The sequence below is a fragment of the Dermacentor silvarum genome, chromosome 3 (assembly GCF_013339745.2).
Source record: "Dermacentor silvarum isolate Dsil-2018 chromosome 3, BIME_Dsil_1.4, whole genome shotgun sequence".
NCBI classification, from domain to species: domain Eukaryota; kingdom Metazoa; phylum Arthropoda; class Arachnida; order Ixodida; family Ixodidae; genus Dermacentor; species Dermacentor silvarum.
The window spans coordinates 165,131,273-165,192,793 of record NC_051156.1 but is presented as its reverse complement, the minus strand read 5'-3'; the positions used below and the strand labels follow the sequence as shown (position 1 = coordinate 165,192,793).

General features: G+C 45.4%; 2 protein-coding genes across 2 annotated transcripts; both read right to left on the bottom strand.

Moving 5' to 3' along the window:
* Positions 1-918: 918 nt before the first annotated feature.
* On the bottom strand, positions 919-12,964 carry LOC125944057 (elongator complex protein 5-like). Its single transcript, XM_049663792.1, has 7 exons — positions 12,840-12,964; positions 12,685-12,745; positions 9,298-9,378; positions 8,069-8,250; positions 5,429-5,598; positions 4,369-4,449; positions 919-1,045 (listed from the first exon to the last, which is right to left on the bottom strand). The coding sequence occupies exons 1-7, from the start codon at positions 12,892-12,894 to the stop codon at positions 944-946; spliced, it is 732 nt and encodes a 243-aa protein (XP_049519749.1). The 5' UTR covers positions 12,895-12,964; the 3' UTR covers positions 919-943.
* Positions 12,965-17,436: 4,472 nt separating this feature from the next.
* Positions 17,437-35,531, bottom strand: LOC119444102 (uncharacterized). Its single transcript, XM_049664831.1, has 8 exons — positions 35,351-35,531; positions 31,951-32,076; positions 29,241-29,321; positions 27,063-27,146; positions 24,286-24,383; positions 21,738-21,994; positions 20,585-20,719; positions 17,437-17,790 (listed from the first exon to the last, which is right to left on the bottom strand). The coding sequence occupies exons 1-8, from the start codon at positions 35,521-35,523 to the stop codon at positions 17,632-17,634; spliced, it is 1,113 nt and encodes a 370-aa protein (XP_049520788.1). The 5' UTR covers positions 35,524-35,531; the 3' UTR covers positions 17,437-17,631.
* Between the last annotated feature and the right edge of the window lie 25,990 nt (positions 35,532-61,521).

The window sequence follows — 61,521 nt, the reverse complement described above, 5'->3', positions numbered from 1 at the left end:
AGCTGCCACATGCAAGTTCAGTCACAAGAAACATGCGCAGCACTAGTAATCTCTTTATGAGCAACACCATCATACCTAGCCTTAGTGCTACATGACGTCAGCATATTTTGCTGTGTCATGATGTCAGGATACTGTTGATGACTTCAACTACGGCATTTTGAGACAACTTTCGTATCAAATAAAGTATCTTTTAAGTGTTTCCCAACATTCACACTTGCTAAGTCAAGTTTGATCGAGTTAGATTCAAGAAAAACGTGGTAGAGTTTCTACAACTTTGAAAATACCGTATGTGCCAGCACTTTTTATAGGCAACTGCAGCTCCTGGAACATTTATACTTGAAGTATGCGAGTTCTTTGTACTGAGCATGGAATGCCAGAAATAGTCGGAAACTTGAATAATTTGAAGTTACTGTCTCTCATGTGATGCAAAAGAATGCTGCATTGCAATTCACACATTTTTTAGACCAAGAAGAAAAAGGCAGAGGTAGAAACGATAATATGCACAGTTGCATTGCCCCACTTCGAATCTAGTACTAGTCATTCTGGGACAGTGCACTAAATGCTGTGTCGTACGTAAAACACACAACGCTTCAATGTGCTTGAATAAGTAGTTTACTGCAAAGGTACTACTTAACCTACACACTTTGAAGTTCGCCTACCCATCACTCGGGCCTTCCCATGCGATTTGTACTCAGTTGTCCTCAGCAGCTCCACGAAATCGTCCTTTTAGAATATCCCATGCAATTCCCTGTTTCAATTGTGTGCAGTGATTTCAAAACCAAGAAAAACTTCACATTAAGCGATTTCATCCTAAAAGTGCTTTAAGTTTTCCATACTGTCATCTACCTATCAATCGCTTATCATCAGCACATAACATCACCATATGACAACATCATCACATGACAACATCACTTGAACAGAAGATCACAAGACGTTGCAATGCTCACTTGAGGTATGGCAGCACCAGGTTATCCTTGGCTGCTTTCTCCTCTTCGCTGAGCCGAAGGTTGAAGGTAAGGTTGGCCGTGGGATCAGGCTGCTGTGCCTTAAGGCAAGAACAAGAAGTGTAAAGCATTGACAAGAAAGTGCGGCAGCAGTTAGAGGCACAAAAGTGACACTTAAGTCTTGCAGATTAGAGAATACTGGGACCAACAGATATCACAAAACATTTTAAGACAAAAGAAAACATTGAAGCAACAGCACATGGATATGACACAACACAGCAACATGCATTGCGTTTCAAATTAACAAGTGTGGCAGAGTTTTGAGGAAAACAGGAAGTGTTTGCTTCTGCTTGCACACTGCAAGCTCTGGTAGCTGGTAAAATCACAGTGATTCTGGATGACTGTAACTCCAGGCTATAGACAACCAGATTTGAGGCATGATGCAAAGACAAACATTGGGCATCAAAGTAGTTCATACTAACCAAACAATGTTGGAATCTGGCATTTCCAGGAACTAGACGACATCACGATATAACCTTATCAATGTGTGAAACATGCAGAAACAGTTATAGTTATGCTTTTTTTTATAAAACTGGTCATGGACAAGGAATTAACTCACTAATCACCAAGCGTTGTGGCCATCCTTAGTGTTATTTGCTTCAATTTTACTGTAGTGATCCTACTGCGTTATGCATGTTGATTTTCTGTTAGGAGTGTTTTACTATGGTCAAACCCTTTTGTAACAAACTTGATAGTTCAGCGAAAAGTGGTCGTCATATCGCTAGTTCATTATATACGGACTCACCTTTCAAAATGTGCAAAAATTAGCAACACAGTCATTCTTCTGCTGCAGTCTTATTACACAATGCTAACAACCCCTTTTCACTTTGTGATGCAACACTTGATGCATGCTTACGAGTGAACTGAACTGCCTTTGCAATTAATCAATTCTGCCGTTACCGGGCAAACTTGCGCAGAATGCCCATCAAGAAATTCTTCCACGGTGTCTTCAAGTTCAGTATGAACTGCATAGAGGCCGTGGAACAAAGTCTTCAGTGAAAGTCGACAGTTGCACCGTTTCACTTTTTGTTAACGGAAACCAATAGAATGCCGCAATACTCTCGTTCACTTCTGCATATTCTACCACATCGTTTTTGAATGCAGCTCTGAAGTCAAGCCAAGATTCGCTAATTTTGCACCCATAGACATTGGGAAAGCATGTTTTCACAGAGTTTGTGAAGTTTATGCATCCGCAACAGCAGCAACAAAAATGATGATGCCTTCTATCATTATTTTCCCCTGTCCAATAAAGTCAAACCTCGATATAATTAGCATGGATACGAGTTATCAGATATAATAAAGTAAACATAAAACATTGCTCGCTGGTATAAGTGTGTAGAGAATATATGCTTACAACTATTGAACATAACGAAGGTAGTTTCATATCAGGTTCGTCTTCGCTATAACGATGGTCAATTGTAGTGGCCAGACAACACTTGAAATTTTGCCAAAGATCGCTAACACTTCTCAACTAAAGCTTTCGGAAAAATACTCAACCTATATTTCAATTTTTATGCTAACTGCAAAGTTTTATTTAAAAATGCACCTAAATTGTGTGTAACGTCAATCTAAAGAACGAAGTACAGTGTTGTAGCTATGTCAAAACGTCATTTCGAAACTGAGCACACAGCCACTATTTTTATTTAAGAGGTTCTGAATATCTTAAAATCGGTGGGACCTGAGTTGATGTTGGGTACGAGAATGAAGTGTCCTACTGTGGCATACATGACGCCATTTTGCAAAGGTTCCGCTGTTATGGCCTTTGTGGTTGTGTATCGGTCATGCGAGGCTGAGCATGCGAAGAGCTGTGAAATTAACTTCCCTGTTTTGCTTCAGCTGGAAAAGTACGAAGTTCTAAAGGTGGAATGCCATCATGATTCATTATCAGCAAGGAAAGTGTTGATGAATTGTGATCTTTAAATAACGACATAGTAACCGCTCAGCTTTTGCACCTTAGCGTGCTGGTAAGGCGAAAAGGTGTTTGTTGTAACTGTAATGCACTTGGAAAAATGTTTGTTATATCTAGGTGCAATTTCAGCAGGTGGAGCAGGAAAAATCATAAGTGCACTTGAAATGTGATCAGTTATAACTGATAGATCAATATATATGGGATCAGTTATAAGTGGTTTCGACTGCACAGGAGTTCTGTACATTTTTATGTGGTTGTTCATGTGATTTATATGCCTTTGTCTCTCAACAGTCCTAAAATTTGTAGTCAAGTTGTGTTAATTCGACCCTGAAGGGACCGATAGAATTGAAAAGGATTATCAGGTGGGTTTAACTAATAGAACAAGTGGAAGATGATGTCTGAACAAACTGCTGCTTTGTTTTGCAGTAGTATTTACCTGATTATAACATGACCCTGAATCTAATGCATTCCCTGTTTTTATGGGTTCATAGTAGAAAACCATGGGCACCCAGCTGTGATGGGCACCTGATTTTATAACAAAAGATATGTAGCATGCCTCCGATTTTGGCATTTAGATATACGATAAAACTTGCAGAGTCTGCATTTAGGGAATGGAAATTTATGTAGTATCAACGTCCATTGTCGTCAATCTCTGATAACTGCTGTCTATGGACAACCACATATATATATATGCATTTTTCAAACCACTCTGCCAGAATAGGAAATGAGATGGTGGCTCACACCTTTGCCAGTTCTTCCTGCGATGCGTGCATGTCTCTGAAATACCTGAAAACATGGGATGCAACTCTCTTGCCGCTAGCTTAACATGTGAAATTACTTATCACTTGAAGGAGCTTTCTCAATTAAAGCCTGAGAGCTGGATGCTGTCATCACCATCCTACGCATCGCCACCCTCTCTGTTCAACAGGAATCTTGTGATGACAATGGCAATGAGACTGGCTTTGACTGTAGGCTGTAGAAAAGTCCACAAACGTGACTTCGTATCTGACTGCATCATGCAAGCAATTTAAGGATCACTTGGAATACACACGCTTGAGAATCGGGTAAATATGGTAACAGCAATTCATTTTGAGCTGCCGTTTTGCCTCGAAATCAGAAAAAGCAGATGGAAAATTGGCATTTTTGGAGGGAGATTTGCATTCACTGTAACTTAGCATAGTCAAGACATGCGCTGCAGCGAGGGCCAATTTCATAATCGAAATAAAAAAAAGTTTAGGCCCATAGAAATGTGCGGGCACCAGACGGGAACTTTCGTTGCGATTGAATTATGAATGAAAAATCTCGTTAACTAAGGTTGAGTTAATGGAAGTCTACCGTATAAATGAACACAGTCTGACAGCCAATTTTCACCATCACAATCGTTCGATAATGACTTACAATTACAATGTCAGCACCATGCATCAAAAATAAATGTTGCTGAACACACACACTTACCAAGGGTTTCACATCCTGTTTTTGAGCTACCTTCTTGATGTCAGTGATGGACAGGTCTGGCTTGAGAACAAACTCTTCATCCTGAAAAAAAGTAAGTAACGGCAAGAATACAATAATTAACAGCACAACTAGGCAGAATAGTATTTCGTGTACAAGAACTACAAAAAATTTTTTATAGCATCCCCAATTAAACAGGCAATACTCCAGAAAATTGTGTCAAGAGGAGAAGTACTAAACTGAATGCGGCTTTCTGTTTGCAATGCAATAAGTGGTAAATTAAAAGACTACAACAAACCACTGGTGTTCACCTGGTCACGTTCATGACCCACTGGTTACGACCCACAGTCCTGATGCCCTGAGGTAGCATACAAGGGTTTATTGGCCAGTTGCCTGCTCCTAAATTAGCATACTATGTGATGCCTGTGGTTCTGCACCTGCCGCCATGGCTGTGAGTGACACTGGCTAATGCTCCCAGGGCTAGATTCAGTACACACACAAATAAATACCCAAGAAAGTGGACGGGAGGATAGCTGCTGCTGTAGCTCAATTGGTAGAGATCGCACGCTGTCAGAAGTGACAAGTGAGATGGGAAGAGAGTTTGCGCCAGAAGAACAGAAGAGCCAAAGAGAGAAATACAGGCAAGAAAGGAGGAAGAAGAGTCAGGTAGCGCATGGAAGAGAGATGCTGGGAAACAAGCCATCTTTACTGGGCGGCAGACAGGTGCACTCATCGAAGAACGAGTGGCAGGGGCGCAGCATTCATAAAAGAGAAGACAGCCATGGACATTAATGCTGTGGTCAAGCAAACTTTCAGTCTTTTCTTTCAGGGTATTTTTTTTTTCAGGGCTTTCTTATGAAATAAAACTTTCCCTATTATATTTTTCACTCTTCCTTTGCGTATATGTTTGTTTGAATGAATAAAAATAATCGGTATATTTGGGCCATTTTTGCATAGAGTGCTCGGTAGTGAAAAGGCTGAAAAGTAAGCCTCATGTAAGTAATATTTTCTTTTGCGTCACGTTTGCGTTGGTAGAGCAGTGACACCACAAGAGCACACTTACATCCCTCACAACACGTCCACTGGGCTTTTTGTGAAGAATCTTGCATCCAAGTGTGCTTGCACTGTCGTGCGCATACGGCGTCAAGGTGGTGGTGGCGAGGTGACACAACTTGCCGACCTCGTGTTCCTCGTGCACGTCAGTGTGCAACAGAGCCACAATCATCTGCAAAGCTGGCGAGGCAGTGAAAGCATGAGAAGCAATCAAAGTAGTGATGACATAAATTTTCAAGATGATATTTTTCTGCAGAAGCGTGACACATTAGGCTTGCCGGTCCATGACTTGAGCAGAAAGTAGCACAAAAGAAAAGGACATAAGGAACGGACAGACGATGGTGTTGACCAGGAGTTGAATGCTCATTTGTTCAAGCAGTACTTTCATGCATGCTTCTGTTTCATTCTTCTTGTCTTGTTGAGCGGCACACTGTCTAAGCTGCTTGAAAGAATAAAAATTTGCTTGTTAGACAGCACCATTGTCTGTCTTTTCCTTACATTCTGTTCTTTTGCTCTTTCTTCTCAAGATATTTCTTCTTTTAGAAGCAAGATGCACAACACTGCGCATCACATTACTGGGCATCATACACACAATGATGGCACGAATGATTTAAAAACACCCTCCAACACTTAAAAAAATGAAAGCAATGGAAACTTCTCGGTATTATAAGGCATCTCTTTAACAGGAAAGTCTTGAATGCACTGCATTCGAGTGAAGTTGTTGGCGATCGAATGCTGCCCCTGCTTTTTCTTCGCAAACTTTTCGCGTCTTTCCTGCTGTGCAGACGAGTAGCGATGCTCAAACTGCTTCGCTTGTTGCTCTGAACTCTGGTATCGGATTGGCCTCCTAGAGCGAGTGGAGTAGCTCTCTGTCACACCACCCAGTGCTGGAGGTCATGGCAGTGGTGTGGTAGCATCATTCTTACACGCCCTGTGGTACCATCGCCATTAGCAGTGATGGAATGTCTTTGTTCTGGTCAGTGAAGCCCTGCTACAGCTGACAACAGACCTGTTTTGAATAAAGCAAATGGTAACTGCTACTAAAAGGATGTACAGTAAAACTTCGTTAATTCGACCCCCGTTAATTCGGACTCATCCTCTGGTTCCGGCAGGCATATGCATTATTTAATGCAATCAAACTATCGTTATTTTGGATGTATTTGGTTACATACCGGTTAATTCGGACAACTCTCAGAGCTCAGCGAGCGTGAAACGCCACTGTTTTGTGGGCTTGCTGGCCATCAATCTTATTAAACAAATGAAAAGATAGCAAATTGACCTATAGTCAGTTTGCCATATTTGTGTAATAAATAAGAAAATTAGACAATTATATACCTGCCAAGATTGGAGAAACTAAATCCAGGAGAACTCCCGACCGGGGGTGGGGGGGAGGTCAGTCGGTTACACAACAACCTCCCCCCCCCCCAATTTCGATAATTTCAAGTAGTCCCAGCCGAACTTCATTACAAGTTTATTTACACCTATACACAAGACCATATGAACATCAAGGTCTCACTTTTGCAATCATTGTGTTGTTGCTAATTTTGCCTTCAAAAATTATTTAAAATTTACATACACTCTTGGGTCTTACGTCCCCCAACCACCATCAGATTATGAGGCACGCCGTAGTGGGGAACACCAGCTTAATTTCGACCACCTGTAACGTGCACCCAATGGACGGCACACGGGCGTTTTTGCATTGCGCCTCCAATTAAATGCAGCCGCCACGACCGAGATTTGATCCCGCGAACTCATGCTTAGCAGCGCAATGCCAAAGCCACTAAGCAACCACGGCGGGTGTTGAGAAATTCTTCAGATGATGATTGATTGTAAGAAATTCCATTTCTTTCACATTTTCCGAGGTTGACGTTTCCCAGCGTCTTGGACGAGCGGCACTGCGTCCTCGTATTTTTAACAATGTTAAATTGTCACTCGCACTGTGCATTGCTCTGCGGTATCAACAAATTAGCCAGTGTCACTTCGGCTGAGCACTACATTCAAAATACTTGAAGATACTTTTTGCGCTAGCGCTCCTTGCTTTTAAACCCATGACTGACCATAGGCCTACGCAATGCCAGAGCGGCTGACGCCGAGGAGAACGATGGAGAGTCTGGTGTTGATAGTTGCGGAAGGCGGCTTTTGCTGACTAGCCTAATGAGACTAGGACCACTAGGGCACCCAACAACCCTGTCAGCGTAAGGAGCAGCTCTGCGGCTAACGAAAAAGCGCATGTATAGGGTTTCCCTACTACTTAACAATGTTTTGCGTGATGAACTTCCAAATGCATTATTTACTTTATTTCTATTTATTTACATCATACTGCAGGCCCTGTGGCCTGCAGTATGATGCAAATGATGGATGTGATGATGGATTAGATTGGGTTGGATTTTTTTGGCCAATGTGGCCTGACAAAGTGCTGGATGCGGGAACGGGACACAACAGCAATTTCTGGGAGATTTTCCTGCCAACCGTACAACCGGAAGAAGTGGTCCAAATCCGGGAGTCTTCCCGGGTAATCCCGGAGACTTGGCAGGTATGCAATTACCAACCCTGCAGCTGTGCCAAGATTGCTTCAGTAGCATACACCACTCATTTATGACCAATTTAGCAAAAGTGCAATTTCATTGCAGAAGAAAGCGAGCAAACTCACATGCTATCTTTCGCAGCAGGCACAGGAGGCCCATGTAGACGTCGTCGAGTGGGTGATAAATGAGGGCCGTTGAAAGTGAGTCAATGATTAATGTAAATGGCTCGTTCTCCTTGCTGAACTTTTCGACCCACGTTGAAGGAGTGCATTTGTCCGGTGCGGAAAAGGCATCGTGAATGGCTATCCTGAAAATGTTGCTTCTTAGTGCACATGTTTTTCCATTGCGTAAGCAATAAAGCTAGCATGTAAAGAGTGCTTGGTTTGTTGCAATAAAACAACAGCATCAATTGTCTCTGCTTGCAAAGCGGCTCGTTAATAAAAAAAAAAAAAGTGGCATCAGGAGACAGGGTTACTGTGCAAATGCTTACAATATTTTGTTTATTATGAAGATGCATTCTCAGTTATGACTTAATCTGCTTCACTACTGCCCCTACCCACTTTCATAGCATGTTTGCATCCCAATCTTTTAAGAGATGCTTGTGTAATAGGATAAATAGAATTTGGTTAGTACATGTGAAGTGAAGCTCTGTTCAACTGCACATTTCTAATGAAAGCAAGGAAGCTTTTCTTCTTCTTTTTCCACCGAAAAGCACAAGTTATGGTAATAAATCATTCATGGCTATGTCTCCCGTTAGTGTGAACTGAACTGCTAGTTGCAACCTATCAAGAAGGATGAACTTATTTCAGCTGACAGGGGCTTGAAAGCTTAATAAAAGACCCATACAGCCCAATTATGTATAAAAAGAGACAAAGTATAAGCAGCTGTTTAACTGTTTTAGTTGGACGTGGTAACCCCTGCATCCAAACGTAACATTTTTGTAAAAACTATTGTAACAAACACACATACTCTATGAAAGAGGCATTCCTAGTGACTTGTGTTCTTTTTACCTTCTTTTCCTGTATGATTTTAGCCCAGTTAACTTATTCTGGCTATACTAAACAAGCTTTTGAAGCCAAACTTCGGTATTTTCACACCAAGATCGGTCAATTTCAGTGAAATCAGGGCGATCAGTATTGGTCAGTTATAAGTTTTGGATGTACAATTTTCAAAGTCCATTACAGCACTGCTGAACACTATAGTGTTTTTATGAACAAGATAGTTTGATGCAACACCAAGAGAAAGTTATTTTTAGTCATATGCTCTACAGATTAAAGGCTGCACACAGAGGTCAGGTACAAACCCACGGCTTTAAAATATTGAAACTCGGAATTGAAGTAGTGCATCAACATACCTGTCAACTGTGGTAGGTGGAAAGCACTTTCTGATTGTGCCTTCTTCTCTGTCATAGCCCAAGATGTGCACATTGTGACCTCTGATGAAAGAAAGACAGCTAAATATATGAGCAATTCTGGACACGTTTCTTGTGAAACACATTAGGGAATCGAACAGAAGGGGCAAAGGAGGGCCTCAAAGATTGAGACAATGTATGCACAAAGTCAGGATCTGTAAGCTGGAGTAGATTTCCCATGAACTAACACTTCCATTTGGCTAAAAAGTGAACAGAGTGATATTAACAAGCATGCCAAGGCCTTTCTTTCGATTTTTTGGTAATCCTGGACATGTTGCCGGGTGCCTCGAATGTCACACAACTGAGCACAGTGCACAGCACTCATAAATGCCTCAGGCCTGTGCCATGCAGTAACAAAGTGAGCTCAAGTAGGCTGTGACCTGGCAGAACAGCAGACACTGCGACACTGCCATTCTATGATGGCACTCATATCATCCACTCCGTCCCTAGCCCTAAGTTTGATATTCTTCAATTGCGTTTTATTCTCTCCTTTAGAGAAGCAAACGCAGGCATGTCGAAAGCACGTGATGAGATGCCTTGAAATGGCATACTCATCGATGCAGTGGCACAGAATGTTCTGTAGTAGTGCAGTCTAGACTCATTAAAAGCAAACTGCAACAAAATTTTGGGCTGCATAAAAATCCAACTTTCAGATATCGTAGATATACAGCAAAATTTCACTTTTGAAATACAAGTGGATGCATCAAGGAAAGCTTGTTAAAAGATGTTTTTGATACCAAAAATGAAAAAAAAAAAACAAGCGCCACCATTACCACTTGGTAGACGTGACACAAGACTCGCAACACACAGCTCCTCGGCATTATTTTTGAGATTAGGTGCCACCTGTAGCTGCCTGCAGCACACCAAAATATCTCAGAGCCTACTTGCTGGGTCTTTCGTCATGAGCTCTAACCACCAGGTGCATGTGTCGTCTACTTAGGTGCTATTCAACGGATGCTAATAATAAAATTGGACAATTACCAGCCCTGCAGTTTTGCCAAGATTGCTTCAGTAGTATATACTACACATTTGTAATCAATTTAGCTAAAGAGAAATTTCCTTGCAGTTGGCGTCGAGTAGCTGCTGTATTTCAGCCATGCTCCATGGGGATTCCTGCTTGAGGTGTTTAAATATACTAGAGAATATGAGTAGATGCTGAGTGCCTGATTACGAAATAATAGCACAAGAGACAAGAAGGAGCACCGTGCCAAAGTGCAACTGAGACTGCATTGACACAAGAATTGAAAACAGGGCCTGTTGGTGCTGGTTCATTATTAACTGCAGCACAACACGAAGACAACAGACCGAAACAAAGTGAACACACAGAGTGCTCTGAACACATAGAGCACTCTGAGCACACACAGTGCTCTGTGTGATCACTTTATTGTTGTCCGCCTGTCGATCTGCAGTTAACAATGAGAATGTATTGTTTACACACACTACCGATGTACCTATGTATGAGCGATACAGCCGAACAACGTGTTAGCTGTGTGGCTCAATTGACTGCTATTTATTGTATGTTTAATAATTATACTCAGTTTTGTTTGCTTGCTTACCAGGTGACCTGCATGACCTAAATTTAGAACTAGATGAAGCAATTCTAAAGTTTTGAACAGTGCTGTGTGCCATAATGTGCTGCATGGCATGCCAAATCTGCAGCGAGTGGAACATCTAGTAGAAGCTAGGATTGGCTAAGGATGGTCACTGCGCCTGTTATCAAAACTCGTTCTATTTTTACTCATGTAAACGGTACTGTAGCAAGGGTTAATGGGTAGAATGACCCTCGGTAACCACATTTGGGTAAATGAAACAACGTTGAAAAATAACCCATACACCATTTTTTGCAAGTGGTATCCATGCCTTTTGTGTGCCTAGGCACTAGTAAAGTTTCTTAATGAGGGTACACATAACGAATGGCTGTTATGAACATGCACGGTTCGAAGTTTTGGTGATAGGCTGCGTATGGTAGTCCCTTTCGAGCCATCACTGAGTCCATAATGTCAAAGAATGAGGGACGTAGAGAAGGCATTTGAAATTGGGAAAGTGGCACAATACAGTGCAAGCCTGTAACTGTGGCAGGAGGGAAAGCAGCAACAGAGCATATGCGGAGAGAATGCTGCTGAAGAGAGGCACAAAGCAGTTCCAAGTAACGACAAAGCTGACAAAAAGAAGATGGTGCTAACGAGTAGTAGTAGTAGCAGTAGTAGTAATGAGTAGTAGTATTACCACTAGCAATGAAAGCAGAATAAAGGAGAGCAACTATAGTGTGACCATGAGTAGTACAGAGTGGAAGAGAGACAAATGAAGGCTACGAAAGTCTGTCCTTTCGTGTCATGCAGCAGCAATGAAAACAGTACCTTAAAGGTTCGTCACATATAATGCACAATGAATTGATAGCCATGTTTAGAGCAAAATATTTTCTTAATTTTGCCTCGAATGATTTCAGTAGTAATGGCTCTCTATATTGTGCTAGAAGGCAAGTCTGACACTGAATGGTCATTTCTTCAAAACCCCCTATCACCTGCCATTCCATTATGGTTCTCCAAGAAGTCTAGCGTTTTTTTTTTTTTTTTTCTTTTTTGTGTGTGACCAGGTATTTCGGAAATGTTTCTTACTCAAACATTAGCATCTACTGCTGAACGGTAAATGCTTTAAGTCTTTAATTTAATTTTAACTGCCTTGAAAGGCGACTTAAATAATGAGGTCTGGACCTCATTTATGAAGTCACCGTTCAAGACAATTAAAATTCTTTGAAAGGCATGGATGCAAACATAACAATTAAGGCTTGATATGTTCCCTATAAACAATACGAACCTGTACACGATTTGTCATATGTGCATTATGCTACGATTAAGTAACTCCCATCAAATACTTGGCTGTTGAACACGGCGTTCTCATCATTCAGAAGTATTTCTATGAAGAGAGTTCAGTGAATATAATGAGGTACTCCGCTGAGCATTTAGTGCTAATCTCCAGTAATTGGCGAATTTGTTTCATGCCACAGGGTAACTGTAACATCTAGTCACTTGTTCAATCTGCTACGCCGTAACTTAATTAGCATCAAAAGTGTGGACGGCTGCGTGAGTTCGTGTAGTCTTTCCGGTTTTCAAGAATAGTTTAATAGCACTGGCCTGTTACTCTGCACAAGCATGATAAATCAAAACAACACAGGGAGAAGAACGACGAGATTGCAGCGGATAAGCAGCTGTGCATTAGCTTCATGACAACACGCGACATGTGCGTTTAAAGCGTTCAGTGAAATGGATGAGCATTTCAAGAGACAAAGGAAATTTAATATACAGACGAGAAACCGTATTTTTTCAGACAAACCTGTTGGCATATGTATTTGTGAAAGAATCCAAGAGCAAACGGGCTCGCTGGTCCAGAGTGTCTGTTTGGAAACAAAACAAGAGACAATTAGGTTTTCCGATTCTGTCCAAATAAATGGCATAATTGCCACATCTTGGAGTGAATTGACGTAGTACCGTTTATCAGCACCAGCCCAGAATTGCCTCGTTGGGAAAGCAAGCTTTGCAACATTATTGGAAGCGAGTGATCGTAACTGCGAAACAGAAAGCGGCACCCGCGACAAAACTCATGGGGAGCGCCATGTTTTTGCAAGGTAATGAGAAGGTTTTGTCAAAATCCACCAAAACTAACTGATCTGGCAAAAAAAAAAAAGATAACATATTTTTATTAAAATAAGGTTGAATAATACTAACACTAGTACTCCTTACAATATTTTTACAATAAATTAGGTTATGTGTGAGAAAAATAAAATAAGAAATTTATGCCTGCAAGAACCGAAACTGTCTTGTGCAGCACAAACGCTCCTCGTATGGCACGCCTAAATACGAGCGTGGTCTTTCGTCCATACATAAGTGGTCGATTGATTCGTGCGATTTACCCTATTTAATGTAACAAAACAACACTGGGGCTTCGAGAGACGATATATATATATATATATATATATATATATATATATATATTATATATATATATATATATCGGGCGAACTCCAAATTACTTTTGACCACTTGAGTGCTAATCGCATAAATTCGCGTTCACGTTGATAATCATTCCCAAAGGATGCATTCTGTCTGATTTCGGCCCGGATCCGATTATCACGAGCGGTGGCGACAGCCATTGGGGCCCTGGACTAAGGTCGCCAACCACATCAATCCTTTTACTTTACAATGAAGCTTATCTCTTCTTCTTGCCTGATTTTATTCTTAGCTCGTGGACCATATGCCTTTGAACAAGCAGAAACAAGATGGTGCAAAAACTGCATCAAGTCCTCCGGCAATGTCCTTCGAACCATTCTTCCTGAGGAGCAATGATGACACAATACAAAACCGCGCGAATCCTAAACTGCGATTTATCTCTTGGAACCTCGACTCCCCAGCTAGTACCGCCTCAGAGATGCTCGTGCTGCCATACAAAACCCCTATATATAAAAAGTAGCGACACTCTCCTCCTCCGCCTTCCCTCCTCCTCGTTTCTCCTCTCTTTCGCGCTCCTTGTTCGACCGTTGCGCCGCCTACACCGCTTGAAACACGTGCACTTGTTTATCTTTCGCCGCTGATCAGATTCGACGATCGCCGACTGTGTTCGCCGCTATCGTTGTGCTCCTCGCCAGACGGTAGACGCTTCTCGGGCGAAAATGGCGATGGAGCGTGATCGTAAACAAACGCAGCCAGCGCCCCGCGGCGCGGAGGAGGCGGCGGCATTCTTCAAAGCGTGACGCTACTTTTTATATATAGGGGTTTTACATACAAGAGCTCATTATTGAGTTCTGTCGATTGCTTTCTTAATTCTTAAACACCTGCCACTAAAATGTAATTGTTAGCTTTCCAATCGTTAACCTTTCAGCGATGCTAGAGCATTGCAAATGAAGTAGGATTTCTGTCATTCGTCTTCCTTTATCATTCGATTCTTGGCCAATCTTCTATTGTGGGCATAAGCCGTGGGTTGAAAGGACAACTGTTGATTAAAACGATTTATTATTTTCTTCGTTTAGTTTACTTTGTCTTAGAATTAATCAGAGATTTCTTTTGGTTTTATGGTGTAATATTAGAATTCAGACAATTAATCAGAGCTTTCTTTTGGTTTTATGGTGTAATATTCAGAATTTAATTTCGCTGTATCACACGCAAACACACACACACACAAGCGCGCGCGCAATGACGCCTACATTTTGGCCCAGAAGCCATAGATAAGAGCTATTGTTTGGAAACAAAAAATTCATGAGCCATTCCACTCTGTGAAGGTGGATGACCAGCGAAGCTGTTTAGCACACGACACAGACATGCATGACACAGAATTTTGAACAAAGGTTCGAACACATTTATTGTCTTGATCGGTGGTCGTCGTGAGGAAAGGTACGCACAGACATTTATTGACTTGATCGGTGCTCGTTATTTGTCTTGATCGGTGGACAATTGGTGCTTGCTGTCCGCCGGCGCCCATTGCACTCCTGCATCTGTTCTCGCCGTCGCTCATCATATAGGCGCGTTGCTCCTCGGGAGTCCGGACTATACGCGGCCTCCCCATTACCGAGGACGGAATAGAAGTGAAATGCAAAATGGAGAACGGCAACTTGTCTTTCTGGTTTGTTTATATACCGCCACCACGGGAGAGTGGAATGAAAGAAAATTATAGATACGCAAGCGTTTGGAACGCCGACAAAGAGAGGGTGGTGCGAACGTAGACATGGGCGACGCGGGTCGCACAGCGGCAAATCTTTGAAAAACCTTTATTTCCACCTGGGAGCCTATACTGATTTTGAAAATGGTATGGTAGGGTATGCTAAAACTTTAATATTAAAGTCCTTCGGAAGGCGAGCACGTAGCGGGCCGCTCCCACGTAGGTACAGAAAGGCCGAGCCTCTCTGCTGCGTCGCGGGCCCGATGGACAGCCCATAACTGTGCTTCAAGATAGGGGCTGGTGCCTATTGATAACTAATCTACTCAAAATGCATATCCGAGGGACACCGACGAGCCAGCTGTTGAAGAAGACGACGAGCGCGTGAGCAATGGCACGAGCGCGTTCGCGCGGGACCTGAGTTTTGCTTACGCACACGAAAAATCGACGGAACCCTAGCCATAACAGCTTCGCTGTAAGTTAACTGCCATAAGTTTATCTGCAGCAGACCTCTATACGGTGTCCGTCGCATCCGTACATGACATTCGCCGGCATGGTTTTGAGGTACAAAATTTAGAACCATCAAGGAAAATTTCCCGGACGTTTGGTCTGCCGCACGCGAACCTCTTTCAAGATGAAAACAAGCGACTCCACAATGACAAATAACTAACATTGCTTCCGTGGGTCCATTTTAAGCGAAGCTTTGTAGGCTCACAAGTGTCGGCGGTGGTGGTGGTGGTGGTGTCACGCTGAAAAGTGGTCCGATCCTGGTGATAGTGTAGAAAGGGTCCAAGCTGAACTGGCACATACAAGGGACAAAAAAGAAAGAGAGAGAGAGAGCGAAAGAAAGAGAGAAATAGATAGAAAGAGAGAGAAAGAAAATCACCACGAAGGTCAGGTACACACACAAGCTTTACTTACCCCCATTCTCTCGACAGGGGAAGGGCTGGTGATTTGTTGATACAAAATTTACCTTTGTCGGCGCTGTGCCTTTACTCTGCGGTGTTCGTTTGCTAGACAAGACTCCGTCAGACACCCAAGATCACTTCGCAAGGCTAGTATTTTAAATATTCTTACTACGGAACAAAATGTTTCGCCTAAATGATCAAAACTGCAATAATAAAGTCTGGCGCATAAGTAAATTTCAAGCATAATTAACTAAGAGATAACACTACTCTCATAATGAGAGATAGAGAGAGGGATTAAGTGCTGGCTTTATAGGCCTACTGGGGAAGTGGGCAATGGGCAAGTAGCTAAGTGTGGCTCAATATGGGAGCTTCGCACGCGAAGCCTCATACTGAGTTAAGTGTCTTTATGGCGCCAACCTATTGTCGGACGCACGTGGTCGGACCTATACTCCTCAAACGATGCCACCTCCTTAGGGTGGTACATACACGTAATGTATCGAGTCCTTCACATTTCCACAAAGGGGATGGGCATGTTTTCTTTTCTTCGGGGGGATTTGCTGCAATGCATATAGAGAATAAAAGAAAAAGTCAAATAAAAGCTTCCAACTCTGCGTCATGCAGTAACTACAGCAGTGTGTCTGCGAAATTATTGATGTTACCTCATGGAGCATGCACAGCATATCTCTTGCTGCAGCCGCCACTGGCATAAGGTGATGATCGCCCCTTGCGACACCTTCGTTTGGTTGATACAAATTTATATTTGCACACAATGATTTGATAAAAAAAGTAATTTATTATTATAAATGTATCTGATCCGCTTAGTCTTTGAACACCACCACCAAAGCTCGAGCACTCGCACTTTATATAGGCTTACTTTAGGTTCACAGTAACTTCCGCGCCCATTTCCTGGTCGCTTGTGAGCAACCTTCTTACCTGGATCGAAAATTTTCTAAACAGCGCTGCTCCAGCTTTTTTCTCTTTCCTATTCATTTAAACGACTAAACGCAGCCAAACAATAATGCAGAGTGCGATTCTTTGTGTAATGATTATGATGTGAACGATTTTTTGTTTATGTTGGCTCAAAGGCCTATTGGGTGAACCTAAAATACCTTTTGGTGAACCTAATAGAGCTGGTTAAACCAAAACATCGCCGGTGAAAGGGGACGGTATATGGATGTCATCAGAATGACGCACGTTGTCAGGAAATGCTAGTGGAGAGTATGGAAATGGACGTGAATTGACTTGATTGCTAATAAGCGGCGTTGCAGGAAACATACCATTGTAGAAAAATATATGTAGAGAAAGCAGCGGTACGCATGTGTGCCGCTAGAATGCAAATTATACATTTAATTAAGAAACTCTTAAAAAAAGAGCAGCAAAGAACGATGGCATTCCTTAGAATTCGCAGAGCACGTCCATTTTCGCGAATCATATAAAGCAGAGCATTGTTTCGCGTTCACAATGACCAGCGCATCTGCCGGAAAAAAAAATATCACATAGCGCATATGTAGGCATACATAATGGTCCGGCATATTCGCGCTGCAAAAGGGAGCCTCGGTGACAATCGACGTCATCCAAGCGCCACCACGACGAAAGTGAAGACGAACTTGCGCAGATGTCCTTGTAAACATCTACAGTTCTTTTTGCACAAGGAAGCCAACTTCAAAGTACTGGTAGCACGTCGATTCGCCTGGGGCTTCTTAGCCAGGGGAAATAGAATGGCGGTCTATGCACACGGCCCGGGATTTAAGACTGCCACGGACAGGTTAATGGGGTGCGACGGGATGGACGGGTCGTTCCACCTGAAGAAGTAGCTGCCCGTCGTGTTGACCGACAGCAGCACCATCGCCAACAAGATGGACTTGCCGGCCAAGCCTACAAATGCCTGCAAGACAAGACGGACAGGATTTTTTTTTTTACAATTATTGTCGAAGGGACGATAAAATAAAAAGGAGATTCACATTGGTATAGAATAATTGTAGGGCTTAGCGTCCCAAAGCAGCACGCCGGTTATTAGAGACCTAAGCATCTTCGCACGGAAAGACAGGGATGTTAGCCAGTTCTCAGACCGGCTAACCATGTAAAAGCACATCCTGTTATGTTTTAGTCCTCGGTGCACAAAATACCCGGTTGTCACTTTCATTTTCAGACCATTGGGGGCTCGTGCGAAAATATCCTTTCACGTCATAAAGTACGAAACGAAGGTGTTGCTACTAAATAATAATAATAATAATAATAATAATAATAATAATAATAATAATAATAATAATAATAATAATAATAAAAAAAGTCATGGGATGCAGATCGAGGAACAGAGAGTTTTAGCATGAACGTGAGACGGCAGCTGCATCGCTGCACGTGAACGGACTCTATCCTCTGATGTGTGTCTGTTTCTTTTTTTTTTTTTTACAGCAGCGAGCTACAAAATTTTTTTTTGTGTAACAAAAGAGCTACCGTACGCCAACGCGTTTGCACCAGCAACTTCTGTGCAGAACTTGATTGTTGCACGAATGATTGTGTGTGTTGTAGTTACTCAGCATCAAAAGATGGCACCACCAGCATTGCGGCTCACGTCTGCGTCTTCGGTATTCGGATATTACAAAAAAAAAAAAAAAAAATCGAGACACTACGGGCACGCTAACACGCATCAAAGTTCTAACCACATTAATTGGGTTTCAGAATCAGCCTTGATGTCATATAATAATTGTCTGCTTTGCTCAGGCTTTCTTTTGCCTACCAGAATGACTTACTGCGCGGTAATTCGGCATAGCTAACTCTAAGCCTGTAAGAAGCAGCGCGAGCGTGAAAGAAGTGAGCTCTCGTGTTTGTCCTTTCGCTAACCCTTTCCGCACTTCGGTGCTCCGAGCTGTAAATCACGCCATGAACGTAGGCCAACTCTCCCAAATTGCCATTCGTATATGTATTAAAGCGAAGAGCGCACCTTGGCTTTCCCGCCACTTTCCGTGGTGCTCGGATTTCACTGCCGATACAAAGGCGCCCATGTGAAAGGGGCACGCTATCGTGCAACCTAGCTGCGGGGCACGTTCGATGTCCGACGTCAACCACACTTTGAGACGCACGTGCTGTCGCGGTAGCATACGTTACTGCGATAATTACTAGACTGCTCTATAGCTATGTGGAACTCTATAGCTGGCGCTGCGGTCGTTCGGCTGCCATGGGAACGATGGTTGGTACATGGATTTGATTGATATTCGTGCTTGTGCCTTCAGAAATTCTTGTGACTTTAATTACTAGGCATTATCTGCCATCATTTGATCTAAACTTCACAGAAATCATATTTTTTTTCTGAACACACAAGCTCACGGCAACTCCATAATCACCTGCAAGATGTCGCTATTATAGCGCGATATTTTGCTGAATGTGATCAGTTTGCAAAGCCACGAAGCCGTATGAAGCAAGAAGAATGAAGTTTAGCCAAATCCATGTACTAACCACGGGGTGCCTATTCTGTACATTGTCAAATTCCACCATGTTGTCGAAACTGGTAATAGCGGCATTTTGAGCCAATCAGAGAGGACCTCGGCAATCCTTGATTGGCTCAAAATGCCACCACAACTAAACTCGACATCATGGCGGAACTTGACAAGTGTTCAGAATAAGCACCCCATGAATTCCATGCAGGCTAAGTCGCCGTGCTTGCAATTCCCGTAGACACTATAGCGACAGAGTTCCCCCTGGTGAATGTTGTGTGAAACTCTATGCGCACGAGAGCTTTGGGACGTCTGAAGGTTTAGGTGCTGTGGTGGAGCGCTCGGGAAGGACAGCTCTCCGCTTCTCCCGCCACCCACTTTCCCTGTGGCGGCTGTGGGAGAGGAGGAGGGCAGTCGCCTTCCACGCCGGCGCTCGCACCGCTCGAGACAAAAGACATATGACGAATCGGTTTTTATGTATATATAGCCGACTATATACTACCGCTACAGATGTGCTGTTTAACGGTTATGTTCTCTACAGAATTACGCGGCGAAACAAAATAATGTCATCTAAATACCCTCACTGCAACGAATACACGCCTTCCTAGGCACCGTTACTTATTAAAGCGGATAGCTTTTTAAAGGGTTCGGGTATTCGCTCACGTTTACAATCATTCGTCAATCGGCTCTGGACATTTTTTTAATTAGGACTACTTATTGGGCAAGTTGGTAACGATCCACCTTCAACAGCACCCCTTACGACAAGGACAAGCAAAGGGAACACAGGAAATGTGCTTGACCTGTCGCAAGCTGGTGGCGTTAAAGATGGATCGTATAAATATTGAAGTTTATGCATCACTGGAACGCTGGAGACGTAGCAACCTCCTGGAGAGCTTTGTTCAAAGACAAAGCAGTGGCGAATATTTTCGGATTCTGTTCTCTCCTCGGGGAATGGAAAACAAAGGAACTGCTATGCATTACGATACTGTTAATATTGAGGACTTCGTTCCAGTAACATATAATCTATCGTTGCAATAATAGTTATCTACGCTGTGGTTGAACTCTTTGCTACAAGGTGGCACCACCAGCTGTGCTGTTCAAGTCTGGGTCTCCGGCATTCAATTATTTCGTAAATGGAAATAAGAATACGAACAGGCTCTCTTATAACGATCTTTTAACGTTGAAAGCAGAGGTAAAATGGCAACGGTATAGACACGATACAGCGTCCACAGGTTAGTGCGCACTTACCAGCTGCTGCATGGAAATGTTGCACGCACCATGCAGCAAGGCGAGCGGCAGTGACACCGGACTCAGCATGTTGCTGGACAGCGCCACGGACACCGGAACTAAGTAGTACAGCAGGCGCGTGCTTGACTCCGAGGCCTGCGATTATGGAGATCGTTAAGCTTCTGCAGCGAAATCTGTATGCCACATTCAGGTAAGAAAGGATGTAGCGTAAAACAAAGTCAGGATACATACACATATTGCTAAGCTAAAAGCAGGTTGCCGGGAATATAAAAACGAAATTAAAGGGACACTAATGAGGAAAAATAAATCAATTTAGACATAAAATTTTTTAAATACTATACATTTCTTTGTTAATTTTGTGGTCAGAGGCAAAATATTATAAGAGAACATTAAATTTAAAGCCTAATTTTTCTGATTGCGCACCGAAACCACAGCTCAAGTAGGTCAGTGTGATGTCACTGATTGCAAAATTCACTACTTATTTTTTCTTTTTTTCGTATTTGGGCTATTGTTCAAACTTGCTGAATGTGGTTTTTGGCTCTTATAGAATAGAATGTAGCCAATCTTTGTGATTAAGAATTAACTATGCCTGCGCAGACGTTGTCAAAATCTATGACGTCAAGGCAAGCTGGTGCGAAAAGTTGAAGGCATTCGCCACCAGTTCTTTCTTTCTTTTTGCGTAACTTCTGGCTTAGCAGACCTCTTTTCACGGTAAGAGTGTATTTCTGTGCGGTATTGTAGATGGGTCATTTAAACTAACACAGTTCAAGTTATTTTTTATCTTTAGTTTCATTTTAACGCAAATAGGAGTGAAGTGTGCTTTTGCCACCGCTTGCCTTCTTTTGCTCAGGTCAGTTTACGTGGTCGTTGCGCACGTGCGCGGTCACGTTGGCCAATAACTGTAGGAAAGGCACACAAGTGTGGGCAGTGGCGTAAGAATCAATCGCTAGACTTTTGCGCAAGTCGGGTGAATTGCCCCAAGCCATGCCAATATACACCCAAGGTAGGACCAATATATGGCCTCTTTATACGACGGGGCGTATACAGTGGCCTTGCAGTATGTGCTTGTGGATTGCTTTGCCAGTGACATTATTTGTTTCCTCTGCGCAGACGAAAGCGTTCGATAGCTAAGAAGACCGGTTAATTAACGCACGATGGTGACGATTATGGGCATCAGGAGTCGACACAGCGGCGCCACGCCCACGGCCTCGGCAAGCACGCTAGAGAGGCCGGTGAGCAGCAACTGGTTGGTGACGCGCGAGTTGTTGCGCCAGAAGCTTCGGCTCACCAGCTCGAACAGGCGCTCCACCAGCCGGCCTTCCTGCACACACAGAGAGGGAGGACGCAAAGAGAACAGCGAACAAACATGGTCACTTCGATGTTCGTTTAGTCGGTTGCAAGGTGATGCGTCTTGACGTGACATGTGAACAAGGCGTTACACGGGACAGTTGCTCAATGTTTAGGGGGCGGGGCGCTGGCGCAATGAGTGTGTATATAGACCATGGAGGACGGAAAAAAAAAACTTGGAGGGAGCGTCAAGTGACAACCTTGAAGCCTACAGTCATAAAAACTATAAAGGAAACGCTCATGGGTAATAGGCCCTCACCACTGTTGTGATCGGTCGTTTACCCCGCCCACACTGTCACGTGCGCGCCGGACACGGGGTCACTGTGCTTTCCTCCTCCCCTGTTTGTGCACAGTGATGTGGGTGTGCTTGGGATAAAGCTCTCTTCGGAGAGAATGTGCTACCAATCTTCGGATTGGTGGGACATGGTGACATCCGTCTGCTGACGCCGGATTGGGGGAAGGCGGCTAGACAAAGACAACGAAGGGGTTAAAGGAGGGTACGGACGCTTGGTGAAAAGATCGACAGCTTGAAATTGAACGCGAACCTCTTACTTTCTGTATTCTTTAAAAACTTGTAAATATGTAATACAAATGTGTATATTTAAACGTCTTGGGTGTCGGGCCCAGCCCCACGCTCCCTTACTCCTCCTGTGGAATGGATAACACAAATCGGTGGACTCCCAGTCGCAACACCACGCTATAGGTAAGCGGTGACTTCTAGCCGCTGAGTTCTAGGAGAGTATGGGGGAGAGCAGAGCGGAGAGTGGGTGGCGAGGACCGACCATGACTATAGTCTATAGGGCATCGCTAAAAACTATACCACCACGAACCAAATAATGCTTGAAAGGCGTATTTCCCAAAAGTCAACGCGCAGGCGGGCCCCCAAGGAAAAGAGGCGTAGTATCAGAGGAGGTTGGCTTGTCGAAGTTAGCTGATGACGTCATGCTCCCTCGTAGCGTTTTTCCTTCCTCCATTTACATAGGCCACCGAGACGCAATGACACGTACGAAATGCGGAAGAACGGTGGCACTCGACGAACACACACGCACACAGAGTGAAGTTTAGCGAATAAAGGAGCTGCACATAGAGATCCACGCATGCGCAGCAATGACAAAGGCACGCATTCGGCCTAGAATCACTGCTCAATACTTGCGCTTATCTCCTATACACATTTCGTAACATGCGTTCACGTTTACCTGCCTAAAGACGTTCCGAAAGGTATGCCTAAAGACATATCTAAAGACACAGAGCTTAGTACGTCCAACTGAAGAGAAATATATCGCAAATTCAAACATCCACTTAGAAAGGAGGACAGTACCGGCGCTTTATAGTAGTTTGAGTTCGCACAATATTGTGTTATTTTATTCTTGGCAACTTGTTCGAATATCCCCGCCAAAAGCCTTGTGATATGCCTTTAAACGGCTGTCTTGTAGGACAATATATGACCCACCGAGTGTATAAGTTGCCGCTTTGCATTTGTACGGTTTGCCCAACGTGCCTTACATCTGAATGCAGCGTGACCCTTGTTTACTTACGCCCTAACGCCACCTTATAACTTTCTTAACGCTGCTTGGTGCTTGCGTAAAGACAACCCACGTATTTTCTTATATCTTCATTAAAATATTACAGGAGTGAAATTCGGCATATGGTGTTTGAACGATTGCCAGAAGGCCAGAATAATGGATCGGCATTTCTAAACTCTTTGGACACCTTTGCGACTTTCGCCATTCTAGAAGTTAATTTCTGATCGTTTTTCTGCGCACTCATCATATTTTGTAGGATTTAACCAGCGCTACTGACCATTCGAAAGCTTCAAAACATTCCAGGACAAGAAATCAGTGTAATTTATCCCCAGTGTAGAAGCTACATAAAGGTTAACACTGTGCTACAAATGCAATCTCGTCGGCGTCCTAGCTGATGTCGCCGCCCTGGGACAATTGCTGTTTAAAACTGTATTTTGGTCTTTTGTTGAACCCTGCCTTCATACCACCTATTGTTGCACAATTTTTGTGTGTTGACCTCGTCTCTTGAGGAACGTTGATGTTCGGCCTTGTTGATAAGAGATACTTGGGAATTCTTGAGAGTGATATGCCTGTGTATAAATTTGTGCTCATGTACCGAATAAAGCCAGCTAGTTGTTGAAGCTATAGCCCTCGTGCGTGTCCACCACTCGCTTTTAACTGCGCTTAAACATTCCTAAGCCTGACCTCGTTTCTATTCCATGGTTTCATTATCAACCTATCTGTTCAGCTGATATCAACCAACAAATTCAGCTGATAGCGCGTCCCGTACCACGGTAAGGTGTGTGATGAGCTGCGCGCCACCGAGGACGCAGATGACGCCCCAGGGCATACTTTCGAACAGATGGTGTCGCTCGAAGGCGTGGCGATCGCCGAACTGCTGCGACACACTGGATGCTACCACGACCAGCGTCGCCAGGGTCCACACAGGCCTTTCCAGGTAAGAAAAGCAGGTCATTGTCGGAGGCCGTTACGGTGGGGAGAAATCAACAAACAAACAATCAAGGAAACAAGCAAATTGCAAAATAAATTAAACGGCAAGAGTATGGATGAATGGCGACGCTATGTTAATATTCTGTTAACAGATTCTTGTGACGTCAGAGACCCTGGCAGGTACAGGCTCTAAATACAGTTAACTGATCGTTACAAGAAGTCTAAAGTAGTTCTTGAGAAAAAGAAGAAAAAAAACAGTGCAACGCGGTTCTTCAGGAACTGCAGAACCCAGATAGGAATAAGAGCTCATAGCCGAGGGCACTAACTTCCGCGCGCGCTCTTCATATGCAAGGACAAAACCGAGACGACGCAAGTGGCTGCTCAGCAAACAAAGCTTCAGTCGGTTTTTGCTGAACGCGACAAAATATTGTCGCAAAATAAGAAGGAATCATAAAGAAGCGAGAAAAGAGAGCTCAGCGATACGTACAGTACTTCATCAATAATATTGCTCTGTACAAAAATGCAAACGTGCTCGGTGACGTGCTATACTACTCTTCGCATGGCCCGATGTAGCCAGCAAACCGGAGTGAGAGCGATAACGTCGCGATTTCTCGATCCGACGTGAGCACTTTCTTTGTCATGGCCTCACGGCAGATAGACCTCCTTTGGACTCATATCCTAGTAAATTATTTAGGTTGCTCTCATGCTTGTTAGTATTTTCGGGGCGTTTCGAGGTCCAGGAGCTTCAGTTTAAGGCGAAAAAAAGTCAGAAACGTTATGTCATTACTCCCTAAACAAAGAAAACACAAACATCGTAGATGACGGTTGTGCGGACAATTCAATCCCTAAACGGTGTACAATTTTGAAGAGTATTCCACGTTACACGTTGCGATCTGGTACCAGTTGCGTACCGTTGCCGGAGGCTGTGATCATTGTCTTGTAAACGTACGAAACAGAGTTTACAAGAAAAATACTTCTGTAAATACTCTACCTTCTGAACCATGCGCGACAATTATCAGCGATATATTTCCTAGACAGACTCAAGATATTGTTAAGGTGTAGATTATTTGCAGAGCAGCATGTGATGGTACGATATGAGGTGCGGCAAAACAGCGGACCAGGTGAAAACTAGATGGAGGCCTCGCTTGAAAACGAGCCTTTATTCATCGTCTTCTCCCGCTAGCAATGCCTTCGGCATAGTGGCAAGGACGACATCATCCCAATATACCTTAGCAAAGTGCTTGAGCGGTGTTATTGCCCACCACGTCGCAAGTTTAAGAGACAAATGCAACAAACTTTCATTTTGGCTGAATTGGTTATAAGTGAGTAGTGTATGCTGTTCAAACAATCTTGGTAGAACAGCAGGGATGGTGAATGTCTAATTTTATTATTAGCAGCTATATAAATGGACACCTGTGTAGACGGTGCGTGTACGTCGCCTCCAAGATTATTTATCGCGCCGCGGGTGGTGTACGATCTGGGAGGCACTCGAAGGTCGTGTCGAGGAAAGCAACGCGTCCTTGGTTACGCGTGAGTCACTTCGGGTGCGCGGTAACGGCGGCGGCTTTATATCTGCGCAATATGAAGTATATAGGCTGTTCTGCGTGGTCCGAAATTTCGTCGTAGTTGACCATTTTGAGCCACCAGCTCTACCGTGCTGGCCGCCATTCCCAACAGAACTGTTAAGTCCGCCCTTGTTGAGCCCGCATCCATTGTTGTTCATTCTTGCCAGTATTGACGCAGGTCTACTTTTACGCTTTACAAGAAGTTGAGCTTGCCATGGTTGCTATTTGCTGCATGACATGTTTACTGCTAAAGAAAGATGAGGACGGCGACAGTAACATGAACTGACGGCAGTGGGAGGCGTATTTACAAGGAAATTACGATTCAGGTAACAGCAAAGACGAGACTGCACGTGAACTATCATAAAAAGAACACAGGTTCAGGCTACATCAGTGGCACTTCCATTAGAGTGAACGAGAAGGAGGGGAAATGATTGGCCAGAGTTTTTTTTTTAGCCACAACCACATGAAGCCAATAGATAATGAAGACAAGGAAAGCACAGGGGGGACTATATGTAGTTTTTATTTGAAGCGGAAAATGATAAGCTAAAGGGAAATGAAAGTGAATGAAAGAACAACTTGACGCCGGTTGGAGCCGAACCCACAACCTCTGCATTACGCGTGGTTTTTCTTGGTCCTTCTCTTACTGTAAACATGATTGCCATACCACTATTACTAAGATAGCTTCGATTACAAGTTTTGGAACGCATCCTTGAGATTTTCGAAAACGTGATTACGTTTTCCTAATCGCAAACTTGGGGCAGGCAAAGTTTCCAGTCGCTTCCAAGTGGGCTGTTCAGGCACCGTCTTGACATCGATGCTGTCTGTCTTCGCGAAACTGCCTTCTTTGAGGTCTTCGATCGTCACAGTTGAAATGAATTATATAAAATGGCCTCTGTCCTCTCGGCTGGTGTTGTAACAGGCCCTTAACGACTTTTGAACCGTTACTGCAGAAATCCACATACAAACTAACGCCACCTTGGGCCGTTGATGTGCTGGAACCTTTGGGATCGAAATGGTGCTCTAACCATGGCTACATTGTTCGCCGTGAACACTGGGAAACTAAGGGATAAAACAAACAGGATTGCGTCCTGTATCAAGGAAGGGCGGACTCACGTTGCGTGCAGATTCAGGACCTCTACATAGGCGAGAATGACACTGTACGTGGCGAGGTAGATGAGGAACAGGTACTTTCCCTTCCTGCGCCAAGATAACAGGCAGGGTGGAGCACTACATCAGCCGTGTTGGCGAGAATCCAAAATGGCACACTGCATCGGCTATCGCGTTGCACTAAAGGGACACTGAAGAGAAACGCTTAATCAGTATAGACTGATAAAAGCTTTATTTCAAAACTCTATCTTCGTGAATTTTGTGCTATATAGGCAGATTGTTAAGAGTAAAAATGAAGGTCTAATTTCGCTTTTCAGATGTCGCGCCGAAACGCCACCACGTTCACGTGAGTGTGACCTCGCACATTTACAAGTATTTTTTCTTACTTTAACCGTTGTGGCTTAGCAAATGTTCTTGGACAGTTTTGTAAGCGTTAAAAGTAAAAGATTTGTCCTTGGCTTTTTGAAAACACCATGTAGTTCATTTTTACCGATCGGAAAATTAACTAGGCCCTGGCAGACGGCGTCAAAATATGTGACGTCACAGCGAGCTGGCGCGGAAAGTTCGCGGCGGCGACGCCACCTGCCTTTCTTCTTTGCATCTTTTCTCACTTTGCACATTGTACGGGTGGTTTTCTTGGTATTGTGGAAGAGAAATTTACTAACAGAAGTAAACTAATTTGTCTCTTTAATGCCCCTTGAATGTTTTTTGAAGCGCGACGACAGAGACAGGAGGTTAGACAACGTAAATAAAGCAGGGCAAGCACTTAATGTTTTATTCACGTCTTCTACCCTCCTGTCTGTCATCGCGCTTCAATACACCGCAACATGAACATCGGGCAACTTACTCGAACTGCCATCTAGCACATCATATAGGGTTGGATGCCCCAGCGTTCACAATGTACTAATAATGGAATGCTCGAATAACTAAATTTTTGAATGGCAGCGGACAACAATAACCTAGAAATACGGGCGTCGAATTTCGAACCAAATATTCTGCTGCTTCTAAAAAAGAAATAAATAAAAAATAAACATGAAGAGGAAAAGCAACAGGAGAGAAAAGCTAATTCCTTTTCTTTCTTTCTAAAGGCGGAACGCTATTTGAAAGTTTTCTTAGCTGGGCTGAAGCAAAACACTAGAGGTCAGAACTATGTCAAGTTGAATTTACAAAATGCAACTTGCATGGTAGGCATATTTCATTGACTGCTTCACTTCCGTAAATACTTTTTCCATTTCGTTGATGCATAATTTACGGGAATGCTACAGACGGCAGTCAAATAACTGCGCAAAACGATCAGTAGATAAACTGTCGATGCAAAATTTATAAACTACAAGCAGTGTAGAGAAAAGTTTTTAAAAGCACTCTATAGAGAAAAGGAGAGAAACATCCTTAGGCATGGTGAAGACTGGTTGAATGAGTTGTGATGGTTGTTTTCACGGGATGCTTTACAGAATACTTGAATTTAGTCTGGGACAAGCAGGATTCTATTTCTGGAGTTGGACTGCTATAAGAGATTAACATTATTTAGGCAAGATATTATAATCTATACCAACTAATCACTACTATTTCGCTAATTACATTTAAATTATTTACTTAACGTACACGTTGAAATTTACGAATCGTAGCCGGTGAGTTCGCAAGGAATCTCCACTTGGAACGAGTAGTGAGAATATTATATGTTTCGAAATATGCATCTCTTAAATGTGCGACGAAATACTTTGGTGTTTAAGTTATTTCTGAGCTTCGATGCATGAAAAGCATTTTGTTAAATAAGGTAAGTGAAACCACAGTGCATTTTAACCGCATGATTCATGGCGCTTATGTCAAAACTGGTGCTAGTTTCTAAATTTGTTCCAAATGAACATGCCTTGAAACTCACTGGCTTCAAATCGTAAGTCAGAATATGTACCTTAAACTAATTAGTTAGCAAGTCGATTAGTGAAATTATGTTCAAAATCAGTTATGCATTACTATTTATAATGCCAGCAATGTCCCCGCTTTCGTGTAAGTAGATGCGTGCGACATGCCACAGGTGAATACTTTTTTTTTTAGTGCTGAAAAAAAAAACACCGTGTATGACACCAAAGATTCAGTACGACTTCTGACCAGGCGTCGCTTGTGTTTTGACCATACTACGTAAGAGGTTAACGAAATACAGTAAGATCAAACCACGCTGGTACGTACTTGGGATGACGAAAGGTCGCGCGATGGCCGTGCGAGGCGTGGTCGTTTGCGTGATCATCGGGCGTGTGCCACCCATTCTCGCTGCAATGCAACGCGACAGAGGGATACGATAGAGAATTATCATCAGCTGGTACCACTGACGGCAACAGTCGTTAACGAAATTCTCAATCGTAGAGAATGACTGACCGTAGATCGTTTGGCAATATGGCCTTAGCGCGATATCAGACGCTGTGGATCAGAGAAAAGGCACTCTTCCCTGATCAAAAATTAATTTTGACAATCTAGATATTGTCGATAGACTTCTTGTAGAATGCTCTAAATTCTGTTAGACTCGTTCTTCTGGCTATATCTCTGTGCTGCCACTCCTTGGACGTAATATCGCACATCGTCTTCAAACCCTTTCAAAGTTAACTCGGCAGCGATTACTTAAAATTTCAACTTGAATGTAAGTTAGGATGCTAACGGAAATGCATGGAAGTCGTTTAAGCATGTTCTTGCCATTAGAATTTATGAAAGTCGGCACGAATCCAATTAAGATTGTTGTGACGTCAGAGACGATAAAAAGCAGCCGTGAAGTGCGTTTCGAAAACAACGAGTTCACACGAAAATCTAGGATGCTGCATCAGCATGTCAACATATACCACGCACGATGTTACACCTTGAATTCTGTGCTGAGATCAGGAAAAAGAGGTTTTTATTTTTGCTCGCATATTACAGTCATGAGTGCGTGTTAGCACACCTGTACATACGTGTATATAGATCTGTGTGCATTGCTTGTGCATATGGTATGTATCTGCATGTGTGTATATATGTATAAATGCGAAATTGTATGTGTGTATAAGTATGTATGTATTTGTGTAATTTTTATACTAGATTTTTCCTTTTGTTGAAAGTGCATTTTGTTTCCAATATTACTTTGTTGCAAGTGTCGCATTTTTCGTGATGCTTCTGCAATCCTCTGCTGTCAAACGTATAAGGAGGCGGGACCCTCGTCAAGCTGTACCCCAGCTTTTAGTCCTGTCTCCTCCTTTTTCAATGTGAAAAGAAATAAAAACCATTCATTAATTGATTGATTTATTGATTTATTCATTTATGACAACGAACGCGAGGAGATGGTTACTTTCTCCTCGTACATGGACATGTAGATGGTCATGTGCCTTCAACGTCAAACCGGAGTGGTATTTAAAAATAGTTGTTTATCATATTGTCAGTTAATGATAAACCGACTTGAAAAGCGATTATGTATGTCCCTAAGCTGTCATCGGGTTTGAGCAGGATATAAAATCTATGCGCCGTCTATAAACCAAATTTTGTTCTAGTGCGGCCCATATAGACTTCCGAACAGATTGCGGAAAATTTATAGATGCAAGTCGAAAGAAAGCGTGAGACCATAAGTCAATAGGTCATCAGAAGATCAATCAATCAATGAACCAATCAATCAATCAATATTTATTAGTGACATAATAAGAGAATACAATTTAGGCAAATATGCAGAAGGAGGTCCCAAGGTTACAAACTACAGAAAACCACAGGGGGGGGGGGGAACTCCTATTTTAATACAGTCTAAAACTGATAAAGTTAACATGAAATAAAAACAAATTCAAAATGTTGCTCGTAACGGAGATGGCATCAAATGCTTCAGTGATTACCTAGAAATCAACATGAAACACACATAATTAGCAAAGTTAGCCGAACGCAACAGTTACATATTGAATGGAAACATTTTTAGCTTTCGCCTAAATACATAAATGGGCAATATTTCTTTCAGTTCAGATGTTAGTGAATTCCATAATGAAATGAATCTGAAAATAATGCTCGTTTTTCCGTAATTTGTACGTATTTTAGGGCGCAGGAGGTTATTATGAAGCTCAAATCTAGTTCTGTTGGGATTAGATTACATGACGGCAGGAAAAATGTCGATTATGAGCATGCGATGAAAAACCTTAAAAAACAGAACACACAAGCTGTAAATATACGTATAGTGCATATATAGGTTGTATATTAAGCTGGATGAAAATAGAATGTGATGGCGCCAGTCGAGTCAATTTACATATTATGAATTAGATAATTTATAGACTTTACCGAAAACTTATGCACACCTTTTTGAAAGATGCTAAAACAAATTTTGGCGAGGGACGGTCATTCGGACTCGACACGGTCCTACAGATATTTTTAGCAGCTAGAATATAGGTTACCCATACACCCTGACAAAATTAACCGTTGACCGAGCAGGGTGCGCGACCTCGGAGAGCATAGGTACGTTGATAACTTCAGGGGTATAACGCCGTGAGTGGTGACCAACCTCCAAACTACCTAGGATGTGCTAAAGCATTCAACTATTCAGTGTGCAGTCTGTCCATACCACATCGTTTATACTTTACAGCATGTTACGCGTTCAACTTAATTCTACACACTCGTGGTTACTTGAAAGCTGTGCTCTCTCTCTAACGGCGTTGGTATGTTCAACTTACAACAGAAATAAGGCATTGTTGAAGGTGGCAGAACGTTGAACATCTGGGGACGTATTCCCGGATGGTCATTTCCACTTATATCGATTTCAGTGGGCGCTTATTGGCTGGCTGAGCACTACGTCATGAAAAAGCGATAGCATCACCGAAAGTGATCGTTCGAGAATACGTGCGTCGCCTGGATTATAAACATTTTGGAGCCTGCACTATAAACGAAGAAGTGATGGCATTCTTGTACTCACTGGCGCTGCAAGTTTGCCACGTAGAAGTATCCGCAGCAGAATAGTACCACGCCGATGACTCCCGGGAACGTCAGCAGTGCCCACAGCCACAGGTCTAGTTCGGGCGCTTCCCTTTCAGTATGGGTACTGGAAGGGAGGAGATAGGTCGACCAGCTTTGAGGAGGTGTCGTTCGGCCCACTATACTACAAACGCAAGCTCCTGTACTAACCACATCACAAAGTGGCAGGATAGAATCCCAGCCGCTGGGGCTGCTTTAACATGGCACGTGGAACGTAAAACGTTCGCACACTAAGATTGCAGCGCACATTAAGAAATCGCAGGTGGTTAAAAATGGACTCGTTCGTGCATGTCATTTATTCGATATAGGCTTCTGCTCAACACCCACAACTACGGCCTGCTTATCATAACATTTAGATGACCCTTGATGTGCACGAGTTGATATAGACCAGCATTTCCAGCCCCTCTAGGCGGCTACTATTTTCTTGTTATGATAATGATGATGCTGAGGGTACTTCAGGAAAGGTCCGGATGACGGCGGGTCAGAGCGCGTTTACTGTTGTCAGTCGTCTGCGATAGCTGGTCCCTAAAGCGCTCTAGCCGTCTTGTCCTCTCTGAATGCCGGTAAGTGTGCCTTCTTTAATGCGATCACATTTCTGATGACAGAAATATACTACGGAGATAATTTAGCGAGAGCATCCTGCGGCCCCGTCTGCTTCAATGGAGCTGTAGCGTTGTCTTCTTCGCTGCAGTTGCAACGCCGTGCAGTGGCCAACCTTCTTGTGTGAGACCTGCCTAACTATAGACGTATTCTTGAGGCTACAGACACCGCATGAAATATACTAGACGATATCTAGGACGCTGTACTTAATTTTTTTAAATATATGTATCATATTTGTGCCACGCGCAACCGCCATTCATTGTGGTGCACTTTCACCCTGCTTTGTCCTCTCGAACGTTGTGTGCTCATAGCATACGACGATAAGTTTGATCACAATACAATTATATTCTTTGTTTTTGCACGCTGCACGTAGTCCCAAGAAAAGCTCTAGCTCATACGTGTTCACGTAAGACTGACGCGCACCAAGTATGAGCAGCATTTCCCACTGACAACGGACGCATTCAGCAACATAACAAATTGGTTGGCCAGTGCAGTGGGCATGAGATGGAAGCATTACATTTTACATAGCATGTGCAGCCAGTTACAGGGGCATTATTATAAACACAATTTTTTGCGTGTCTATGTACGACATCACTGAAGGGGGCGCCATCTCTGAAAGGAAAGACTGAACATGCTTCTTGCGCAACTGAGTGTGAGCATCGCACAATTACAGCAGTTCAAGCATCCACACATTGCGCGAACACATTCTGCGATCGTCGCGTATGTTTCTGCGCTCGTGCCGAGCGGCGTCCATCGTGCGACGAGCGCGCGGCGCAGACACCTGCTATTACACCCCGGCGCCTCTCCTCCTCTTCCCCGGCGCGCGCTCCGATTGGTCGGCTCCTCTCCCCCTGGCGAGCGGGTCACGTAATCTCTCCGGCTCTTCCTGCGTGACGGCATCGACGGTGCACGCTCGACTAAGAACAGCTCCGCTGGTAATAAATGAGGCGTCGACGCGTATTTCGCCCTGTTCCTGTGCACGCGAGTCTTACGCTTATTTTTCTTTTCGCGTAACGAGAAATGGAATGCGACTCATTCATGTGCATGAAAAACATAGGACATGAAAACCGTGAAGTTCCGTGCAGTCTTGTGTATTCGCCGTAACGGAACAATCGCTGCGCAAATTGCGAAGTCGACACACGCACCCGCGTCTGCTTACCCGTATTTCGTGTGAAAACACCGTTTTGGGTACGGGTTGACGTCCGTGCACTTTTCGTCCGGGAAATGGACCGAGAAGACCATAAATAACGCCGTCGCAGGGTCGTAAACGGAAGTCTTATGCGGTTATCGCAGGCCCGCATTGCGGGTAGGAAAAACGAACACCATCTCGTATTTTATGACAACAAAACGAATAGCCACCCGAGCAAGCTTTCTGGGCAGGAAGTCTTATCTATTTAAAGCCATTGTCCTTTGATGTCGTTTCTCTGGCGTCGCCGGAAAAATTTCAGTGAATAGACTTCATAAAAACACAAGCTTCTTGTGTTTACGTGAACGTCGATTGCTGCGCTCTTGCATGATAAGCTGACACTCGCACCATGTCGTGCTACGAGGCTAAAGAAATCTGGCCAATAGTTTATAATTTCCGACTGGTTCCTGACTCGAAACAACATGAACTTACGCGTGCGTTCTCTAAAGTAGCCGTGACATTGAAGCACCCCATGTGTCACACCATCGCAACTCTTCTAGACGCTGCTGTCATCAACTTTCAGGGCATACAACGTGCGCAATACACGGTGCATCAGGAGAAATTTAACATTCATTAGCACATTCGCAAGCACTCACTGTTCTGATGGAGCTATGGTTTGTAAGCTGAACACATCAAGTAACGAAAACAAACAAACAAACAGACAAAAACGACAAAAAAGGCACACCTTCTTCTTAGTGAAGAAGCGAGGTTTGACAGACGCTGGTTAGCGATTAGGACGTGTTGTCCTAATTGTTACGTGTTCGGCTTGGTGAATTGAGCGGAAGAAAAGAAATAGATAAACAGGAAAGAAAAATCTGGACACGCGAGGATCGAGGATTCAAGTTGTCTACATTCATTATACGTACAGAGACGAGACAAACACGAGGAAGCAAGCCTTGAGAAGCTCCGAATCCCAGGAAAAAGCAAAACACAATAACACATAAATTACTAGAAGTGGCTAGGGTATACGAAGGCGAGAAATCATTCAAGAAGATATCCACGTTTTGTATCCTGACATGCGAATTCTGAAAAATGTGTGCAATATGTTTCCAAATAATTTTTGAGGACTGGCACAAAATAACCTCGCTAGTGGTGATCATCCATTCTGTCTCGTCCTGTTGAACCTCTGTCCCTTCTTGTTTGTCTGCTCTCTTAAGTATGCAGCACAATATACTGAACAGGCATGTTGAATGAGAGTTCTTTGGGCGTCGCCATAATGCCCTCTCGACTGATGTGAATCCGCATGGTCCACGCTTGAAAGCACTGCACCAGTGGCTGCAGGCTTGCTTTATACTCACAACCGTAACGGTCCGAAGGAAAGATGCTCTATCTGTTCCATCGCCCCCCCCCCTCTTCCCCCCTTACAAAGGTCTATACATGCAAAAAGAAATCAGTCCAAAGAACTGCGTTGCTTTTGGGTCCCTATCTGTCTCTCATTGTGCCCAATCTTTCAAGGGAGTTACTGAGCAGAAACGTATTATTTTGAAGCACGTCACAAAAACGACGTCATTGTCTGTCAACTACAAAAATACTAATAAACAAACAGGTTACTCACTGTCCAACCTCTTCCAGCGGCATTTCGATGCGGGACGGCAGTGTCCGGAAGCCGATCACGTTCCCCACCACGGCCATGATGACCGGTCCCACGAGGAAAGCAGTGCGGATCTCTCCGTACTTCCTGCGTTGGCGACGAGACACGACCTTACCACTGGCGTAGATGGAGGCCATTTTCTCTCGCGCAAGCTTCTCTACAGATCTCTCACCGGCAGTGGTGGCTCAGTGATAGCGGCCCACTGCTTTTTCTGGTGAGCACAGCAAAAGGTCGGGTGCTCAACAGAACGAAACACGGCAGAACTTCTTGAGAAAAATGAAGACAAACGGGCAACCAAGTTTGACGCTAAAGAAGACAAGGTCGACGTACTACTTGTTTGCTCAAATGATTCGATTATTAAGTGCGGATGCTTTTAATCTGTATCTTTCTCAGGTTTATTGTTCACTTATTTCGTATGGTAATGGTATCGTATTTCACTCGCAATTACATCGACCCCCATCTGGTCTCATTGGCAGCTCAGCAATGTAGAAATCGCTCGTTGTATTCTTCAGAAGTCATGGCAGCCACGCGTCTGTGTTCGACAACTTTGTTACATAGATAATTCATACACCTTCATGCCTCCTAAAACCACCAGCTTGTTGCAATTTCCGCTGCCCGCTTCACTGCGATGCAGGAAATATACGTTTCCGAGTGCACGTTTTTGTCAAGAATATTTTTACAGTATATTTAGGACATGCCGTATATAAGCAACGTTTTTAGTATTCGCTTGTGTTCACGAACGTGACTCCACTCGACTTCACCTTCATACTGTACATCGATAGGCGAATGAATATTTCCTTCCACTGGCTTGGGTGCGTCAACCGGAGCCGTTCACAGTGCCTATAGCATCCATCCCAGCTCGCGTACCATACTTGAGGGGCACTCAGAAAACCTCAGGTTGTTAAAATCAATCCGAAGTTCAAAACTACGGCGTCTCTCATTGTGACGTCCAACTACGTAATTTTAAAGTTAATCTCTGCAGTTAGTGGGTGCTGTTTCTGAGAATAGTGTCGTTGGTTCGGGCCAGGGGCGTAGCCAGGGGGGGGGGGGGGGTTGGGGGGTTCAACCCCCCCAATTTTTTTGAGCTATTTTTTGAACTATCGCGAGTATTGCTGACAGTACGTTTTAGCACAACTCTTGTCGTAGAGCAAGGGGTGGTTCTTGATCGCGTCGATCACTTTTGGTGCCATGTTCAATTTTACGACCGGATGTTTACATGCTAGTGTAGCTTCCGGTCGAGCAGAACGACTTTCCGCCGCGTTTCCACTTCGCCATGGCGAAAAGATCGGTCCGAGACCGATTTGGCTCGGTCTGCGCGCGAAACGTCTCTTGTTTGCGATTGCGCCCCTACGGAAGGCTGGTAGTTACTGTTGTGTTGTTGAATCCCAAACCAGCAATTACGGAAGGCTGGTAAGTTGCTGTTGTGTTGTGGAATCCCAAACCAGCAATATACACACGAAGGGGTTGATGCCAGCAGTGAAATTCCACCGACTCGCAACAGAATGCACGGAACAGACTGCCGACAAGCATGGAGTACTGCTGTGCGCAGTACAGCGTAAGTAAACTCTTGTTGCAGGCGCTGACTGTTCTCGTCGGAGTTCACGCGCCCTGAGAAATTGATTATGTGCACTATGTATTGAACAAGACCGGAGTTCATTCCTGCATCACTAGTACACCAATCAGTCGAGATTCTGTGAGGTACGAGGCTGCTTCCTGTTCGCGCCGGCGTAAGCGAAGCAGAAATTAGTTGCACGCACTACTTAAAACTGCGTACACATGTCACATCTATGCTGTGCGGTGAAATATTCTGTACAATTCTGAATCTGTTGACGTAAAGGCAAATGACGGCTGCACGCTCGCACACAGCGGAAGACAAAGCGGCCCATGCACTTGCCGCAGGAAATGCAACCCTCTAGTATGAGGGAGCAGGGCGACGAAAGCTTCGAAAAAAAAAAAAGCATGACGCGTTTTTGCGCGTATTGAGGTTTTCTAGCGCAAAGACGCAGCGAACAAGCTATTGCTATGGGAGTAGGTATAGCCTGGTCACACATGCATTTTCACGTGTATAGCCGTCCTTGACTTGTGAAACGCACTTCGCCCCGACGAGGACGACGCCATCTACGCTTAACGGAGATTAACAATTAATGATGTCTTCTCCGATCGGGCGGGTCGTCCAGTGATGCGTTTTCGAAGACTGGTCCATTCAGCGGCGCGATGAGAGACCGTTGCTCCAAACGCCCACTGTACCTGTTGTACTTGCTGTATTTTACTGAGCTTACTTCACTTCTTACTTAATTTCTTCACAAGCACACGCAGACGCGAGAGAGAGGGGGGGGGGGTGTCCCATGTCTTTGATATACATGTATAGAGTCTGCTTAAGCTACCCATATTTATTATCGATCACGTCACGTAGAGGAAAGCAGACGCTTGCCCCCCCCCCCCCCCCCCCCCCCACCCCGAAAAAAATTTCTGGCTACGCCCCTGGTTCGGGCCTTGTCCTGTGCGCCCGTGTTTCGCTGTTCTTGTCCACTTTTCATTGGGGCAGGCAAAGCAATGTTGGCGAATGAGGTCTCTCACATATTTGGTGTAAGAATAGTGTGCAGCCAGTCGGCGTAAACGTTCTGCTATGCTCGGTAGATCGCGTGCACGAATGCCACGCAGATTAACTGACGCGCAGCGCTAGGTCATTTCATGACCATGAGTTTACTGCTATCTTTGAAAAGAAAGCGTACAGTCATTGCTATTGTAGCGGTATTAACATAGGGGACTTGTATTCCAAGATTTAACAAAGAAGCTTCAGAGTAAAATGGGGTATAGTCGATATCTTAGTTTACGCGAAGGGGAAGAATTGGAGTTTGGCAGGGCATGTAATGCGTAGGCCAGACAAGTAGTGCCCTTTTAGAGTTACAGAATGGCTGCCAAGAGCAGAGAAGCGCAGTCGGGGGATTATAAGTGTGACAAAATCAGGTAATTTGAAAGCATAAGATGGAGCAACTGTCGCGAGACAGAGGTAATTAGAGATCTCTGAGCGAGGCAATTTGCTTGGCAGTAGACATAAAAATAGGGTGATGATGATAGCATAACTGCCAAGGAAAACGAACGTAGCATAATCTTACGCAGCTGACACTTTCTCTTGGAACTAATTCATAAGATATTACTACGTAGTAGTGACGGTGAAGAACACGCGTGCCAAAACTGGGAATTATCAATTTAATTCTTTATTGAGCCAACTTGTGCACAGAAAAAACAAGTAACACTTAAGCACACCGATATAGGGGAGTCAAGTCGGCGACCGTCGAGAATCTGATCAGCAGGAAAAGTGCGTCGGCTTATGTATACATGACTCGTCGAAGGTTCCAGCGTAATCGCTGGTGTTCGCGTGCCTTCCAGAAATTACTACACAATTCACGTCACGCATACAATCAGATTACGCAAGGTTTGGTGACAACAGACAACGGATAGAACCATCGATAACATTCGAGGAACTTCCGATACAGGCAGGCGTGCCCTATGCCGAGTGATTGTGATATTACTGTAGGAGAACTTGCTCTTTCCTTACCTGTGCCTCTGCTCTACTTCGAGAGTCTGGTCGTCCATGCCATAGGCGTGGCCTGCGTATAGTTTGAGAGATAAGTGTCCGAAGTGCCACTTGCGTTTGGCGAAGTTGTCGCAGAGAATTGATTCTTTTTATAAGACTGCAGTGCAGCCGTCCCTACATGTATACCAACGGCGCTGTTTTCTGAAGCATTTCAGAGCTGTTCATTCCTGGTCGCACTCCCAAGCCTCAATTCAAAGAATATGTAGTGGCCTGAAAGGTCTTTTGGCGACGTACTTCGGCCACCCAGTTCAGCAGCGCGCTTTTGGGAGCCGAAGTATCGTGACGGAAATATAATGAAGCATGCATGGCGTGGTTGTGCGTACATAAAAAATGGAAGGAAACTATCAGTGACAAATACGCGACATCTACGACTCAGGACTGAAGCAAACAAGCATTCATTTACCGGTTACACTCATACATTGCCACTGAAACTCGCTAAATTCCCGTTAATAGACGACTATCACAAAAAGAAGTAACGGCACATATGAACGCTAGACTAATATGCACGAGAAATTTGTACAAGCAAGTGCATTATTGCTAAACTGAGTGTCGGAATGCTTCGTACCAAACGAGGCGGTCATCTTGTGCGAGCCAGCGTCGTCATGGCCAGAGCGGAGGAGCACCCGCTGCAAGCTGATCACGCGGCCACTCGCTCGGCCGCTGGCGTCAGTCGCGGCACCTGTCGTGGTACTGCTGGAGATGTGACATAGATAGGTGTAGGCTTCAGTTGGTATAGCGTGCGCACAGGGTGCTTCGCAGCGCTGTGCATACAAGCCGGCTGTGGCGTGCCTCAGTATACCTATGGCTTTCTGCAGAGGTGTGCGGAGTCTCGCTATTACCGGGTGCTGCAGCTATATTCGGACGGCAGCGCAATGGAAAAGGCTGGGCATTTTAGATTTAGGTTCGCACTGGACAACCGCAGGTGGTCAAAGGACCTAGGGGACATAAGCACTTCCACTAGTGCCTCTCTCAACGCCAATAAATTGCTTTGGGACACAATAGCTAACTAACTAACTAACTAACTAACTAACTAACTAACTAACTAACTAACTAACTAACTAACTAACTAACTAACTAACTAACTAACTAACTAACTAACTAACTAACTAACTAACTAAATACTAAATAAATAAAATAAATAAATAAATAAATAAATAAATAAATAAATAAATAAATAAATAAATAAATAAATAAATAAATTACTCTATACATGATACCGGTAACGAGAAGGGCGCAGGATGGAGTCAATTTAAAGTTTCCGCTGAAGCGAACATTTTAAATTTCCCTTCTCGTGGCTTACTGAACTGAATACAGAGATCAAAGTTTCCAAGTGGAACTCCAGCACGCTGAAAAGCTTAATTACTCTAGCTGGATTAGAGAGTCATGAGTGCGCGTTAGCAACAGTATTGTGAACTCTGACTGAAGCTATAATCATGCAATATATATATATATATATATATATATATATATATATATATATATATATATATATATTGCTACGAGCACCGGGAAAAGGGGTTTATTTAGCCGTGCGACAGCAGGAACAGCAGGCTACGAACAGCAGGAATAGCCGCTGCACAGTCGTCGTTCTCCTCTTTTCTCTTTTTGACCCCACCTCCCTTTTATGCGCCTGGACGCAACATACCTCTCCTCGCAGAAAAAGCCCACTGGGAAGTCAACTGGCCTGTCGTGGCGTGCATGATTTCTGCATGGTGATCGACATGTGTGACTTGTGTCCTAGCAGAGTGGCTACCAGTGTTCGTGAGGCGCGCGAGAGTGGAGTTCCTTTCGCTGACCTTGTCGACGACAACATACGGTTCATCGTAGTTTGCCAGCAGCTTTTGGCACAAACCGCGCTTCCTTGTGGGAATCCAAAGCCAAACGAGATCACCAGAGTGATATGTAACCGGCCGATGTCGTGCGTCGTAGCATGCTTTGGAGTTTTCTTTCGATGCCAAAGTCCGCAGACGCGCAAGTCGCTGAGCATCTTCTGCGAGGCATAGCGTATCGGCGACCGTAGGATTGTCGGGGTGGTAAAAAGGTAGGACAGTGTCCAGCGTATACCGGAGTGGGCGAGCATACAGAAGGAAGAAAGGGCTGCGGTTGTCTCATGTTTGGCGGTGTTGTATGCGTAAGTAATAAAACGGTAGAACATCCCAATTCTTATGATCGGACGCAACATACATGGAAAGCGTATTGGTGATCGTTCGATTAGTGCGCTCAGTGAGGCCGTTCGTTTGCGGATGATACGGCGTCGAGTGCCTGAGGTGCGAGTTACATAAACGTAGAAGCTCTTCCACGATATCCGCTGTGAATTAACGTCCCTGGTCGCTTGTAATGACACAAGGCTGTGCATGCCGCAGAACACTAACGTGAAGTAAGAAGAACTACACTTCAGTGGCAGTGGCTGATGGTATAGCCACCGTCTCGCAGTTGCGCGTGAAAAAGTCGGCGCAGACAATTATCCAGCGGTTCCCCTTGGAGGGCTGAGGAAAAAGGCCTAAAATATCAATTCCAACTGGCCGAAAGCGCAAGCTGGGAGGCGGCACAGGTTGAAGGAGACTGCAGATGGGGCAGTGGTTGGACATTTCCCACTGTATGCAGCTAGCGACATATAACTCAATCGATTGTCGCATCCGGGGCCAGTAAAAGCGTTCTTGAATGCGATAAAGGGTTCACACAATGCCTAAGTGACCGGATGTAGGGTCATCGTGCATAGCCTGAAGGATTGCTGGCCGGAGACGCTCCGGCACCACTAGATAGAAGCGTGCACCTGTGCTTGAGTATACCTTTTGTACAGGAGCCCGTCAGGTACACAGTAGCTGCTTGTTGCATTAGAGCGGGCTGAAGGGAAGAGTGGCTCCAATTTGGTGTCTGTCCGTTGTTCCGCTTTGAACGCATCGATATCAGAAAAAGCGGGTCTCACAGAGGCAACGAGATGATCAAAATCGTCTGTGTCGCAGTCCATCGTGGTAAGCGGCATACGCGAAAGACAGTCTGTGTCAGCAGGTTTTCGGCCACTCTTGTAGGAAACAGTGAAGTTATATTCCTGCAACCTCAAAGCCCAGAGCGCAAGGCGACCACGAGAGTCGCGAAGGTGGACGAGCCATCACAGGGTATGGTGGTCGGTGACGACTAGGAATGGGCGTCCGTGCAAGTAAGAGCGAAATCGCTGAACCGCAAAGATTACAGCGAGGCATTCTTGCTCTGTCACCGTGTAATTGCGTTCAGGTTTGCTTAATGAGCGGCTTGCCATAAGCAATCCCGTGCTGACCGTCGTCATAGCTTTGGACCAAGACGGCACTCAGACCAACTCCACTAGCATCTGTGTGGATTTCTGTCGGCGCTGTAGGATTGAAGCGGCGAAGGATAGGTCGGGAGATCAGCAGGAACTTCAACTGACGAAAAGCAGAATCGCGCTCGGGCGTCCACTCAAACCATGCGTCTTTCTGTAGCAGATTTGTCAGAGGATAGGCGACGTCAGCAGAACCAGTAATAAATCGGTGAAAGTAAGAACAAAGACCCAGAAAACTACGAAGTTGCTTTACTGACTGCGGTGCACTGAATGCCTCGACAGCTGCCGTCTTGAGGGGACCAGGCCGGATACCGTCTTCGTCAACAAGATGACCCAGAACGAGGGTTTGAAGGTCACCAAAGTTACATTTCTTGGAGTTCAGAACCAGGCCAGCATTTTTCATGCAGTCTAGGACAATATTCAGGTGCGTATTGTGCTCATTAAATTTGCGACCGAATATAACAATGTCGTCAAGATAGCACATACAGACGTTCCACTTTAACCCACGCAGAATGGTGTCCATGAACCTTTCAAAGGTTGCTGGAGCGTTGCACTACCCAAATGAAATCACATTAAATTCGAATAATCCTTCCAGTGTTATGAAGGCTGTTTTCCCCTTGTCTGCCGGGTACATCGGGATTTGCCAATATCCTGAGCGTAGGTCCACTGAAGAAAAATAAGAGGCGGAATGAAGGCAATCAATTGCATCATCAATCCGGGGCAGCGGATATACATCCTTCATAGTCACGGCGTTAATCTTCGATAATCGACGCAAAATATCCAGTCACACTCTTTCTTTCTGGCGAGTTTAACCGGAGCTGCCCAAGGACTCAAGGACTCTTGTATTATTCCATTTTTCATTCTGTCACGCATTTGTTCCACCATTATCTTGCGATCGTATAAAGCTTTTGCCTGATCGGGCGCGCAGATCCCGTATCGATAGTATGGCGTGTTCGAGACTCAGGAATCGAGAACGCTTTTTCCGGCTGCGCAAAGTCAAACACAGACAGATGCTTAAGGCTGATTCACACTACGCCGACGCGAGAACGATTTTGGCCTTCTGACTGATGACGCGAGCAGCTTACAGGACGGAAAACGCTGTGACCAAAGGTTTAAAGGAATGAAAACGCTGTCACCAACAGTCGGCAGGCCAAAATCAGTGCCGTGTCGGCCTAGTGTGAATCTGCCTTTAGTACGGCTACGGAAGAAGACGTGTATTCTCTAAAGTAGGCGAGTTTCAAGCCATCTGGAAGCAAGACGGGTTCTGCAGAGCAGCTGGCCGTCCACAAGCCAGCACGCCCGTTGCCGATGGATAACACACAATGAGGGACAAAACCGTTCTTCTTCACACAATTTATAGGCATTGGTTTTACGGAGGCACAGAAACTGTCTGGAACTTCACAGCGACGTACAACCGGAACGCACACAGAGGTGGACGCAGGCACAACAGTATCTGCAGAGACACAAAGTTCACCTTGACTGCAAGTCTCCTTTAAGAGCCCAGGACGAAACATGGCCATCGACGAAAACTTCCCCCGTGCGGCCATCGACGGTCGCACCACACTGTCGCAAAAAGTCGATGCCCAAAATCACTTCGTGCGTCGATCAGGGAATAACTTCAAATTCCGTCGCCAAAACTACCACCAGCCAAGGATGCTTCAGCAGGGCACACACAAACAGGGCGCAACGACTCGCCGCTCACTCCACAAAACGTTGCATCCTGGTTCCACAGAAATAGAACTTTGCGCCCTAACAGACCTTTAAAACCGAGACACATTACACATACAGTTGCTCCGGTATCCACTAAAGCCATTGCAGAAACACCATCAACAAGTACATGCACTTGGTTCTTAATCATAGCAACTGCAGGGGCATTTCGGTCGATAGCATGTGTCGAGCGACCTCACCCCCATCGGCCGCGCTAGCTAGTTTTCCGGTTGCGAAGGCGAGGCGGAGCGGCGCACTGGCGGGAGATTGAGGTAAACGAGGTGTGCGAGATGATGGTGGTGGCATCAAACTCCTGTCAGATGCCGGCGAGCGGCTCCGAAAACTCCTCTGCCGGGAGGAGCGCCAGCTGACCACGAGGTGGTGTACGGCTGTTGAGTTGTCCTCACAGGATGTGTGGCCCTAGTTGAAAACCTGGATTGACCATGCTTCGTTGTTGGGCGACGATTGCAAAAGCGCGATATGTGGCCCGCGACACCGCATTGGAAATGCACCGGCAGAGGCCGCAAATTTCAATGTTCCTCAATGTAGTCACCCATGTTGATGTCGACCGCACAGCCAACCTGTGGGTAACGTCAATCATGGCTAGGCATCGGCCGCCGGGAGGCGTGCGTGCGGTGAGGGCGTTGGTCGTATAGTCATGGTCTTCATAGCTCATGGTCCCTTCTCGTCTGTGGGGTAGATCTATAGTCAACGGTCACTGCGTGAACTGTCGGTTGCCATGCGGTCGAAACGGCCGTGTTTCTCATCGCGTGTGGTGAGTACGCACCAGTGATGCCGGGCGTGCGATGGCACATTTCTTCCCGATGGAGCAACTCTTCGCGAACAATCTGCCGTATTTTTGATGGAAGGTCAATCCGCGAGCTCGTGACTACGCTTGCAACCATTGCGACATTAGCCAAGCGACCAAACTTCGGTATTATCCATCGCATCTTCAGCGTATCAAAGGTCCTGCAGTGGCGAATGACGTCAGACACGGAATCCAAGCTTTCTTTGCCGATCAAAAAACTGTAAACGTCTTCGGCTACTCCTTCAAACAAATGTGAAACTTTGTCATATTCACTCATTTGAGAGTTGACCATTTTGCACTGTTTCAGCACTTCTTCAATATAAGTCGTACAGGTCTCGCCGGGAACCTGAGCCCTTTGCGAAAGCGCCTGTTGAGCGCGCTTCTTTTTTTGCACTGGAGTGTCCAAAACACGCTCTGAGCTCCTGGACGAAAAGCTCCCATGAAGTGAGCGTGTCTTCATGATTCTCATACCAGACGAGCGCTGTGTTGGTAAGGGAAAGTACATTGGAAAACTGTGCGGTCGAGTTCCAACCGTTAGACCAGCTCACCCTTCGGTAGTTTGTCAGCCACTCGTCGACATCTCCGGCTTTTCCTCAAAATGTTGTAGCAGCGTAGGCTCCGTGGTTACAAGGTGTACCCCGCATGTCCACCAATTTGTTACGAGCATGGGGAAAAGGGGTTTCTTTAAGCGTGCGACAGCAGGAACAGCAGGCTACGCGCAGCAGGAATTGACGCTGCATAGTCGTCGTTCTCCTCTTCCTTTCTCTTTTTGTCCCCACGTCCATTTTATGCGCCTAGACGCAATATATATATATATATATATATATATATATATATAATATATATATATGTATATATAACTTCTTCGCATTACGGCTTGTAGAGGTGAGGTGCGGGGAGGCGGAGGTACATTTTTTGTGCCATTTGCTGTAACTGTGTAGCCAGAGGAGGGCATGTGGACAGTTACTCGGTGGAAAGAGGTAATGAGTGGCGGGTGATTGCGCTACGTTAAGCTTCACTTTTAAGTATTGTCTCATGGGATCTCACCCGAACCGGCGCATGCAGCATGGTATCACAGAGGACACGGAGTGCTCTCTTGAAACAGCTACACATAACGCCGATTGTAGTGCTAAGCGTCGCGGAACTGAGGACACAAGCGTTCATGGTGTCCGTTTCCATATCGTTTGACAGTTTAGTTGGCCTTGCTTACGACCAGCTCCATTAACCTTTCAGGCGCTCAGGCACTGCAAAAAACTTGGTTGATTTGGCATTTTTGATAATGGCGTCTCCCAGTTTCGCAGGCGAAGCGCATCCGGCTTGGCTGCAAAACTAGAAAGAAGTCAAATGGGTTCACCCTCGTGTTCCACGTAAGCAAACCGAATGCAACGTTTTACGAAGCGCATGGCGGCGTGAGTGTTGTACGCACGTGCATTGGCTTTCCCGCTGAGCGCTTAAGGGCAGATTGTTAGTATGTATACACCACCCTGGCCTTAGAGGGCTGCAAACGGCTTGGATAAAGCTCACTATTGCCGCTAGCGCTGTTCCCGGTATGAAACGTCAGGCCATGACCATCGTGCATTGGCGTTTCGACTTACCTCGAGCCACCGCTTCCACGATGCACCGGATGCGTAGGTTTGTGGGAAGAAAATAAAAGGACTCGTGAGGCGGTCGATTTGACAGACGAGTCCACGGCGTGAGCAGCTGGGTCGGTGCCCGAGATAGCGTGGCCAACGGGAAGCTCACTGCCGCCGTAGCTGTCGCGGGTACGGCCGATTACAGCGAAGGGATGGTCATGTCGGGACCTGTGCCACAAAAGTTCCGTAGAGAAATTAGTGCACGACGGCCTGATGTTGCACAGGGATAAAAATGTTTTTATTGTGTAATTCAAAGGGCAGTTTTCGGCCCTGTTGTGTGTTTTGTTGAAATTTCAGAGTATTTATCTGACGGAAATGTGTCGACGTTGTTACCCGTACCGAAGCTTTCATGTTGATAGTCTATTAGAGGAAAGGTAAATGGATCTGGGAGTGGCAATAAAAAAATTGGCAGCCGATCCACGAAGTGAATGCTGATGATGGAGCGAAGCTCCTTGGACGATTACGGCTGCTGCTCGAGCTTTCGCTTCGGGCTCTTGCTGCCGTTGCCGGCGTGCTGCTGCTTCTCGCGCTCGTAGCTCGGGGTTAGCTTCGCGGCGTTGCCGTTGGGGTGCCGCGTCTTGTTCTCGAAGTGTAGGATCAGAGTCACGACGTTTGCGCTTACGTTCGCGCTCCTCCATACTGCAGTGCTAAGTGTAGCGACAGCGACGCGGCGCCGGTGCAACACCTGTGCGCGGTCGGTATGTGCGCTGCGTGCGCTCTGCGAACGGTTCTGCGCATGACGTCGTGCGCTTGCTCGGACAGGGGTTTCGGAGCGGCGCCAGCTCAGCGCAACACCTGTGCGCGGTCGGTATGCGCGCTGCGTGCGCGACGGGGAGCTACGACGACGACGGCGACAACGGACAACGTGAGAGCCTAAGGAGCTTGGCTCCTAAAAATTAGAGCCTTTACACTACTGTGAAGATGGAAGCCACCGAATCTGTGACATGTGGTGGGCCTGCTGTAGTGAATATTGCTATAGTGAATTTATATATTCTCATTACTCACTATATTGAGCGTCTTCGGCATGTTCGTCAAAGAGCAAGGACACCGACGTCTTGCTTTAGCCCGGCGCGATGGCCTAGTAGTGCGTATGCTGTGCCATGTCAGCCCCATCGTCATAGACTAGAGCAATGAAGTACAGCGCTTATAGCCGCGACGCACTGCACGGCAGCGTCAGGATCCTGAGATCTCTCCCACTCGTGCTATCGGCTGCTCATACCCAAATATCCAACGCGGGTATGAGCCACACGTGATTTCTTTCTGTCTTTCTTGTCCCTGACTCATATCCGCATATCCAATGCGGGTGTGCGCCACACGTGATTTTATCATCGTCAATCGTGACGTAACTGACGAGCATGTGACGTAATTGATGTCATGACCTATCAACCGTGTTAGTCATCCAAGTGCTAAGGTACAACTGGCGGAAAACGCCACGCACATGGAGCCAAACCCCACGCACATGGAGCCAAAATTGTTGTACACGCCGGTCGGTCTAGGGTCGCGATATGTGCGTGCTCAGCACGCACTCGGCACGGCATCCAACGGCATGAGCGCAAACCGAGGGGCGCCAACGAGCTAGCTGTGGAAGAAGACGACGCTCGAGCCACTGCTGATGATGATAGTTTTTTCTACACGCGGACACGATCGTGGGGGAGCTAGCCCTTCACAGCTTCGCTGTAAAAATCAGAAAAAATATGGCTAAAGAACAGGTGGCTCAATAGGAAAAAAGCGCAATGAATAGTAGTTGACTTTTAAAGCGAAGCTTTTTTTGCCTGCCCCGGTAGCATTGTTCGGTTAATTTATTTTTCGCATCCTAAACAACTTCCTAAGTGAGCCAAATGGCAGAGCGAGAGCCTAAATGAAACCTACGATTTCCCTACAGGGCTTTGGTAAGATTGCATTATTCAACAGGAATAAGACAGAAAGCTACCAGAATGTTTCAAAGCAAAAGAGGTTCTCCAGATAAATTATGGTATTATAATATTCCAGAGTGTGCTAGAAATCTGCACAGTTTACTCCTGCTTGTCGGGTCGTCGCACTGCGGTTAGCGCAGGCACATTTCCGACTAGTCATTTAACTATCATACTCTACCTGTTACTGGCTTCGCTGGCCAACGAGGTTTCAGAGGGTCGTGGCTCTGCCAACGGCAGCGAACTGGCACCGGACATCTTCGACCTGACTTGCGGCGCGAGGGTGCCGTCCTTGAGCAACTCCTCACTGGTCGCGTAGGAAGGCTCTCGACTCTCAAGGTCGGGGACCGTCAGAGATACCCTCTGCACATGATGGGTACGATGTACTCGTGAGGGATAGAGCGCTCTTTGGCAACAGATACTGGTGCAATAAATAAATAAATAAATAAATAAATAAATAAATAAATAAATAATAAATAAATAAATAAATAAATAAATAAATTTATTAATAAATAAATAAATAAATAAATAAATAAATAAATAATTAATCTTTGAAGATATTCTTGAGGAAGCGAAATAAACATATCATAATAGTTGAGTGCTAAAGTGTTTAAAGAGGATCCTAAAAACGTGCGCCATCCTTAGTAGCAATACGTGAAATAGCAATACGTGAAATAGCAATACGTGTCGTTGCTTTATATGCATTAAGACACCCCTTGAGAACCGCGTCACGCATCACGTGACGGGGAAGATCATGCTGGGGCTCAAGAAAGTGCACTTCGATAAAAAATTGGTGGCGTCTGTAGTTGGCACCCTTATCGAAAGGAAGAAATGAGTGAAGTAGCTCCGACAAATGTAGCATTTAGCTGTGATTTAGGTGAACGAGGTTTCTCACTGCTTGAAGAATTGACAGGAGAATTGCGCGGCAGCTCTGGGGTTCTTGCTTCTGCGAAAGACGGTGCGAATACGCCTTGCTGCGCATCCCTGCAATATGTGACGTTTGTGCACACGTTATCACATTCAGCAAAATTTTAAACTATGCTAAGAAGACAAGCCGTGAACAGAAATATCGACGCATACACAAAGCGCAGGCCTGTGTTTTCGTAGAAGGAAGGGAACTTATGTTCCTTAGAAGGCAGTCCACACTGTCACCCACGGCACGTTCCTTAGCCTGATCAAAGGCGCGTGAGCGGACACGTCGCGCCGGGGAAGTATCTACGAACCGACTACTGCAGACAACATGCATTACTTCGTTATCACATGACTAGTGTTGTCGATTCTAAAGAAAGTGGTACATTGAAAATGCGTTTTCGAAGTTAAGTCTGTAATGTAACTAAAATATAACTGTTATGCATACAGAAATGAACATGTACGTTTAACGGCCCAAAAGTTGTGAGCGTGAAAGAAATCTTAAACTGCGCTAAGCGATAAATTGAGTAGTATAACTGTTACGCCTATAGATGCCGCCTAAAAGAGCCTCCAAGAGTGGCGGGCAAAAGTAAGGTTTGCCTGTCGAGGCTGGCCTAACCCGGGCGCCCTACTTTAGTTCCATCAAATTCACGTGCTAAAAGCGACGGCTCCTGTTACAGCCTCGCCTGCTAATAAAGTAACTGCTTACGTGTAATTGGGTGCTGAAAAATGTAACCGTTATATTACAATATTACGAAGAAATCAAATTGAATACAATCAATTAAATGTAATTCATTGCGTACAAGTCTGGTACCGACACACGCACGGACGCACGCACAAACACGCACGCGCGCACACGCACACGCACGCGCGCGCGCGTGCACACACACCACACACACAACACACACACACACACACACACCACACACACACACACACACACACACACACACACACACACACACACACACACACACACACACACACACACACACACCACACACACACACACACACACACACACAACACACACACACACACACACACACACACACACACACACACACAACACACACACACACACACACACACACACGCACACGCACGCACACACACACACACACACACAATAGCGGTTTCCAGTTGGTTTCCACTCCGTGTTACTAAACGCGTACCGCTTTCTCGCGGGAGGCCTGTGGCCCAGGCGTCATTCCCAGTGGTTTCTTGTCGCCGCTGAATCCGGAGCTGGTTGTGGGCCTCGCCGCCTTGGCAGTTGTTGGCCCTCCCAGCATTCGGGGAGGCGAGTACCAGTTGAGCGGGTGGTCGGCCATGTGGCGTGGCGTGGGAGGGCACGGAGGCGAGCGCGGAGACGAGGCCTCGTGAGGCAGCAGCTGCTCATCGTCGACGACCAAGGGAACCGGCTCGCCGAAGGCACAGTTGTCCAAGTTCGCCTCCTGATGGTCGGCCCGGAACAAATTTACTGGCATCAGTAAATTTGTAAAATCAGTAAAAAAAAAAAAAAAAGAAACATGCCCCGGCAGCCAGCAGCCAGTGCCAAAGCGGTCAGCGGTCTGCCACCTTCTATTCCTTTCGGAACAGAACAGTCTCCGGCTATTGAGAAAAAAAATGCAGTTTTGTTCGGCATACTAATGCGTTTTTAACACCTACACGTCACTAAGCCGCGGTGAGTTTTCGCGGTTTTGTGACGTCGTGTGACAGACAGGCGAAGTAGGCGCAGCCCGAAAACATTTGGCCAATAGCAGAGAGCTAATGGCGAAAAAGGCATTGAATCAAAAATGATAATTTTTCTTTCGTTTGGGCTAACCATGCATAATCAGTGTGCACACATCATATCAGATAGGTCCCTTTCGCGGTTTTCGTACGTCACGTGACAGACAGGTGAAGTGGAGGTGGGCCAAAATTTTTTTGACCAATCGTACAGGGCTGATAGCAGAATTGCAATAGAAAACTTTAGAATATCTTTACATTATAGCGCCCATGGATCGAGGCGAGGGCCATTGGCAGGGTTCTCAAGGAAGGCGGGACGTGTTGATAGCCGACACGTTCAAGGAACCATGACAAGGAAGTCAAAAGATTGTGCAAGCGATTCAGCGAAAAGCAACGAACCAAAATTCACTTATAAGAAGCGGAAATAATATATATATATATATATATATATATATATATATATATATATAGTTATTTTGCTGCACTGCATGAATTTGGTAAATGAATATACAACCACGGCGTTGCTGGTTTCGGAGCGTGCTCGGAGCTTACGCTACACGCACCTCCAGGGATCGCAGTGCGTGGTCTACGATCGCGAAGAGGACGACGGTGACCAGAGCCGCCGAGATGCGCGTGGCCAGAGCGAACGTGGCCAGGCACACGGCGGGGAAGAGATAGCGCAGCCGCATCCCTTCGGCTTGGGAGCGTATGGCGAGCCACGGCGCCAGCCGGGAGCGAACCTCACGGTCAGCGGCCGACAGGAGGAGAAGCAGAGTGGCCTCCAGCACGTCCGCCTGGGTTAGGAAAGCTTGTAACTGTGAAGCGACCAACGTCTCTATAGCGCATGCGGCATCTTCAACTTACTTCACTCTAACGTGAATATAAACTAATTGCAAAGGATCGCGTAAATGAGTACACTGGTGAAAAAAGTACGTGACGCGTGCGCGAACTTGAACCAGGATAATGACAAACTCCTCTTATTAGCCTGGTTGCAGTCGCAAAACATGTTCGCCAAAGAAGTCTGCATCAAGCTTTCATGGGACATGTGACAGGCTTTGGCTATACATCATCTGAGCACCCCAACTTTCGAAGGAAAGCAACCGGCTTCCTCCAATTGTGGCGACTTTCGCAAGCGTGTTGCTGGTTCTATTAAATAGCATTCGTTGCTTGTGCTGGCAGCCGATAAGGAGGAGGATCTGCAGGTCTTTGTAACGACCAAAAGGTAGCACGCGTGCTATGTCCTTCCGTCCGTGTCTTTATTTATCGCCATCGCTTTCGACGTGAGCCAATAAGGCTGAATGGAAAGCATTCTCAAAGGAATAAGCCGTCAGGATAGCTAGTCAAGGAAATAGTTTACGATTCTGTAAAATGGTGAGATTTAGAATACCGAGATCTGTCCGCCACATGCAAGTTTTGAGTGTGCTAGCTAAGCCGATCTATGGGTGCACCTGGCACGACATATCTGTTACATGGTAAGCTGGCAGGTGACAGTGATGATAGCTATGCAAAGGTAAAGCTGTAAAGGTATGCTAAATCAATGCACCATTAAGTACTTTCTGGTTTTAACCTGCAAAAAGAACAGTTTATAAAATCTGAAGGCTGCAGCAAACTATTCACCTGCTGGGCATCTGAAGCGTGTCAAGGCTTTTTGAAACGCGTTTCTCAATGTATCACAAAAAAATTGACCATTTCGCCCGAAGGGCGAAGCATTGACAACTATAGCGGTGTTTTAGGTTGCGCTTGGACTCCTGGGATGGGGTTCTAATTAAATGCGGGTGCCTCATGTTGAAGGGATGCCGCACGCAACGCAACTCCTGCTGGGCAGACGGAACAGCGCCCTGGCACCTACCAGGCGTCTCACAACGCTGGCTTACACGTGTCGTTACAGTGACGTGTCGTCACTGTAACGTGTCGTCACGTGTCGTTACAGTTACAGTGACGTTACACGTGTCGCAGCTCGACGGTTTCAATGAGCGCCCCTTCCCTAGCCGTTCCGCTAAACAGTGCGTACACACAGCAGCTCATCAGGAACGCTATAGTGTGCTTACAATGACGTGTGTACAGTGGAACCGAACGTACTGCGTGTCAGCGGAGGCCTCCTAAACGTTCACGCGAGGGCTGCGCATGCGCCGTCAATAGCAGTACAACACGACGACACCAATGCCAACGGAGACGGCACATTTGTGCCTCGAGCATCCGTATAATTGCTATTGCGATAAAACTGCAAGTTAGAAGTACGTATAGTCGGTGCTCAGGTACTGTTTCGCGTGTTGCACAGCGAATATAGTACTACACTCTCTCTTTTTTATATAGTCTCTCAGCTAAGCTATACCACTCGGGGTACAAGTTTTACGCATTCTGTCAGTGTGTTATAGCGTTTCGCCAGTTGTTATTGTGCGTTTAAATTTTTTTATGAACAGAAAAGAGTCGCGCCCCCTGATGTTACACTGAGTAAGGTGCATATGAAAGTACTGTACCACTTGACTAAGCCCACGACTCACTCCTCCGACGTCAGAATTCCTAGATGATCAGAACGCACCGCTCGCTGCTTAGGAGTTCCGGCTGCATGAAAAGCCCTCGCCCCATCGACCGCATGGCGTAGTTGGCGACATACGCATGGACCCACTTTTGCGAAAACTTCTCTGTGACATTGGTGTGCTTCAGAATCTTCTTAGGAGGAGCCATTTAAGCTAACAGATCGCGTCACTTCTAACACTGCTGCAGCGTCTACCTCGGACCGAACTTTCGTAAGACGCGATGCAGCGCACCAGGCAACATCGAGGTACAGCATTGGCGAGGTAAGTTGCATTAACAGCTATTCGCATAAAAAGTTAACGCAGTACCGAGAAGAAACTGGCAGCCAGGCGTTCCGGGTCGGCGACCTGGAGGAGTGCGGGGCAGAGCAGCAACAGGAAGGCGTTGGCCACCTTGGGCAAAGGACCGAGTATCCACCAGCTCATGGCCAGAACCACACAGTAGAGGGACCGGGAACCCTGCGAACACAGACGGCTGCATCAGCTAAGCATAGCAAAGATAAATGGCTTGACGCAGTCTGCAGCAATGCCAGTGTTCCTTGCACTCATGAAACGATCGTAGCTAACTGTTGTTCTTGACAAGGAGCCATTGACAATTGTCACTTAGCAGAGAATCGTAAGATATTAGTTCGCAGCAGCCATGCGACTGACAATGCTGGTTGTGCTCACTTTCGAGGTGGCTTGGCTTCCAGGAGATTCTTAAAATACGCATGGATTTTTATCTGCATATATATATATATATATATATATATATATATATATATATATATGAGCAATACACGTATACAGGCCAGAGACAAGCCGGACGTCTTCTCAGTTGTTTCTTGCTCCATCGATTTGTTTTCGTTATATTCCTGCATTACTAGGAATAGTAGCGCTGTCTTCATAGTACTTCTCATTTCCTATGTTGGAAGCAAACATTAAAAACAACGATTAATCCGTGTTGATCAGAATTGATCAGGCGCACTCGGCTACGGCGTCTCCCAAGGGCAAAATTCCCCTTTGGACAATAAACCCGATGCATCAATAAAAAGATAAATCCTTTATTGATATTTTTTTATGTGACAGTAAAGGTAAACTGCACTGTTCTCAAAGGTAAGTAACTTCCACAGCGTTTTACAGGTATGTGCGCTCACGTGTGTTCCGTAAAATAGCAGCGGCGACAGGTACACAGGCATCAGGTAGCCAATGTGTCGGAAGTCATACTGGTACCCTGCAAAGAGAAGCAGCGACATATTGTCCTATTCATCTTCACAAAGTGCTGTTGCGAAAGTGCTTACTGAGAGGACAGTTCGCACTACCATTTATTACCTTTGTAAAAAAAAAGGTATCACAAGTACTCTGCAGGTTCGTCACCCAGTTGCCGATTGTATCATGTACGTTGTGACACTCGTAGAGTAGAGCATGCTTGAGCAAAATATTGCTCAAGCAAGATACGAGTGATATTGAAAATGATTTAATTTCTCTACAAGAAATATCTCTGCGAGAAATATTGACAATTACTTAACTCTTCTGCATATTGATCCTGAAGCCTGCCCTAGGTGTATGTCGGTTATGGTCCTGAATCATTTCCTAAATGAGACATTGCCATCTGTAAAAGTTAGGTTTCTGAGATAATCACAGATGCTTCTAAATTTTTCCCAATTTCCCAATTTTTCCCAATTATACATTAAGGATATGTCGAAACATTGAATAACAATAGCAGTGGAGAAAGAGCGTGTCCTACCCGACACTAGTCTTTATTCTTCCACTGTTCTTAATAATAATTATGGCAGCTACGAAGTCTCTATATATTTTATCTAGCTATTAAAGTGAGCTCCTCGCCCACCTAACTCTTCCATGCGTGCTGAAATATCTACAGAATTGAGCGGATTTTCGTAATCTCTGAAAGCCATGTATGGAAGCAAGACATATTCGGGAGACTTCTCAATTACCTGATTAATGACATGGTTGCGATTAGTTGATGAAAAAACCTTTATAAAGCCAACCACTTCTCTTGATCGACTGAAGTATTACCCTGATTCTATCCGTAATTACCTCAGTGAATGTTTTGTACAATACCGAAAGCACTCTGTGAGTGTACGGTTCTTCAAATCTCAAGTGCGGCTTTCCATATCATTTGATAGTGCTGCCTGGTGTCATGAGGCACAGCATAGCAAACAACGAAGCAGATGACCTATACTCTGTTTTCCGAGGCCCTGCGCGCCATCTACAGATTAGAACGGTATTATGAAAACGCATCATTTTGCCTTCCACATACGTGAAAATAACATGTCGGCTTTCTTTTAAGTCCCTGGTACATCTGTAATCATGAGGCATTGCGTGTGAAGTGTTGAAGCTTTCTGAGTAGTACATCCCCGCCTTATGCCAATAAAAAACCGTTATTACATATTTTTGCCTAATAATAGATATAATCGTTAACCTGCACAGCAGGGATTTATCAGGCGTTGCAGACACCCGCCCCTGGAGACAGTTGAATAGAGTTACGCTGCGCTCCAGAGGTCTTGTGCGCTATCGAGTTCATTAGCTTCAGTCGCGGAGTATCCACTGTACATTTAGTGCTACTGCAACCACGCTGAAACAATGCTGCAAACACGCTGCAAGCAAAGTGAATGCAACCAGCATAGTCTCAGCGAGAAGATGCGTTGCTGATTAGGACATAATTGGCAAGACTGAAGGAGGTCACAATTGAGCATCAATGGTGCCGGGCGACAATTAATAGAAAATTTTCCAATGTTTGACCGCATTGATTGCACGCCATGCTACGTTGATGCATGCGATGTGGATCGTCAAACGAGTTTCGACAGTTCGTTTTTACTTGCTCATTGCAGTTGAGCATTGAGGCTTCGCGTCCGATACAACACATTAAGGTATAGCAAAGAATCTTGACAGTGGTTGCTTATCAGGTGTGACTTGCCTTTTTGTTCGAAGCTCCTTCTCTGGTGGGGCATCGAAGCAGCTCTCTGGAGCACACCGTATCGCGCAGGGCTTCTTCTTCATCTGCTTCTACCTAAAACGCATGCCGCGTGCGCCCGCGTAGTGTCGGCGCACTTTGTCTTCTTTTTGTGCAGTTCGGCGTGGTAGGTCAGGAATTACGGTTTTCTCCTGCTGAACACAACGGCATGGGCTCCACGGCCATGGCTACGGTAGCCACGGCGGCAAAACTCTAATGGTCGCTGAACATCTTCTTTCTTCTTTCTGGGGTTTTATGTGCCAAAAATAGTTCTGATTATGAGGCACGCCGCAGTGGAGGGCTCCGGATTAATTTTGACCACCTGGGGTTCTTTGACGTGCTCTACAGCGCAAGCACACGGGCATTTTTGCATATTGCCTGCATCGAAATGTGGCCGCCGCAGCCGGGATTCGATCCCGCAAACCTCGTGCTCAGGAGCGCAACGCCTTAGCTGACTGATCCACCGCGGCGAGTCTGGCTAAACATTATTGGGGCAAAGCAGTCTTGCTACAGGATGCAGTGATGGGACATTGATAATGTATATCGATATGATAAGTATAAGCATGGGTTACTACCATGAGATGACACAGGTGACGTCACACTTCTTCTCTAGCCCCTCGTGGCAGGTTTAAGGTTGCGTCGTCGACTGCAACGCGAGGGACAACTTGTGGCTCGTCAGTCTATTAGCGCTCACTCTTCGTCAATGTTGCTGTGGCGCTAGACAAACAAAATAATCATAAATATGGTGTGCTTGACTGGAGCATCAAGTCTTAGAATTAAAAAGGTATTAGTTTAATTACGGTGACGTTGCCTTCTTTTGAAGTGAAGCTTTTTTTCCCGACGTCCTCAGTGTTTGGCGCGTCATCGTCTTGCTTGATATGCTCGACGGGGATTTAAAGACAAGGCGTAGCTTAAGAACAACAACCATAGCAAAAAACGTCCTCCCTGCGAAATGTGCCGTGTAATGACCACTTCCCCAAGAAGTACACCGACATCCTGCAACACTACAGACTAGACCGAAGAATGTACCCCCGCCACACCCAAAGCTACGCAGGGAGGAGGCAGTAACACTCAGAAGACTACAGACTAACTCCTACGTCCACAGAATCTTACTACACAGAATGACATCCACCCAGTTTTCGTACTTATGCAAATTCTGCGACGTCCCCAACACCTTGGTGTGTGAGTGTGGAGAAGCAACAAGAACCAAGCGATAGTACATAACCACCAAAGAGCAGTGGGATGCCCAGCTGTCAAGCCCGGATTGTGAGGACGAGCTAGCACTGGTAAACCGAGGCGGGGAGATGGACAGGATCCATCGCTTCCTGGAATGAGGAAAGTTCATGCCCACCAAGGGCGGTTTTACATGGATACTGGTCACCGCTAGTCACGGTGTGAACCGCGCGCCGTGCCCTCAATTTGGGGGGCGATATAAGTGAGGTAAAGTGCGGTCGATCGATCAGAACAGTGATGATTTCGTCCAGAACCATAAAGCATAGAAATGCGTCGATGCGCGATGGAGGATGGCCTGGACAGCGAGTACACACTTGCTTGTAAACGCAAAGCAGGGCAACACAGATACGCAGGGATGAGACATAGTGGAACAAGACCATGCCGTTTGCAGCTGCAAGCAAATACTTTGATCAGTGTTTTTTGCAGGACAAGTGCGGTTCATTGCTTAGTGTGCGCTATTGAATGTGGTTTCGGTGGGCCAAGTCATCTCTGTTGGAGCATCACACGTTTACGTTGAGCGAGATGGTTCCTGGTGAAAGCGTGTCCACTTTCGCTGTGCGCTGCACTTGCAGATTGTCTCGAAAGAACAGCGTTCGTCGCGAACACCAACTAAAATTTCACTTATACTGATTCTTTTAGTACACGCATTCACATAACTTTTGTCAAACATTATATTTAATTTTATCTACTTGATTACTAAATGATGATGATAATGTCTTTTTACGGAGAAGACACGTCTTGTTACATCTGGCAAGTAGGATGGCATTAACTCAGTCCCTACCATGAGGAACATAGGTGTTTTTTGTATGTTAAAGAGATGTTTTTTTTCTGGAGGAACTACTACACTCAATATTTGATGTAATACATAAACAGAAAGCAAAGTAAATGTACTTTTCACGCATAAAAGTTTTAATAACGAGATGTATGTCATAAAAAGATATAAATTGTTAAAATCAAGATTGTGCGATAAAACTGAACAAAATTTGTAAAGACACGGTTGTATCTACTAGGAAAAAATGTTACGAAAATTATGAGGTATACAAAATGTATTGCCGTCTATTGGGTACTATCTTTCATTGAACAGGTATTTCGCTAGAAAAATTCAAATGCAAGCCCTACAGTTGGGCGTGCCGGGCTGCGGCCGCCGATGTTCCGGGCTGTTTTGCGTCGCCGTCGCTTTGAGACTAAAAGTCCGACGAAAAGTCAGCGTCCTCTGACTCGCTGCTATTCAATGTATCGATAGGATCAGCCGCAGAGGCAGCGGAATCGCGATATCTGCGATCTCCCGAAGCGCGTACGCCGTTGCCGGAGCCGGACATTTTTGCGTTCTGCTTTGACGTACGATCGCGAAACTTCGGAGCACCTTTAAAAATCACCGCTTCGCTGGAAAAAAACGAACTGTCCGTGAGCGGCGCGGAAGGTCTCGAAAGCGACGTTTCAAGCCATCGATAGAGGGCTAACCATGCCCAATGGCCGCGGTACGGAAAGAGTTAAAGGCTCTTCAATGTGGAACCTATGCTTAGAAATATACAAATATAAGCTTAATAAAGAACTTCAGGTGGTGAAATTATACTTTGCTGTTTGAAAAACTTTGCATCAGTTACTAACAAAAAAACTAGTCACTATTTGTCGCAAAGTTAACTAAGAATCTAGTTGGGGTAGTTAGCAACGGAGCAACGGTTGCATTTACTACTCAAAGGAGGTGGTGTATACGACTAACACAGGTAGTCAGTTTACGAATCATAGATAGTAATGCCACCGGTATTGTGGCATTTACTATACCCAATTGAGTTAGGGCTTGTTTTGTTTACAAACGGAGCTTCCATTGCCAAGAAATAAAAGGGTCACGTCTGTCCTAAAAGTTTTATTGCGATAGCAATTATATGGACACTCAAAAGCAGATTTCTGCCGTCGGCGTCGCCGTCGCCGTCGGCGTCGCCGTCGCCGTCGCCGTCGCCGTCGCCGTCGCCGTGAGGTTCCGTATGACGTCATTTGGAGATGAAATCGTCGCCGCGCGCCGAACGCTGTATGTGCGAGTGAAAGGGCGCGAGGGGCGCGTCTTTCACGGGGAGTGAACGCACGGCGGAGAACAAACGCGCGTTCTGCGCCGTGCTCGCTTAAGGGCTGCAGAAGTAGGCGTCTCTTTTCTCCTTTACAATCACCATATATGTAGAGCAAACGCGCCTTCTTCGGACGCGCGAGAGGCCGTGGGGGAGGGGGAGGGAAGGGAGGCGACGTTTAGCTGCGGCACCAAGTGCCTATTTATATCAGAGGCTCCAGCAACAGTCACCAACGCCGCACGCATTTTGAGCTAACGCGGGCAAAACGCCGATGGCGTCGACAACAGTTCTGCGTGTTGTTGCTACCAAAGCCGCTCACCTTACTTCGTATGACATTGCTGTGTTGCTATCGCATTCATTGCTTCGCCCTTAGGGCGAAACTGTGACATTTTATTATACAAAAATGCGACGACTGCATTACCAAATTGTGGATCACAATTTTGTCTTCGACATGTTCGCAGTTGCGACATATGCCAACAACTGCAACATTGACGCATTTCTCCCATTCACTCAGGCGGATCGGTAGCGGAGCGTAATGGCATCCTTTGCGAGAAGCACATGTTGTCACGGTATGCGCTGAGATGCACGAAATGGAATGCGTTTTTAGGGGCGAAGCTCCTTATAGCGGCACCCGTTCCGTCCCCGTCGTCGTAGTAGTAGTGTGTAACCAGTCTGAGAAAAATGAGAAAAAAAAAATTTCGAAGTTGTGTCCGTAGCGCGGAATCGAACCAGGGACCCCTCGCTTCCGAGCGCGCGGCGTTAGCCCACTACGCCACGAAGCACACATAGACACAAGCACCACGATGGCAATAAATACCCAACATTAACGAAAGGCCGCGTTTCTAGCGCGTTACGGCCCGTGTAAGAAGCTGGTGTAAGACGCTGTGGCCTCTCCGCCTTACCTTCAACGCGTTTCGAACGCGCTGCCCAAAGCGCTGGCAAGTCAAGTTCAAGTCGAGGAGCGTTTATGAATACGGGGGGTATACTCTCTCAGCAGTCATGTGATGGCGTCGGCAAACGCGGTGCACGTTCCGGCATGTGTAAATGGCTGCGTAAGACGCTGTGGCCGCTCCCCCTTACTAGAGAGTACTGCACGTTTCTAACGCGTTTGTGCTAGCGTCCCCTTAAGCGGGAGATCCGATGATTCCCTCCGGAGCTTCGCCCACTCATCATCATTCACCCCGTGGATATGCTGTGATTTTTTGTTCATCTGAAAGCCCGCAGCGACGCCATGAAAGGCAAATAGGCAGTTGTTCCAGCAGTATCAGCGCGTCGATCTGCGCTCATTCAAGCGCGCTCCACTGCAACACACAAAGAAGAAACGTTGACGCCAGAGGACCAGGTATCGCGACTCGAGTAGATAAACGAGTGCAAGTTGGCCGTTCTTGGCGTCGCATTAGGATCTCCTATTCCCAAGCTAGAGCACCCGGGTCTGGTTCGATACCTGATCACTACAAATTTTATTTATATGTTTTATTATTTCTTCTTTCGGTAGCAATCTCCCTGACGTTTGAATTCTGACAAGGGCAAGTGACCGAAAGCTATGCATCTTCCCTGGAGGTGCTCGACATCCAGATCGATCGTGTCAAGCTTTTAGGCAACTTATGGCGCTGTTTTTACATGTGCTCTAGAGAGTGCATGTAAAAACAGCGGAATACACTTGCCTAAATGCATAACACGACGGTCCAATAATTGTGGCTGTCGATTCGTATTCAGGACACACTGCTTGCGGCCTTCTTGTTTGCGTAGAGTGAGCAAATGTGATG

Excerpts from the sequence above, each read along its gene's own strand:
- LOC125944057 (XM_049663792.1), bottom strand. The coding sequence starts at position 12,894 with ATGTTGCAAAGCTTGCTTTCCCAACGAGGCAATTCTGGGCTGGTGCTG. Across the intron at positions 8,251-9,297 it reads CCACCTACCACAGTTGACAG|GATAGCCATTCACGATGCCT; the intron begins GTATGTTGATGC and ends CAACATTTTCAG. Across the intron at positions 4,450-5,428 it reads GTGGACGTGTTGTGAGGGAT|GATGAAGAGTTTGTTCTCAA; the intron begins GTAAGTGTGCTC and ends ACTTTTTTTCAG.
- LOC119444102 (XM_049664831.1), bottom strand. The coding sequence starts at position 35,523 with ATGGCCTCCATCTACGCCAGTGGTAAGGTCGTGTCTCGTCGCCAACGC. Across the intron at positions 32,077-35,350 it reads CCGCTGGAAGAGGTTGGACA|TACCCATACTGAAAGGGAAG; the intron begins GTGAGTAACCTG and ends CCTCCCTTCCAG. Across the intron at positions 21,995-24,285 it reads GCGACACCATCTGTTCGAAA|ACGCATCACCTTGCAACCGA; the intron begins GTATGCCCTGGG and ends TGTCACGTCAAG.